We start from the raw sequence: 72089 nt of genomic DNA on the forward strand, positions 1-72089 counted from the left end.
CTTACATATTCAGGATCCTGGAGCACTCATGGTCTCAAGGAAGCTTATTTTTTGTCTTTTCCAATTCGTGCTTCCACCAGGCAGTTTACCAGTACTCCGGGCGTTTACATTTACCATCAGCAGGAAGGCAGCCGGCCAGAGGAAGGATGGGTCAGTACGTTCCTGTCCTTGGGTTCTGCACAAACAGTACTTTAAAAGTAAATAATGAGCTTTAAAAAATGAACTTAGAGGGTAATTTCCACCCTCTCTCATCTCTGCTCTGATACTCTAGAGGTTTGCTGTGTTTTTTTTTTGCATCTCTAGGCATGTTCCCATACTACCTGCCGGGACTCTGTTTCTTCAACCTGTTTGGAAAAGGAAACACATTAAAGGAGGCCTCTGTCTGAGTTCCTTTGTAACCCCAGCCTTAGTTTCAGGGCCTTCCCTGCAGCAATAGTTAAAACAATTCAATGAAAACTTGCTGAAAATGTTTTGAAACATGGAAGCTTCAAGGACATTCTTTAAATGGATATCTGCCAAGCTGGCCTATATACTGGCTTGCGTGGCTTTTCTGAACTGAGTGGGAATGTGAGCCCCTAGAAGAGAGGTCCCAAAGAGGGGGTGCTCCCTCAGCCCTTGGAGGAAGGATGGGGGCAGCCTGGGTGTGGGTCCTGGCCAGAGCCAAGTGGACAGGCCTTAGGTCTCCTGGAGATAAGTGGTCAGGGGAGCACAGGTTATGTCGGGGCAGGGCCAGGGTCAGGAAGGTTGAAGGAGAGATACCGAAAGGACAGCTGTCAGTGTGCCATAATGCCAAGACCACGCGTCTGAAAACTTCCGTCTTCCTGTGTCAGGAAGAGGCTCATATTGTTTCTTTTTAAGAGAGGACGCTAATACACATCTGGTGACACAGTTAAGAGACACAACGTGAGGGAGGGAGACGCAAGAGGGAAGAGATATGGGAACATATGTATATGTATAGCTGACTCACTTTGTTATAAAGCAGAAGCTAACACACCATTGTAAAGCAATTATACTCCAATAAAGATGTTAAAAAAAAACAAAAAAAAAGAGACACAACATTTGAAAGTTGCTGATTGCGTGCCACCTAGCACTCCTTCCTTGTACTAGACCCAAGTTAGCATCCACAGGGCATACCCACCACTCACTGCTACTTCAGCCCCACCCAAGAGCCGGGCCCAGCCTGGCAGGGTATCTGTGGTTCCCATGCTTCAAGCCAGAGAACTTAGAAGACTGTGATCTGTTGTGCCAGTCTGGAGGGTGAGGGCTCTGGAGGGCTAGGTACCCATCTTCTGACCGTCACTCCAAAGCCCTTTTATTCTTGGGCCAATATGCAGCTTGTGTCCAAGACCTTCCTGGGGACCAAGAGTGACACAAGTCATTTAGGAGGCACTCAATATCAGCTGTATGGAGCTAGCCTTCCCTTACTATCTGGACCAATTTTCTAGCATAGAACTCTCTAGGTTATAAAGGGCTTGACTCTTGCAGGGGCCAGCAAACTATGTCCTGTGGGTTGCAGGTGAACTCTGACCACGTCCATTCATATAAATATATTGTCTAATGACTGTTTGTAAAAGGCACAGTTGAGTTAACAAAGACGGAAAAGTCCACAAAGGCAAAAATATGTAGTATCTGGCCCTTTCCAGAAGCCCTTTGCTGGCCCGGAGTCAGAATAAGACCAATTTTTCTGGAGGCAAGGAGTTATCCTTGCTCTTGGTCAATGTCCCTAGTAAAGGTAGGAGAGGGAGTCCCTTTGATCCAGTTGATTCCGATGAGAATACCAGGGTGGTCCAAGTGGGGTGTCATAGCCTTTAATGTTTGGGGCAACTGTCTCCATCTTGCCCACCCAGTCATTCCATGGAGCTGGAATAGACAGTCCTCACAGTAGGGAATCTTAACTATTTGGGGACCACACACACAAAAAAGTAAAAAGAACAAGGGATTCACGTTTGCGTTCCATGTAAAATGAATCCAGTTACCAATACTGCTAAGTGATGGATTGGCAGTCCCTCTGAGGTAGATACAGCTATGATCACATTCGGGCAAGTGTGATTCAGAACTTCCCTGAAACAGGCCTGTTCCTTCAGTCAGAGGTAGAGCCCAAACGACAACACTGCAAATCCTTTCCATCTACAGCGGCTCAGGAGATGTCCAATAACCTTAAACGTTGTTAAGCTCCTGCATATTTACCATGCCTGAACCTTGAGGCAAAAATCTAAATCCAAATCGTTGCGAGTAATTGCCATTTGTTGTGTCATACTTTTCCAAAAGAATCATGTGTTAGAAGAGGATGACTGATTTCTCAAAAGCCGTCAGTGCTTATTCCCGCGGCAGCAACAGCAGTCTGAGTCAATGCTTAAAACTGGCATGGGAAGATGTTTTCAAACCCCGCTCTGTGCCTTTGTGGTGGTTCTATAACAGCCTCCATATGGAGAATCAACGGACGCATTTCTCTCATGCTGAGGCGGCATTTTATACTCTGCGGGACTATTCTGGACGAAGGTGGCTGGTTAAAGACAGGCGAAGTGAAGAAGAGAGATATTTTAACAACATTTTAATATTGATTTGGTCTCAACATGTAGCCGTCATGATTTTTTTTCCACAGAGCATTTTAGCAATGAATATTTTTTTGGTGTGCTAAAAAGTGGTATGCTGATTAAATTATTTGTACGTTATAAATCACTCTAATAAAATATAATGACATTATTTTGGAGTTTAGTGGGACCTCAAAAGATCCTCCATCACCAGGCAAATTGTTTCCTTGTTTACAGATAAGGAAATGAGCATCACAGAGGCTGTGTAACCAGTCAAGGCCCCTCCATAGCCTCTCTTTCTAGGTACCCCCAAATCCTAAGTCTGCTTGCAGAAATGAAAAAGATTTCTTTTCTAAAGAGTCAGCTTCTTTAGACTATATTGACTCTCTGAAGAGAACTCCAGAAGCAACTCCTGGATTCAACTTTTTCTGTGTATTGCCACCACCACACTCCACCAGCCACATGACAAGAGTAATGTGCAGTAGGAAGAAAAACCAGATATGGACAACAACAGCCTTTCCATACCTTCCTCCGCTCACCCTCAGTGGTGGCCTGCGCGGTGGGGAGTGGCCACACTAAACCGTTGCCCTGTGGCCAGGGCTGCTGGAATTACTTATCCTGCTCCATCCGCAGCCCAGGAATTTTTTCCCCTTTCCCTAACATCCACAAGAATGCAATTGTAGATCAGAACTCCCCCTAATGAACAGGACCACAGTCCATCCCCAAAGGGTCCTGGATCTGATATAAATCCTGCTATGGGCAAAACGCAAATCCACTCAGAGACAATTAAGGGCAAACGTGAAGGGGAACAGACGTCCCAGAGCAACATGGGGATGGTAACTGGACTAGGTACACCAGTCATTTCCTCCCTGCCACATTCCCTTCTTCAAGAGCCTAACCTTGCCCACTGTCTCTGAGGGGCAACTACATGACCGATGCTCCCGGCCATCAGTAATTGAACCAGGAGTGGACATCTGACCCACTTGGAGTCAATCAGATCTTTTCCTATAGAGCTTGGAGTTGGGACACTGAGCCTGAGGCTGTTAGTTTTCTGTGGGTGCTGGACCCATACGATCCTGTGGCAGGACCCTGTGAGGCACGTGGTAGTCTTAATTCATGTGCAGATGCAGGACACTGGATTACAGGGAGGACATGGAGAAGATGCTCAGAGACAAAGAAAACTGAGAGAAAGGGAAGAGGAAGGGTAGCTGCCTGGGCCTCTTCAGGGCCCCAAGAGTAATTCTCAACATTGGGTTTCATAATATTCCCTTATAAATGTACAAGCGATCTCCATCTCCTTAAGTTAGTCTGAATGGGTTTCTGGTTCTAGCAACTGAATGCTCCCCCCACCCTGAGATGAAATGGCTAGGGTGTAGGTGAGGGGTGGCGGGGGTGGGGTGGGGAGAGGAAGTGAGAGAAGGAACCAGGAGGAAAGATAACTCTGGGCACTTTTCTGGGGAGAATAAATTTTAGAGTCCCAGTACATGCATAATATCCACACGTTCCAAATTTTATGAGACAGCCCTATTTCCAGTGTGTTGGCTTGCCCGAATTTCTGTTGAGAGAAATATGATGTATCTGTTTAAATATATAATCTTAGCATTGGGTAGGTCTTCCTACATAAGACAAAACCAGGACACCATAAAAAAAAGACTAACAGGTGAGACTACGCATCCTCAAATTCTAAATGGCCTTTGACAAAAGACGTCAGCAACAAAATTCAAAGTGAAGGGTCTACATGAAAGCTGCAGACCCCCTGTGCTGTTACAGACTCCCTCCTGCTGAAGACCGGACGCTCCCTCAAGGTCGCTAGACGGGGTCCAACCCTGGCTTCGTGGCCGCCATGACTACTGAGGGTGTCGCAACTGTTGGCAGCAAGACCGTGACCTCTCACTGTCCCAAAATGAGGAAATGAAAGGAAAAAAAGAGGAAATGGGATGGAATGAAAAATGGATGACAACAACAGAGAGGGAGCAAGAAACAGTGAGAAGGATAAAAGAAATAAGCTGTTTATGTCTCCTCTGCTTCTGGGCCCTCTCCTTGGTGATACCCCAGTGGTACATCAACTCATCGAACTGTTGTTATCTCAGTCATGGGCTCCTGCGGAAAGGGAGATGTGGGAACTGACACTGACCGTGTGCTCATAGTTGTGGCTTAGGAATTCAACCCACTCTATCTGACCCCCAGCCCGTGGTTGGATAAATTAAATCCATGGATTATCCAAAAGACTTCTAAATAAAAGCTTTCCTCCCTGTTCTTATCATTTCCTCTTCCCCTAAACTAAATTCCCTTTATTCTTATCACCCACCAGAATGGAGAATTGAAATTAGGTTCTTTTACTTAATAGCTTGCCAAACTATAAACAACTCTCAAACTAAGCTGCATCTCATCTAGGGAGAGGGCAATAAAAATAATGATCTATGTGGTCAAGAGTCCACTGAAACATTTTTGTAGCATCACAGATGGCTTTCCAAATTGCAGAGTGGCTTTGTTTCTTTCCGTGTATCTCAATTTCTCAGTCCATAATTTGAAAATAGTAATAGCTGTCCACTGCATACCTTTTGGGTGAATTGGTTAGATCACTAGGGCCTCTATATAAAAGCACTTTGAATCTTAGAGAGGAGGTGGAAAAGCCATACAGGAACTTCACATAATGAGAAGGCTTGACGTATTGCTATATCTGGGGGGAAATGATTTGGGCCAGAGAACACCTGACTCCATGCAGTATCAAGCTGCTTAAGAGGACTCAAGGGTTTCCCTGGTGGCGCAGTGGTTGAGAGTCCTCCTGCCGATGCAGGGGACACGGGTTCGTGTCCCGGTCCGGGAAGATCCCCCACGCCGCGGAGCGGCTGGGCCCGTGAGCCACGGCCGCTGGGCCTGTGCGTCCGGAGCCTGTGCTCCGCAACGGGAGAGGCCACAACAGTGAGAGGCCCGCGTACCGCAAAAAAAAGAAAAAAAAAAAAAAAAAAGAGGACTCAAATCTAAACAGTGCACTGTTATTTCAGATACGTCTCTGGTAGCTCTAAAGCTGTCGAAGCTACTAAACGCGTCTATGGGGTGGGAAGGTGAGAGAACTGAGATTTGCATTTACACCCTACTCCTCCTAGCAATTTTAAAGACAAAACTGACCGACTTTGGTTTTTGTCATGGTCGCTTTACAGCTTTGGCTTCAAGCCCTGGCTCTGCACAGACCCTGTTCCAACTTCAGCCCTAGGCATGCGTTAGGTTTTTCTCTCAGCACACCACCTTTCCCTTCTACCCAAACCAGGGGCGCTGGGTCCCTGAGATTTGACAACCCAGATCAGAGGTGGCACCTGCAGTGATGAGAACACTGGTCCTGGAGCAAGGCTGATTGGGTGTGAATTCCCATGGCCCTCTCTGACCTGGACCATCTCCTCATCTGTAAAATGGGCACAACACTAATATACCTGCTCGTAGGGCTATTGAGATAATTACATGAGACAGGGCTCCAAAAGCACTTAGCACACTGCTTGCTGTATCTATGGCGACTCTACTTTTTATAGGCATGTTGTGAGAAACATAATGGGGGTAGGCAGGATAAAAACAATTGGATTGGCCACTTTAGAAAACAGTATGATGGTTCCTCAAAAAATTAAAAATAGAATTATAAAATGATTCCAGCAATTCTCTTTCTGTGTATATACTCAAAAGAATCGAAAGCAGGGTCTTCAATAGATATTTGTACATACATGTTCATGGCAGCATGATTCACGATAGCTTAGAGGCAACCCAAATGTCCATTGATGGATGAATGAATAAGCAAAATGTGGTAAATAAATACAATGGGATACTGTTCAGCCTTAAAAAAGGAAGGAAATCCTGATACATGCTGCAATATGGATGAACCTTAAGGACATTATGCTAAGTGAAATAAACCAATCACAAAAACAGAAACCACTATGGAGAACAGTATGAGGTTTCTTAAAAAACTAAAAATAGAACTACCATACGACCCAGCAATCCCACTACTGGGCGTATACCCTGAGAAAACCATAATTCAAAAAGAGACATGTACAACAATGTTCACTGCAGCACTATTTACAATAGCCAGGACATGGAAGCAACCTAAATGTCCACTGACAGATGAACGGATAAAGAAGATGTGGCACATATATACAATGGAATATTACTCAGCCATAAAAGGAAATGAAATTGAGTCATTTGTAGTGAGGTGGATGGACCTAGAGTCTGTCATACAGAGTGAAGTAAGTCAGAAAGAGAAAAACGAATACCATATGCGAACACATATATATGGAATCTAAAAAGAAAAAAATGGTACTGATGAGCCTAGTGGCAGGACAGGAATAAAGTTGTAGCCATAGAGAATGGACTTGAAGACACGGGGTGGGGGGAGGGGGAAGCTGGGGCGAAGTGAGAGTAGAATCAACATATATACACTATCTAATGTAAAACAGTTAGCTAGTGGGAAGCAGCCGCATAGCACAGGGAGATCAGCTCGGTGCTTTGCAATGACCTAGAGACGTGGGATAGGGAGGGTGGGAGGGAGGCTCAAGATAGAGGGGATATGGGGATATACGTGTGCATATGGCTGATTCACTTTGTTGTACAACAGAAACTAACACAGTATTGTGAAACAATTATACTCCAATAAAGATCTATTTAAAAGAAAAACAGAGAGCTTCCCTGGTGGCGCAGTGGTTAAGAATCCGCCTGCCAATGCAGGGGACACAGGTTCGATCTCTGGTCCGGGAAGATCCCACATGACGTGAAGCAGCTAAGCCTGTGTGCCACAACTACTGAGCTTGAGCTTTAGAGCCCACAAGCCACAACTACTGAACCCTCATGCCACAACTACTGAACCCGCATGCCACAACTACTGAAGCCCGTTCACCTACAGCCTGTGCTCCACAACAAGAGAAGCCACCGCAATGAGAAGCCTGCGCACCGCAACAAAGAGTAGCCCCTGCTCACCGCAACTAGAGAAAAAGACCCAATGCAGCCAAAAATAAATAAATAAAATAAATAAATTTTTTTAAAAAAGCAGAAATACTGTTTGATTCCACTTAGTTCCTTAGAGTAGTCAAAATCCAAGAGAAAGCAGATAGGTGGTTGTCCCGGGGCTGGGAGCGGAGTTATTGTTTAATGGGTACAAAGTTTCAGTTTTATGAGGTGAAAAGAGTTCTGAAGTTGGATGGTGGTGATGGTTGCGCAACAATATGAATGTATTTAATACCACTGAACTGTACACACACAAAATGGTTAAGATGGTAAATTTTAGGTTATGTGTATTTTACCACAATAAGAAAATTTTGAAAAAAATACGGAATTAGTGGTTCTTCCAGAGATGGCGTTCAATGTTTTCTTTTTAAATAAATTTTATGTTATTTATTTCTTTTTATTTTTGGCTGTATTGGGTCTTTGTTGCTGCACGCAGGCTTTCTCTAGTTGCGGTGAGCAGGGGCTACTCTTTGTTCCTGTGCGCAGGCTTCTCATTGCGGTGGCTTCTCTTGTTGTGGAGCATGGGTTCTAGGTGCACGGGCTTCAGTAGTTGTGGCACGTGGGCTTCAGTAGTTGTGGCACACGGGCTCCGTAGTTGTGGCTCGTGGGCTCTAGAGCTCAGGCTTAGTAGTTGTGGCACATGGGCTTAGTTACTCCGCGGCATGTGGGATCCTTCTAGACCAGGGCTCTAACCCGTGTCCCCTGCATTGGCAGGCGGATTCTCAACCACTGCACCACCGGAAGTCCTGGCATTCAATGTTTTTCTTTGCTTTTATTTATTTTTTCTTGCAGGAAATTTATTTTTTTTAACTGAGGCCAAATAAAAAGAACTATTACCTATGTTTTTGTAATTTACATGGCTCAATGAAAATAATTTTGATGTTTCTGTCATGCTTCTGATTGTAACCAAAAATTCTCTTCCTTGTCTTCTGAGATTCAGTGTGTTACACTGGAAAATAGGTACTAAGTTGATATGGGGCAGGGGCCATGGTGCAGATCCTCTAAAACCCATCTCCTCCACACTCAAGATTATATTTACATTAGCCCATATCCTTGAACTTGGGACCAATCATAAGATCCTACATCCCACGGTTCCCAGAGAAAGAACATAAGAATGAAATATGTATTGACCATTGCCTGCCGGTGTATATTGACCATTGCCTGCCGGTGTATATTGGGCTAAGTGCTTTCCATGCACTAGCTCATTCAATCCTCCACCCTTTGAAGCAAGTGCATTCCCCATTTTACAGATGTAGAAACTAAGCCTTTGAGAGGGAATTGCCATAGGTCACACATCTAGGAAATGATGGAGTCAAAATCTGAACCCAGGGCATCTGGATCCAGAGCTCTTGTTTTTGCAACTTGCTGTGGCTTTAATGCATCAGAATGCAGCAGCTGCAGGCCTGCATAGACTAGCCTTAGATTCAGAGCTGCTCCGCCATCCCACAGTGGTTAACAGGTTCACACGAGGCCACTGGCAGCTGGTGCCAAACTACCAGGTACAGTATCTGCTCTGAACCTGAAGTTGGTAAGAAAATCAATGACACGTGGAAGAGATGAAGGAAGATTATATCAGATGGAATGTGTGTGTCCAAATATATCTATATATTTAAAAACATGCAATGCCTAATTTTTAGACATACTCTACACACAGAAAATGCACGTGCACATTTCTTTATGTGGAAATATAAGTTAGCTAAATTACATTCCTTCTTCTTGATAAAATGGTCAAATTTTGCTTTAAAATGCCTTTTATCACAAAATAGGACTAACCTTCTCATTCACTACCTACTGTTTCTTCTCTTATTCCTTAAATTCTCCCCCATCCCCTCGCTTTCTTTGCCTCATCTCTCATTCTACTCCTTCGTAAGAATTTGAGCCATTCATTTAAATAATGCTGAGTCACATGTTCTTCCTCTTGGAAATCACTTTCCTCTTTTCCGAGACTGGCTGGGTGGGCTGTTACCTTTGGGTAACAATTTCGCCAGAGGTGTTGGAGAAAAGAAGGATGGCATTTCTTCTTACACATTAACCATCTCATGATGGTTTTATAAGGCCGTACTGGTACCCCAGAATAGAGGCCAACACGGCTAACCTTTATTGAGTGCTCACTGGGTACCAGGCATGGTGAATTTGCTTGCCCAGAGTCATTGGTATATGGCAGATTCAGGATTCCACCCAGGTCTCTCTGTCTCTGGAGCCTATGCTCTTAACCGCTATACTACATTGCCTTTCTTGCCAAGGTCAGGCATAATATGTCCATCCATGGTAACTTTCCCTAGCAGTGTAGACAGTCATGGTAGAGTCACTAGGTGTCACCTGCTATAGGTAGCTCTTGGAGGTGGTACCAGACTGTGGCTGGGCTTTCTGTTCTAGGGCAAAGAGAAATGAGGGTGACATGGAAGGTTCCATTTCTGGAAGAGACAGAAATACCCAAGATTCAGGGAGAAGAATGTGGTGAAGTATATGATATCTGGTCATGGTATTTTAGAGCTGAGCTGGACTTTAAAGATGATCTCCTCTAACTCCTTATCTGTAGTGAGGAAATTGAAAATCTGAGAGGTTAAGTGAATTGTCTAAGGACACACAGTCAGTTAGGTAGATGCAGTGCCAAGACCTAATTTTTTTGATTCAGGAAAAATTGCTTTTTCCACTCCACCTTCACTCTACTTGAGGTTTACTTGTTATTAAGAAGTCTCAAAGATCAGAAAATTAAATTGTTTTTAGCAATATAATTTCATGTTATCCAGTCCTGCTGAAAGTCATCATAACAATAACACAAACAGATCTCTCAAATCCAGGGTTCCAAAACGTTTCTGCCTTTTGCTAAGCTAATATATATAATTTCAAGGTCATATTTATACCACATGAAATTTCCAAAGAACTGGGTAATTTCCTATAAAAAATCAGTTGTGTACTGATTGCCAAGTTGGAAAACTCAGGGTTTCCTGGCAACTCCCACTTTCCTTACGCTCTAGGGCATGCACACTCCTCAGCAAACAACCTCTCCTGACTTACCTCCTCCACAGTGGCCATGGCCCAGCTCTGACCCCCCGGCCCTTTCCGATGTTCCTGCCTCCCATGCTTACCTTTTGCAAGAACCTACAATCTTGCCTTAAACCCTTATCAGCTGAATAAACTTAAATGGTAAATTCCTGGCACAGAGTGTCCACATTTCTTTCACATTAGAAAGAATACTGGACTAGAACTCAGGCGAACTCACTTCTGGTCCTGGTTCAAACACTAAGAAGTCCTTTAAATTCCCTGGTCTTTAGTTTCTTTGTGGGTGAAATAGGGACAGTAATCGCTGTCTACTTACTTTTCGGGGCTGTTTTGGAGATTTTGAAAGTTAGAAATTCACAGAATCATGGAGACAAATTAGCCCTATTGAATCTAACCCCCCTATGTTAGAGTTGAGAAAACAGAGACCAAGAGGTTCTGTGACCCCCCCCAATCCCCTTCGCCCTTGAGGTCACAAACGTTTTGGTTAATGGCAAAATTGGTACCAAGCTTCAGGTCTTCCCCACTCAGTGCTGCCTGTGATGATAAATATGGAAGACTGCTTAACATTATAAATCATGAAACTGGCAACATGGAATTATTTAGGTATTAATTAATAGACTGTGTATGGAGTCAGCACTTACCACATTATTTTCATGCCTTCACAGGGCTGTCAATTGCTGGGAATGTCTAAAGATGGCAAAGATATTCTGTCTAAAGACAAATCCTTCCCCTTCCAGTAAATACAAGGAAAGCAGGAAGTTTAACCAGAGATATTTAAGCTCAGCCTCCCCCAGCAGCCATCTCTTGTTGCTTTAAAAAAAATTATTATTGAGATACAAGTCACATAGCATAGAATTCACCAGTTTAAGATGTACATGTCATTGGTTTTTAGTGTATTCATAAGGCTGGGTAACCATCTCTACTATCTGCTTCCAGAACATTTCTTCTATGCTGCTGCTTTGGGAGTGTCATTCTGGTCAGGCTGTGTGTAGCATCACAGAGGCTTGGCTGTTGACTCAGGCACATGGTGTCTGGCCCCTGTGTTCATGTTGACAGAGACAAACAGATACCCTAAGATCACCCTCTATTTGGAGAGCTCTGCGTCTACTAAAGGCCTGACTCCCTCAGAGATGAACCAGGAGGAGGAATGATATAGGCACTGAACCTCAAATTAAGCCCTAACAATGAAAATCAGAACCTGAAAAGCAAAACTCAGTCACCAAGGCTAAAACAGGAGGAAATGTCCCAGGCCAAGAGTGAGGAGAACTACAAGTGGGAAGTGTGGCTGGTTTAAAGACACAGGGTTGAAAACCATCAGAGAGTTTCAGTTTTTGAGCACAAGCCACCCGTTCTCCTTGCTTGGTCCTGCAATAAACCTTTCTCTGTCCTCCCACCCCCCAAAAAGTAAAATAAAATAAAATATAAGATAAAATAAAGACGCAGTGTTCAGGTGGTGGAGGAATCTCCCACGGTCATTCTCCTATGCCTCGGACTATTTTTTCTTTTTTTTTCTAAATTTTATTTATGTTTTTGGCTGTGTTGGGTCTTCGTTGCTGCGTGCGGGCTTTTCTCTAGTTGCAGAGAGCAGGGGCTACTCTTCATTGCAGTGTGCGGGCTTCTCATTGCAGTGTCTTCTCTTATTGCGGAGCATGGGATCTAGGCACATGGGCTTCAGTAGTTCTGGTGTGCAGCCTCAGTAGTTGTGGCTCACGGACTTAGTTGCTCTGTGGCATGTGGGATCTTCCCAGACCAGGGATCGAACCTACGTCCCCTGCATTGGCAGGCGGATTCTTAACCACTGCACCACCAGGGAAGTCTCCACCTCGGACTTTTTATGCATGCCGTATCACACCCCCATCCCCTCACTATCACTTGATCTAAGTCTCCTGGGGTCCCTGGGGACCCACTGCTGTAGGTGCCTAACCTTCTTCCCCTATGGTAGCCTTTCTCACCTTGTGGTACTATGATGACCTGCTTACTTGTCTGAATTCCTGAATAGACCATAAGCCTCTAAAGGGAAGAAGTCCTTAATTTTTAACCTACCCACCCTGCCCTCAGCATCATCTGGTGCCACACACAATAAAGATTTCATGATCAAGTTATTAAGTTGGCCACAAGCCCAAATTTTCCTATGTCCCTACAATGCTCAAATTAAAATCAAGTGCTGGGAATTACCCAAGCGTCCTGTAGTTCTTCAAGGTAGCTATACAAATCAACAATGATGCTGGATCAAAGCTGCCTTCCTGTAGTTTTCACTAAGTAGCCCTAGTTCTGGTCCAAAGAACAAGAGAGAATAAATCTCTGCCCTCTTCTCTAAGATAACCTTCAAGTATTTGAAATGAGCTGTCATGTCTTTATAGCTTTTATTTTCCAGGTTAAACATATGTACTTCCTTCAAAAATGATGCATAAAATATGGCTTCATTTACTCATTCATTCATCCAACACATATGTTTGAGCATGTTCAATATATGACATTGTGTCAGGGACAGTGGGTTCAAGGGAGGGCATGACCCAGACTCTGCCCTAAAGAAGCCTAAAGTTGGTTGTGCTGTTCTCACTCTCCAGAGTTTCTCCAATTGGTCAATACCCTTTTCCAAATGTGGTTTCCAGAACTTGACACTATATTCCCCAGTGGCCTGACAGGGCAGAGTTCAGAAGAAATATTACTTCATGATATGGATCCTGCACTTCCCAGAACTTTTGATTGTTCATATTAGTCTTAGGAAGTGCTCAGGGTATACTAATGTAGTGTGTGTATGTAACTTAATACACACAATATTATATAATACACGCATGCAGTTGTGTATGTAATATAAGAAGACATTTGGTTAAAATTTTTGTAAGACTGTCTGTTCTTTGTGATTATACCAAACATGTGGTAGTATTTCTGGTGATAAGAGTTCAAGTCAAAGAGATCCTTATCCTTCCCTCCCTCCAAAAAAACAACAAACAAACAAAAAAACCCGACCATTAGGAATAAGCAGATTGCAATCTTCATATCAAACTGAACTCATAAGGTTGGACAGATTTTTTTTTTACAAAAGAACATTTCACACTGTCACTAATGGTTCTTTATGATGTTTCTGAAAATAATTGGAAGGGAAGCATGGACATCTGGCATGTGACTAAAGCTGTTTCTAATTATGAGGGGCTGTTGTCTTCAAAGCAGAGTGGACAGTGGGGTACCCTTGGACGGGTTCTTCTGTAATGATACTTGCTCAGGACACGGGAGCCTCCAAACTTCACCTATTTAAAGAATGTGGGGTAGGCCACCTCATTTTAGCTTCTGACCTGAATAATTTTGGTCCTTAAAATCCGGCAGGCTTGGGGAGGGCTCACGCCAAGGAGTACTTCCCAGAACTTCTGCTGTCAGTGTCCTTGTCCCTGCGGTGAGCCACAGCCAACCCCTACCTCTGCAGGAGACCCTCCAACACTAGCAGCCGTGTGGCTGACAGGGTCTTGGTGCTCTTGCCGGGTGTCAGGGCTGTGCCTCTGAGGTGGGAGAGCCGAGTTCAGGACATTGGTCCAACAGAAACCTCCCGGCTCCATGTAATATCAAAGGGCAAAAGCTCTCCCAGAGATCTCCATCTCAATGCTAAAACCCAGCTCCACTCAACGACCAGCAAGCTACAGTGCTGGACACGCTATGCCAAACAACTAGCAAGACAGGAACAAAACCCCACCCCTTAGCAGAGAGGCTGCCTAAAATCATAATAAGGTCAGACACCCCAAAACACACCACTGGATGTGGTCCTGCCCACCAGAAAGACAAGATCCAGCCTCATCCACCAGAACACAGGCATCAGTCCCCTCCACCAGGAAGCCTACACAACCCACTGAATCAACCTTAGCCACTGGGGACAGACACCAAAAACAACAGGAACTACCAACCTGCAGCCTGCGAAAAGGAGACCCCAAACACAGTAAGATAAGCAAAATGAAAAGACAGAGAAACACACAGCAGATGAAGGAGCAAGGTGAAAGCCCACCAGACCAAACAAATGAAGAGGAAATAGGCAGTCCACCTGAAAAAGAATTCAGAATAGATGATCCAAAATCTTGGAAACAGAATAGAGAAAATGCAAGAAACATTTAACAAGGACCTAGAAGAACTAAAGATGAAACACACAACAATGAACAACACAATAAATGAAATTAAAAATACTCTATGGGATCAATAGCAGAATAACTGAGGCAGAAGAACGGATAAGTGACCTGGAAGATAAAATAGTGGAAATAACTACCACAGAGCAGAATAAAGAAAAAAGAACGAAAAGAATTGAGGACAGTCTCAGAGACCTCCGGGACAACATTAAACACCCCAACACTCAAATTATAGGGGTCCCAGAAGAAGAAGAGAAAAAGAAAGGGACTGAGAAAATATTTGAAGAGATTACAGTTGAAAACTTCCCTAATATGGGAAAGGAAATTAGTCAGTCAAGTCCAGGAAGCACAGAGAGTCCCATACAGGATAAATCCAAGGATAAATGGGCCAAGACACATAATAATCAAACTGTCAAAAATTAAATACAAAGAAAAAATATGAAAAGCAGCAAGGGAAAAACAACAAATAACATACAAGGGAACCCCCATAAGGTTAACAGCTGATCTTTCAGCAGAAACTCTGCAAGCCAGAAGGGACTGGCAGGACATATTTAAAGTGATGAAAGGGAACAACCTACAACCAAGATTACTTTACCCAGCAAGCATCTCATTCAGATTAGATGGAGAAATTAAAACCTTTACAGACAAGCAAAAGCTAAGAGAATTGAGCACCACCAAACCAGCTTTACAACAAATGCTAAAGGAACTTCTCCTGATTGCTTATGTAACTTCATTTGGGGTACCTTTTCCAAAAAACATAGTCAAGTGTAAAAAAAAAAAATCCAGCAGGCTTTGGGCTTTTTTTTGTTGGGGGGGGGTTGTTTTGAGACTGAAAATGTGAATTTTTGGTCATGCCGTTTCCTGGGTACTTTCCATATGTGCAGGAGACAGACTCACCAGAGGCTGGAAGGTCAACAGAAGAGAAAGTGCGTCTCCTCTGTGATAACAGGGATAAATGTGGGAGAGCTCCACAAGACTTGGGTGGTCAGGAAACCCAGGAATGATTCCAGAAAAAGCAGAGTGTATGAGAGTCATTCTGTTCTCTACCATAAAATAATTTGTAGAAGACATTGTGCTAAGTATTCAAATTGGTAATTTCACTGTTTAATATTTTCCAATCATTTTTCTTGGCCTAACATCTCTTTACTTACCCAATACTTATTAGGCACTACGTGCCAGGAACTTCAAACTTCAGAAATAAATATTATCCTAAGTATTCACTTATTGGCCATGGATACAGTGACCACTCTTTGAAGGCAGCTGAGGGCAGAAATTTTAGAATCCTTCCAAGCGATGCTTTTTATCCTAAGATTTCATCAGCACTGAGGATAGGTCTGAGAAGACTGTTGCAGGGGCCACTGTGAGGGCTGTTGCCATTACTCCCTGACTCTACTGCCCTAGTGGAACCCTCTGATACCTGGCATCTATGTCTGAAAACCAGTGTTCTGGTGAAAAGAAAATTATTTAATTAAGTGAAAATATTTTTAAAACCAACAGACATTTTTTTCTGATTATAATGTTCTCACCAAAGAAATCCTTTGCTATACAATCTCACCAAATAAATTTAGCAAATAGAGGTAAGTGCAAATGAAAATCATCCTTTCTACACTATGCAAAGATAAGCACTGATAAAATATGGGTGTCTATATCTCTTCATTTTTCTAGATCTGATTTTCTTTTACAACAGTTTTATAGCCTGCATTTTTTTTTTTTTTTTTTTTTTTTTTCCCCTGTACGCAGGCCTCTCACTGTTGTGGCCTCTCCCGTTGCGGAGCACAGGCTCCGGAGGCGCAGGCTCAGCGGCTATGGCTCACGGGCCCAGCTGCTCCGCGGCATGTGGGATCTTCCCGGACCGGAGCACGAACCCGTGTCCCCTGCATCGGCATGCGGACTCTCAACCACTGCGCCACCAGGGAAGCCCTATAGCCTACTTTTTAATGTAATAGTATATTGTGAACATTTTTGCAGGCCACTGCTTTTTCTTCTACCATAAAATTGTAATAGCTGCATATTCCATATGTAGATATTCCATTGTATCTATGTACCAAAATTGATCTAACTGGGCTTCCCTGGTGGCGCAGTGGTTGAGAGTCTGCCTGCCGATGCAGGGGACACGGGTTCGTGCTTCGGTCCGGGAAGATCCCACATGCCGCGGAGCGGCTGGGCCCGTGAGCCATGGCCGCTGAGCCTGCGCGTCCGGAGCCTGTGCTCCGCAACGGGAGAGGCCACAACAGTGAGAGGCCCGCGTACCGAAAAAAAAAAAAAAATTGATCTAACTAACTGTATATTATTGGGCTCTCAGATTGTTTCCATTTTTTCAAGCACACACACAGGATAAACATTCTTGTCTCTAACTTTTTATTCATATTTTTTTCATTCATTATTTTATTAAAATAATCCCCAGAAAAAGACTATCTGGGTAAAAAGATAAGCCCCATATTTAAACCTTTCAGAACGTACAAAGAGAAGCCTTGGATTTTTTTTTTTTTTTTTTTTTTTTTGCGGTACACGGGCCTCTCACTGTTGTGGCCTCTCCCGTTGCGGAGCACAGGCTCCGCACTCGCAGGCTCAGCGGCCACGGCTCAAGGGCCCAGCCACGCCGCGGCACGTGGGATCTTCCCAGACCCGGGCACGAACCCGTGTCCCCTGCATCGGCAGGCGGACTCTCAACCACTGCGCCACCCGGGAAGCCCGAGAAGCCTTGGATTTTGATGAGTAAGGTCTTTGGTCCGAGCTCTAACCCAACTGTGTGACCTTGAGCTTAACTACTCCATCTGTAAAATGGGGAACACGGTCCCACACCCCCATTGTATTTCAAAAGATGATTCTGAAAAGAATGTGGTAAGACTTTTGAAATATAGCATGTGGGAGACACTAATGGTTATCTGCTCAGCAGCCGTTCTTCACCATCCCTGACTACCTCGATAGGTGCCAGGTAGTCACCCCGTGGTCCTTGTACATTTCAGGTTAGCCTAATTTTTTTTTTTGATATTTATTTATTTATTTGGCTGTGCCCGGATCTTCGTTGTGGCATGCGGGATCTTTTAGTTGCGGCATGCAGGCTTCTAGTTGCGGCATGTGGGATCTAGTTCCTTGACCAGGGATCAAACGAACCCAGGCCCTCTGCACTGGGAGTGCAGAGCCTTAACCACTGGACCACCACGGAAGTCCCGGCCTAAACTGTTTACATGTAATCGCATCACCCCTGCCAGCAACAGGTTCAGGAATAGGCATATGAACCAATTCAATTTCATAAGATTCAAGGGGAAGTTTGCTGGGGCTTCTAGAAAATACCCTATCCTTAGGAGAGCCAGAGGAAGGGAGAGTCCATCTCCCCTGGACATTGTCACCTGCAAAAGTAAAGCTTGGTCATGTTGCTACTATAGCCGTATTACCCCCAGCCTGAGAATAAAACTGAACACAGATGAGGCAAAACTGTGCATCGTGAGGAAGAGGGACTGCAGCTCCTGGATGAGTTAACCTTAAAGGCCACCCTGCCTACTCTGCTGAGACCCAGTTTCAGTGGTGTGCACTCTTGGAATCAGTCAATTTGAAATATAACCCAATTCTGATTGTCGTTTCTTTCATTTTCTTTCTTAATTATAGAAAATGTTTTTTAATAATCTCTTATAGGTTTCCTTTCCTTAGAAATTATTTATGTCTCAAGGGAATATTTGACTGAAGAGGATAGTGCCTAGGCCAGCAATTCAGAAATGACTCATGAAATCTGCTGAGCTGAAACAGCCCCACCCTGGCTTTCCGATTTGGTCACAGAATCAGATTTTTTTTTCGCATTGGAAGGAAACTTAGGGCTCAATAGATCCTGATCCCCTGATTCTGTTTTATAGTTGAGAAAACTGAGGTTCAGAAAGATTTATAATGATTTGCTACGAAGTCCATGACCATTGGGTGCTCCCCAGGGAGCAGCTGCAAGAGCCTTACCTGGAGTGTCAGTTTGACTCCTGCCATGTTTCAATGGGGAATTTAAGCAAAAACATACCATAATTGATTCTTCACACCCTTTGTGTCCTGGCAAATCAAACCATCCCAATTGTATCCACAGTAAGAACCCAAGAGCAATGCTCCTATCCACCACACTGGAAGTCCAGTCTTCTTTTAGTCCCCCTTAGTGATGGTTTCTAGAAGTCCCTGGGGAGGGATCTCACAAATAATCCAGACTTCTTCCTGCAGCTCTACAGTGCCTCTGCTCTTGGGCTACACCTCTTGTTGCCCATCTGCTACGCTATTATTTCTCTGTATTCCTGGGTCACAGTCCATGCTGCTGCCAAACGCCCACCAACATCATCTCCATTCAGCCCATGGGTCATGCCCATGCTCTCTGACTGCCCCTGGACTGCCAGCTACTCGTGTTCTTCCTCTCCAGCCAATAAGACAACGCTTGTTTCTCATGGCTGCCGATTCTGACTGGGTTCCCCCAATGGAGCTGGAGCTCTGCGGGGTGGCTGCTGCCCCTCTTACTCAGCCTGGTCCTGCACAGAGAACACGTGCACTCCAGGAGTCGGTTTTGCCAGGGCTAGTCTGACACAGCATCCTGCTGTGTGTGGGACCACATCTCCCTCTAGCATCCAGCTAGGTTAGGTGGCTTCTTCACTTGTAGTATTTCTCAGAAACCTCATTTCCAAATTATGGGGTGGGACTAGAGCAGGAATTCTCAATGTACGAAGAACTTTAGGGGTGGAGGTTGGGCATCCAGGAACCCTTTAAAATTGTATTCAAAGTTTTGTGTAAAATAACATTTTATAGGATCAAAACCCTCTAATTTTTATCAGAGTGTCAAAGAGGTCTATGGCCCTCTAATGGTGGAGAGCCACTGGTCTCTAGAAGGTCTCTAAACCAGCTGGTCTCTAAAACTGTTTAAGTTCTAGTGTTCTCTGTGATTTACCCAGAGCGAAATCATTCAGTGACTCTCACAAACTGCTCTATTACATTCCTAAGTGGGTACATGAATTTATGCAAGAATTTTTAGCCTTAATTGCACTGTTGATGTTATATATTTTAAGAGAATAACAAAGGATTAGGAGTTGAAGCTTTTATTAGCAAGATATTAGTGCTCTATCTCATAAAAAGATTATTTATTTCAACCTCAAGTATTGTAAATATTGGGAGATCTTTGTTTTCATAGCAACAAGGTCTTGGAAACTATGCTGACTGGAAGAATGATAGGAAAAAGATGGTACTTAGAACTGTCTGCCTTTCCAGATGTCCTTCCAAGGAGTGGAAGGCCTGGAGAAGAGGTCTTCCTCCTTCTTCTGGGTGTAGCCTGTCTTTCTGGGATTGACCCCTAGACGGTGTTCTTGTGTTAGTAAGGGGTGTGGTCAGCACTTACATGGGAACTTGTGACCAATGGCTGAAATTGTCAATTGGTCAAATGATAAGAAGTGAAATATAGATGATTGTTTAACCACAACTGGAAGACAGAAGTGGAAAAGTAACACAAAAATCTTCCTACACTACTTATAGTAAAAACTGGAAACATTTCGCATTAGCCCAGCCACTGAAAACATGATTTAAATGTGACATTTAGAGGAACCTGTCAATATTTCTTCGATTGTGGTAAAATACACATCACATAAAATCTACCATCTTAAACATTTTCAAGTGTACAGTTCAGGAGGTTTAAGTACACTCACAACGTTGTGCAACCAATCTCCAGAATTCTTTTCTTCTTGCAAAACTGAAACTGTGTATGACATCCCCATAACTTATTTATTTTATAACTGGAAATTTGTACCTTTTGACCCCATTCACTCATATGACTGGACTACTGACTCAGGCAGACAGCTTCACAGGCAAATACTCTTGGTTCACTACAAGTCAAACCATACCCCCTGCAATGCCCACCAGGAGGTCTTCTTCTAAGGCTCTACTAAACGCACAGACCCACAAGACTGCCATGCCACACAGGGCACATTTGACTCAGAAGGAAGCACAGGCCAGGATGCAGAGTGTGCCAGCAAGAAACATCTGGCATTCCTCTCCTGCAGCTGACCACAAAACCATCCACACTATATCCACAAGCTATTCTCCTGAGCCCCAGGTGATGATGCAGATGTGAAGCAGTGAGACTCACATCAGGAGGGTATGGAAGCCAGCCTGGATTGGAAGCCCCCTGCTCCACAGCAACTCATATCTTTTGGAAGAACCCCACAGATGTAGGTTCTGTGGTCCCCCCAGGGTCATGCCAGTTACAAGAGTGACTGTACTTAGGGAAACCCAGAAATAGAGCTTTCAAGCTGGTATTTATAGTCGTCCCAGTCCAGATAGAGTTTACCAGTCAGGGCCATGTTTACTTTCTTTTATCAGGTCTTCAGGGAAACAGTGCTAGGAAGTTTACCAAAAGTCAAATGCTCAGGCCAAAGGGGAAAGGGTTCTGTCATGCCTTTAGTCACAGTCCTTCAAATGGTTAAATGATAATTTCTGGCAAAACATCTGGTTAAATAGAAAGGAGTCCGAATGACACACTGATATAAAGAATTAAATTACACAATGAAATTTGTCATCTCTTATTGGCTACAGTTCTGTCCCCCAACTCACACAGATTGATAGTGATGGAGCTATAATTAGAAACTCAGATGCCTGACAACATGCCCATCAAATATCATGTTCTCTCCTAAGAGAAGGAAGGGGAAGCACGTGGAAAGGGGAGAAAAGGGGTGCTGATCTAGGAGGAAGGCAATAGGGACAGGGGGAGGCACAAGGCATTTTTTTCATGGCGATGGCTCTCCTCTGGCAGCAGGACAGTAGCTCTCTGAGATGCCGGATGGGACTCCACATGGGTAGGAAGGGGAATTAGGGCAGTAATTTGTGAATTCTCCCATCTTGCTAAAGAAGAGTCTCTTCTTCGAAAGAGGAAAGTAATTTACTACACCAGTCACTCTGCAGGTGCTTTGAATTTCAAATAGAAAAACTGTGACAGCCTGTGAGGTAGTGGTTCTGGGCTAGGACCTTCCCTAATCTGTTCCTACCCCCACCCGAGTCGTTTGAAAGGTCAGCATTTGTGGGCAAAGTGGACTAGATACGTTGTCCCTGTACCTCTTTCTCTTTCACTGAAGACAGGGATTCCTCTCTCTGTATTATGTACTTAATATACAGAAAGACATTTCTGGATCTTCATTTATGATAAGGAGGTCATGACAAGAAGAAACCTGAAAGATGGTTGCAAAGTCACTGTCACACTGGGAACAATTAGAAAATGAAGAAGCAGCCGGTCCATGAGTGAGGGAAGAGCCAGTTTGAGGGATGGAAGAGGGACGTTTGGCCTGACTTGAGGAAGATCCTATGTGAACATTGAAGCCAGGAGAGGTTTCCCGTTGGGCTGAACTCAAGAGTAGGGTCTGGAGCTTAGAGAATGAACTTTCGGTTACAGGGTGGGAGGGAAGGGATAGTTAGGGAGTTTGGGACTGACATGTACACACTGCTATATTTAAAAAGGATAACCAAGAAGGACCTACTGTACAGCACAGGGAACTCTGCTCAATATTATGTAACAACCTAAATGAGAAAAGAATTCGAAAAAGAATAGATACATGAATATGTATAACTGAATCACTTTTCTGTACACCTGACACTATCACAACATTGTTAATCAACTATATACTCCAATATAAAATAAAAAGTTAAAAAAAAAAAGACTAGGGTCTGGAGAAAGCAAGCAAAGGACTTCCTTCTCTGGTAGAAGGAACTCAGAGCAAGAACTCCAGTCCCTACTGAGATAAGGAAAAAGAAGGAGAGATGCCTGTGCTGGGAAGGGACTGAGTGGGGGAGGCATCAGTTGGGACAACAGCTAAGCGAGCTCAAACATCTACTTGTAATTTGTAGGAGCCAGAAGGGGGCTCCCATCCAGAGCAGCTTCACACAGGAGTGACGCTTCACGAGGACAGAGAGTCTTCTTCTTTGTAACTCCAGTCTCTGGAATTACTTAGCATCGAGTAAGTTATTCAATATGGCTGAACAAACATGGCCAGTGGGGAATGCTGCTGGACGCCTCACTATCGGGAAACCCATTTCCCCCAACTTTTCCAGACCGTTCTTAATTTCTGACTCATGGCCAACCAGTGAACACCGATTTTTAGTTCAGAAAATGTGCTTGCTCTAGAGATGGGAAGAGCTATAATCCATGAGATGGACCCACAGCATCTCAGGAGGTAACAATAGATGAGACATTGAAAAGAGCAGGAATCTCTTGCTCTCTGTGTGTGTGTGTGTGTGTGTGTGTGTGTGTGTGTGTGTGTGTGTGTGTGTGCATCCTCCAGGGTTCTCTCTCAGGACCCAGATATGTTTTTTTTTTTTTTTTAAGCTTTGTGCCATCTGACAGCGTTCAGTCTCTCCTCCAAGCTAATGCTCAAAGAAACTAAGGTGACCCTGTGTCACTAAATCATCACCAGCTGTGTCTTGCTTGAAAAAAATCTGTTATTAATATCAGAGCTGAATGTTATTTATTAACCAAACACTGCTTATTAATCATTTACTGGTATGTGGTGATGCTTAGAGTTAAGCCCCCAAAGACAACTCCCTGGCAGCTCAGAATTTATGGGTTTTTACAAAGTGAATAACAACGGAATGGGAGCAGTGCCACCAGGACACAGAGGAAGAGGGTGCAGGAGAACATAAACGTACAAGCCTTGGCCTAGTTCACTGTTCCATTTAAGCCTTTTAAAATGCTTAGACAAAACGGATGGCAGTAACCTTTGAGGAAAGGAAGCAGTTAATGTCAGAAGAGATCCAGACCTCTGAAAGTGAGGATGAAAACTAATTCTGCAGGATCAGGGAGTTAGTCCCTGTTGCCACCCTCGGCTGGATGCCAACAGCCTGAGGGAGCTTGGCTGGCAGAGTTTCTCCTCTCTCGTATCCCTGGACTCATCAGTGTCAGGGTCAAGCTCTCTGGAGGTGTCCTCTCTAAATGCTACAGAATGTGACGTCACCTGTGAACCCTTCTGCCAAAAGGTATTTGAGCAAAGCTGCAGGTCAACAAATCATCCTGCTGTCCCCTTCCCTCTTCTCTCCCCAGCCCCAGAGAGTGACAGTGGAGACCAAAGGCAGGGTCCCTGATGGCCTTATTTGAGGGAGAGGGACTGGAAGTGGCCACCTGCCGGAAAACTTCGTGGAAGGTACAGGCTACCTTGGTAGCAGTACTAGGAGATTGTCTCTCCAGAAATGTGGTCTGAGGTCACACAGGACTCAAGGACTCACCAGAGACAAAAAGGATCCTGGTTGAAATAGAAGGAGGAGCCCAGAGCTTTGGAACACATGCATGCGTGCATACGTGTATTCATACCACGTATGCGTGTGAATGTACATTTGTGGACAAGTGCTCACAATCACGGAACTGGCGCATCTCACCACACTCTTCTTGTGTTTTATTTCTCAAATTTCAGTTTTATTTCAGAAACAGTTGATCAGGGTAGGAAAAGAAAATCAGAAAACACAGAAAAGTTTAATGAAGAAAAGAATCCCATCACCGAGAGAAACATTTAATATTTTGTATCTGGAACTCTGCAGACTGGGATTTCTTTACGTTGTTTTGAAAAACTGGGATTGTACTCAGTATACTGTTTTCTTTACGTTAACAATGTACTGTGAACCTATTTTAAGTTAAGGATATATTGTGAACGGGCTGCCACGTTCCCACGATTTTCAGCGCTGGTCTAGCATTCCGTGTCTGCGTGGACCCAGCCAGACGCTGCAGCTACAACAGGGATAAACTCATTTATTCATAACCTTGGCTCAAGGCGTAAGTAAAACTGATTAGATCTTGACTCGGGCCCTGCAACCCCCAAAGTCCCAGGATATCAGTATTTTACTGAGCGCTGGGGGCGCAGAGCAGGGCTGCCTTTTTTTTTAAATTTTTATTGGAGTATAGTTGCTTTACAATGTTGTGTCTGTTTCTCCTGTATAGCAAAGTGAATCAGCTCTATGTATACAGGGCTGCCTATCTTTCTTGTGAGTGTTTCTGGGAGGAGAGACCATTTTCTTCTCTCCTGTGCCTGGATTTCTTTTCTCTCTCTCTGCTCACTTGTTTGCCAGGAACCCCCATGTGTGTTGTTTTAGCATTTCTGAGTGGTTCACAGCAGTAACAGGGAAGTGGGGAGGAAGGGGTAGCTTCAGCATTCAGGGAAACTACAAACCTCTCCTTCTTGAGTGTCAGCCTGCAGGCATTCCCTGGTCTGAAAAGCCACCCTCCCTCTTCCAGAACTAGTGACAGAGGAAGCGCAGCTGTCGGGTGGGTGCTGACCTGTGACTTGCCCCTCCTCCTATCTGCTACCATTTAAAACCATCTGGGGGCAGGGAGGCGATCTGCTCAGGCCTTCAACTTTGTGACCACACACATTCTCTAAAGAGATGTTTACTAGCCACACAGGGGAAAAAAATCTTCTTAGAAAAGTTGAAAAGACATTCTCGGTTTTCTCTGCTTTCCCTTGTCTGATTCTCCACAAGAAGGTATTTGTGGGCTCTGTAAACCGTGCCTCAGTCTCTCCCTTGGGCTTCAACATTTTCCTCACAACCTCCTCTTGCTACTGTGAAATGCAGTTGCCCGAGGTGCCTTTTCTTTTCTGCCCTGGTTCTCATTCCCCCCAAAATCCATGGGTCCATGTCTTAGTGAGGGAAGAAGGGAGGAAGAGATGGCTCGAGTCCTTCACGGGGTCATTCTTCTGACCCACACAGTTCCAACCTACTCAACCCTGGCCCCAGGGACGGTCGGTGTGGGGAGCCCACCTCTGGGTCACGGAGACCCAAGCTCTTGACATGACCCCCTGAGGATCGTACATACACTGGACAAAAACACGGGACCTTTTCTTTTTCAGAATTTTACCCCCCCCTTTTTTTTTCTCTTCTTCTTATTTCTTTCTCTGGGTCAATAACCCTAGGGAGAAAGAGAAAATGTAATTGTGTAAGCCTAGGGAAGGTGAGGAAAAGCAGGATGGGAACCAATATAACAGATAATAATGACCAAGAACACATCACAGTTGATAGCGCTTTACAGTTTAGAAAGCAGTTTCTTCTCCTTTACCTCAGCTCCTCACAACAGCCTGAAGAGGAAGACTGAACCGGTATCCTGGTCATCTGGATGACGACAGACTAGGAACTGCAGGCCTGCAACGGATGCTGTGGTCTGCCACTCAGATGCGCCCTCAGGAGAGAGGAACTCATTCCCCTGGCTGTGGGGAGTGGGCTGCTGCTGGCCGCAACTGAGCCCCTCACTGGGAACTGTCCTCTATGCAAGGGATCTGCCTCACCCTTCCTGGGCCCTTGCTTTGATTCTGGACAATTTTAAAGGGCCATCCCCGCTCCAGAACACCCCGTAGGATCAGCTGCATCAGAATTCAACAGATGGGGTTTTACTTTTTGCGCTGCTTTGAAAACTGCATTTCTCTTCACTCAGTAACTCACTACGGTTATCTGTCTATGACTCTATCAATGAATACACGCTTACAGTCTTTCACAGCTACAAAATATCCCATCGTATGAATATATCATTATTTATTTATCCAACCCCTTATTGTTGAATACTTAGATATTTTCCAATAATTTGCTATCAATTATAAGTACTTTGTTGAACATCTTTGTATATACATCTTCTCAAAAGGTGTCCAACTATCTTTAGGATGAATTCCTAATGGCTGGGTCAAACGACACTGCCCTCCGGAAAAGTGGTAACAATCTACATTCCCACTCCAAGTGTTGGGAAAATCCCCAAGTCCAGCTGTCTCAGTTCAAATTCATGATGATAAAATGGAAATGGACACGCAGCACTACAATCCTTCTACACATCCCTACAGTTTACTTTCCTACTTTTTAAGATAATTCTTTTAAATCTTTTCATTTCTTCTTAACCCTTCCACATCCCTTCCCTCTCTCACATGACCAGCTGTTGTCCTAGTTTCATACCTAAAAAAATAGAAGCCATCTAGGGCAACACTCTTTTTTTTTTTTTGGCCGCCCCATGCAGCTTGTGACATCTTAGTTCCACTACCAGGGATTGAACTCAGGCCCACGGCAGTGAAAGCGCAGACTCCTAACCACTGGACCTCCAGGGAATTTCCAAGGGCAACACTCTTATCTGTCTACCCCCAATCAATACACACACACACACACACACACACACCTTCCTCCTTCACCGTGGCAAAGAGTCTAGCAATGGTCAACACTTTCCTTGAACCACATTGGCCCAACTACTCAAGGACTTTTCTGCAATGTTCTCTTTCTCTCCCACATCCTCATCATCGTCTCTTTCTTTCTCTCTCCTGGATCATTCTCAAGAGCATAAAAAAATCTGTCAACTCCCATCTTAAAATACAAACAAATCAAAAGTAACAAAATGAAAGAAAACCCTCTCTTGAGCCCATGTTTCCTCCAGCCTTCACTCCATTCTCTCGGGTTCCCTTCCCAGCAAAACTTCTTGAACGAGTGCCTACACTCCCTGCCTCCAATTCCTCATTGCCATCCACTCGCTACCCACGCCCAGTGAGTCCCCACCACTCACCCGCACTCTTCTTGTCTAGATCACTGGTTCCTTTCATGTTGCCAAATCTAATGGACACATCTTGGTTCTCACTTAATTGACTCTCAGTGGCAGCAGCATTGTCTACAACTGACCACTCTTTCCTGAAACCCTCCCTGCTCTTCCCTTTTAACTTACAGGCTCCTCCTACCCAGACTATTTTCCTGGCTCCTCCCACTTCACGTGAATACTGAAGGTTGGAGCACCCCAGGGCTCAGTCCTTGGCCCTCTAAGCCCATCCCCTCTTCTCCTTCTCAGTACCTGGCACATAAAATCAATACCAAAACTTGACAAAGACAACCCAGAAAGAAAAATAGATACAGATCAATGTCGTATCTTTCATCCACTCATTCAATACATACTTACTGAACAACTACTATTTGCCAGGCAGTGCGAGAAGAGAATGGTGAATGAGATAGACAAGCTCTCTGTTCTCAAGAGACTTAAAATCCCATGGCAGGTATGTTGGGTTGGCCAAAAAGTTCGTTAAGATGTTACAGAAAAACCGACAGAACTTTTTGGCCAACCAATAGATATAACCAAGAGACAAGATAAGCAGATTGAGATGGATGCAAGCTAGAACACAGAGAGGATTATAGGCTTGAGAGCAATGGGGTGGGGATGGGGCACTGCTCTAGAGAGGAGGGTCAAGGAATGATGCTCTAAGACAACATATCTGATGAAGCCAGCCGTGCCAAGATCGGGGAAGAATTTTCCAGGCAGAAAAGAACAGCAAGCCCAGAAAGTCCAAGGCAAGAGAGAACTCTGACATTTGAGGCACTGCAAGGGGACCACAGAGTGGCTGGAGAGCAGTGCGTGAAGAAAGGTAGGAAGGGTCTAGATGGGGTAGGCCACAGTTAGGGGGTGGAGATGTATTGTGAATTCGTTGGGAATGTGTTAACGAGTTTCAAGCAGCATGCTTAGAACTTAATGTTTAAAAATTCTCTTGAGCTAACCTGTGGAAATTGAGTTTTATGGGAATTCAAATGACTAGTTGGAAAATGATCTCTTTTTTTTAACTGATGAAACTCCAATAATACAATGATGTATTCATTTTTTAAAAAAGAGCCATCTCAAAGGTACATACCATAAAGTGCAAAAGTCCCACACTCAAGGCAGATGTGAGTTCATTGTCAAGGTTCTTCAACGGGTTATTGCACGCAAAGCCCTCTTTTGTTTTTTTTAAACATTTAGCTTTATCAGAGGTTTTTGTGTGTGTGTGTGTGTGTGCCTCTGCAAAAAAAATTTGGCATGGATTCTAAACAAACACACGAAAGATTCTCTAATCTCCTTTGATTCATAAATGAGCTATTTCCTTACTTAAGCACAATTAGGAATGGCTTATTTTCTCAACTTTAAGTGAGATTCTGAAATATATCACGTGACTCAGAGGATAAATGGAAATTAGAAGCTGTCGCTGCTCTTTCTAGGTTATGAATCCTACCATCCTGCTTCTCCTCTACAATCTGCTGCAACTACTGTCTGAAATCTAAGACCACTGCCATGAATTAACTTATAATTCTTCGTGAACAGGAGATTACCCAACTCCGTACTGTAGGTGATTATTTACGTCAGGCATGTGGTGATCAGCTGGGAAATCCTTCGTGTATTTAAGATCCTCCTCTCAGAACTTGTGGATATCCGTGTAACACTGCCTTCAGGATAAAAGGAAGATGGGGCCGGGGGTTGCTCTGGAGTTGTTTTCAGATATCTTAACACACAGTTGTACCAAATATGTAGAAGGATATCACGTATACACACGCATAGATTATTGCCCCCCCAAACAACCACAGGTGAGGAACGTTTTTCCTGTACACACACTTATTCTACTGGATTTCTGGCTTCATCTCTCCCTCCCCTTCAGATTTTGTGGGGCTGTTTTGACTCAAGAATGTTCTAGGCTAATTATTCAGAGGATTTAAGCCTTTTGGGCACTGGGGCTGTGGTTGGTGCTATTTTGCCTCTAAGATAAACGTTCTCCCCCATTTCACGATGCTCGAGACCTTTAAGGAGAGGTTTTAAATACAAAGAAGTGTCTCCAGGGCCCTGGGGACTCAGGGAAGGCTCTGCTTCTCCCTGTATCACAGACACCCTGCAAGTCGTGGAATTCTGCAACCAAAGCCAACTTCGCCTAGTGTTGATAAACAGACACTTATCTCATGGCATCTTCAGAGCAGAGGTGAAGCGACACCTACACCTGCGCACTCGGTGTCACAATCATTGCAGAAATTGTTGGGGGAGATTATGAGGTCAGATATTGCATAGCTCCCCTGCATTCCTGGTTCTTTCCTCTCCTTCCCCCATGCCCTTCCTGGGCTCGAAATTCAGAAAGGAAAACAACCAGCTGCCTTTTCCCCAAGGTTGTTCTTCTTACACTTTCATTTTTCTGCTCTGGTCTATGGACCTAAACGCTGGAGACACTTTCTTCCCCCACCTACCAGCTTCCAACGCCACTACCTTCCTCACTCCCCTGCTTATCTTTGAGAGTCAACTTTGCCATGTTCGTGATCATTTCTGAGATGTCTTAGCAAAAAGTAAAACTGCCCCCCAACCCTTCCTTTTTCTCTAAGCCGGCATTCCAGCCAGGCTGGGAGGGGAAAGGTCAGCGTTTAGCTGCCTCTCCCCTCTGGGACTTGAGATTTTATTCATTTCCTCTCCTTTTCAGGAATGCTGCTCCCCCATTGCACTTGTGGCAGCAAACAGGTTTTATCTGCTTCATTTCTCCGGCATTTATTTAACTTGTCTCAGCCTTCTCTGTCTTCTCACTCTGTGAGACTGTTTTGTAAATTTGCATTTGTCATGCTTATCCCAATTATTAAAGAAAAAGGACATTAACTACCATCCAGTGAATTCCCAACCTAGTGCCCTCCTGGTCACCAGAAATGACCTCTTCTCCTCCTTTGGCTTTTAGCGAGCTGGGGGCTACTACATGCAGCAACCATGCAGATTCTTCTCCAGGCATCTTTGGGGAGATAATTCACATACTTTAAGAAAAAGGCACCTCCGAGGACACAGTTATCTTAGCCCTTGGTTCTTTCAGTAGCTATAATATTTTTAGCAAGATGATCAGCTTTGCAATGAACTTGATCCTTTTCTGAAGACATTGCTCAAAATGTGCAGCGTCCTCAATGCCATCTTCCACGGGAGGGCCACAACCAAAGGTGGCCTTCACAACCTGTTTTCTTGTGGGGTTTTTTGGGCCACTCTTCATGACAAATTTTTTGTGTTTGATTTTGTCGTAAAAGCTTTGCTGAATCTAAAATCACCTTTGCGATAACATAGCTCTTCCTTGTCTCTCTACCACTGTGTTTAAAAGCACTGCACCTAAACTTTTCTTAATTAGGCTAACTTTTCGAATCCTCATTCATTTTAAAATGAGAATCAGGGGCTTCGCTGGTGGCGCAGTGGTTGAGAATCCTCCTGCCGATGCAGGGGACATGGGTTCGAGCCCTGGTCTGGGAGGATCCCACATGCCGCAGAGCAACTGGGCCCGTGAGCCGCAACTACTGAGCCTGCGCGTCTGGAGCCTGTGCTCCGCAACGAGAGGCCGCGATAGTGAGAGGCCCGCGCACCGCGATGAACAGTGGCTCCCGCTTGCCACAACTAGAGAAAGCCCTCGCACAGAAACGAAGACCCAACACAGCCAAAAATAAATAAATAAAATTAAAAAAAAAATAAAATGAGAATCAGGTTTTCTGCAAAATCTCTACTTAGTAAAAACCAAGGAGTTTACTTTAAATTAGAATTTACATTCAGTAAGAAAAGACAAACCCACACAGAACGTGATGCCTCCAAACAGGACTTTACACCAAAGGCAACAAAAGCAAAGGCGCGTTCAAGGGTCCACCGTGGAGAAAGAGGAGGGCAGATGGAGATGTTCAAAAGAAAGTTACCAAGTACTGGAAGAAAGCGGAGTCTGGGCAACTACAACTAGAGAGCAATTGTTTTTAAGGTTTCAGAAAAGCTCCCAAGTAATTTTGAGCTGGGTGCTATTTATAAAACACGGTGACAGGAGGGTCACCCGGTTGGTTCTAAGCCTGGCTAAGGAGAAGGGAGTATGCAGCCCCTCTTAGCAAGTGAGGCGAGATCAACGTTGCCCACCACCAAAAAGCCCGCCTTCTCCTGGGACCCCCAAGCCTTCCCCGAGCCCTCGGCTTCCCTCTGATCATTAGCCTAACTGGGCTTCCTTGGGGGATGGGGATCTGCGCGGCTCAGTTCTGGCTGTGAACTAACCCAAGGAGCTTCTTATCCCATTATGATGAAATCCACAGGCTTCCACAATTTAATTCCTCTATGACCACTGAATGTATACCAGGTGCTGGGGGAGGGGAGGAGGAGAGCGGGGAGACTGGGCTGTACACGTGACCAAGTCCCCACTTTCCAGGTCCTGAGGGTCTAGCTAAGCAGAAATATGTTGGATATGAAAACAAAAATAACACCAGATAGAATAAAGTCAATGGAATAATAGTGCAAATTGCTCAAGGGATCCAGAGGGGAAAAGAATTCGCTCCATGTTGGGGAGAGGAGGAAAAAGGGAAGGAGAATTTTCACAGCAGGGAAAGGGAGAGGGCATTTTTGGCTGAGAGAACAGCCTTGAAATGGAGTCCGTATTTAGAGATCACTTTGTAATAGCCTGGCATGGCTGTGGGGGGAATTCGATAATTCTATGGGGGGGGGTGAGACAGACACAGAACCCCCACAATAAATTCTTTGGGGGGGGGGGTGGAAGGCAGTGAGTATCCTCCATGGGACGTAGGCAAATAAAAGTTTTGTGTTTTTTTTTTTAATTTAAAAGAATATTTGCCTGGCTAAGGAAATCTTTGGAATTAGAGAAGGGAATCTATAGATAATGATAATAATAACAGTAATAGTTATAATACTAATAATGGCGGTGATCTGGTCCAACTGGAAGCGATTTAGGACACACACAGTCTTTTAGAGCGGAAGGAACTTTGAAGCCCATCTCCTCTAACCCACTTATTTTAAAAACAGATGAGGAAATTGATGCCCAGAGAAAAGTCCCTTGTCTCAAATCCACAGCTAGTTAGGGGCAAAGCAGGGTTGGAGCACAGATCTTTCTTCCTAAACCAGATCACTTTCCAGTCAAATGTGTCAATCTGCACCCTCCCAGCTATTTTTCAGAGAAGAAAAAGCAGTGAAGCAGGGGTTGGAGTTTAAGAGGGCTGCCTGAAGTCCCACAGCCACTGGCGGCTCAGATGGATCTCAAACCAAGGACATTAGAGTCATCAAGCCAACACTCTCCTGTAAACATTCTTACTAAAATTAAACCCATTCACGAGGATGAAGCACAAGACAGAAGAGTGAGTGTGGTGATTAAAGCCCAAGAAGGCACGTTTCTCCAATCACGACCTGGGTGAGAAAGACGGGGGCTGCGGGAGTCTGCTTTGCCTCATCTGCCATCCGGCTCCACCACGCACAAGCCAAGCTGCAGGGAGCTCTCTTTCTCCACCAAAGGCTTAGCTGCAATATGGTTTAAATTAGACATTTCTTGCCTGAGTAGAACAAATCACTTAGGTTATACGCTGACAAAAAAGGAACAGTCTGCATGCTTGGAAAGCTTAGGGGGAATTAAATTACGTGCTGTCACTTCAGAGCTGTTCCTCTGTCCTCTCCACCACCACCTCTCAAGTGCCTGCAGGAGTCCTGGAGCCTTGCGTGCAAGCTGAGCCGTAACCCAGGGGCTTAACATAAACTCCTGGCTCTCAGGTCATTGGGAAATAACAGGTATATCCGGTTGGGTCTTTTGTGCTTGTCTGCACGCAAATTAAAAGCTCGTGCAAAGCTGAACTCCTCGGAGCCGCTGGTTAGGGAGAAGGTATGATGCCCTGGAAGAGAATTCTCACACAATCTCCGTGTTTACTTTTTCAGGGATGAGGGTGGAGGGCTGAGCTTCTTATGGGAAGTTCGCACCGCTGGGCAGCTGAGCTCAGAAGGGGCGGGATGTGGAGGTGGCCTTGTGCCAGATGATCTGCTGGGAGCAGGGTTCTGCGGGACTCCAGGTCGGAGCTTTGAAGGGGTGCAGCTCTCGTAGACCTTCAGGGAGGGGAGTAGAGGTGGGCACGCCAATGCCTGCACTTCCTGGCTGGTGGCAACAATGGCAAGAAGGCTTGCGGGGGCAGAGTTGGACGGGGAGGGGCATGGGATGGGGCCTGAAACTAAGGGGACGGGCTGTGCACCAAGAGCTGTCACCCCCCCCACCTCCCTCACTCTTTTTTTTTTTTTTTTTTTTTTTTTTTTGCGGTACGCGGGCCTCTCACTGCCGTGGCCTCTCCCGTTGCGGAGCACAGGCTCCGGACGCGCAGGCCCAGCGGCCATGGCTCACGGGCCCAGCCGCTCCGCAGCATGTGGGATCTTCCCAGACCAGGGCACGAACCCGCGTCCCCTGCATCAGCAGGCGGACTCTCAACCACTGCGCCACCAGGGACGCCCTCCCTCACTCTTTTGAAGACCCCACTACAATTCAGCTTTGAACCCTCCAGAAGGCTGGTTGGAGTGGGAAAGGGTGTCCACTCTGTCCCCATGCTTCCTCTAATGGCAAGCAGTAATGTTCACGTCTCCTGCCCTTAGGATTTTGCTTACCTAGTCTGACTGGGAAGGAGCAGAGTGTTTCTGGAATCTGGTAGACCTGAATTCAAATTTTAGCTCAGCTACCACAGGAGCCGTGTGACCCTGGTTGATAATGCCAACTCCTCCTGTCTTGCTTTGTCTGCAGAAAAGGGATTCTGGTTAATAGTTCCCTTAAAGGTTTGGTTGGGAGGGATTCACGAAATGATTCATGTCAAGTGCTTGGCACGCCGCCTGGCTCAAAGTGTTCAATAAACGGTAGTTCTTCCATTATTAGTTGTATATTATTACTGTCACGCTTGTTATTATTGGCAGAGCTGCTAACAAAAGAGCTGCTGCAATTTCAGGATGTGGCTCAGATGCCCTCCTGGCCCTACGCCTGAGCAGGATCTCTCCAACCTCTTCCCCTGAGCCACGCTCTCCCAGCTACTGACTCAGATGCCGCCTGGGCTCCAGGCAGCAGAGGTGTGGGTACCACTCTGCTTGCCTCTTCTTCCCGGCCCTGCGTGGGGGTTAAGGTGCATCATCCCCACCAGACCCACCATCTGGGGGTGGTACCTCTGTGATAGTGCAGCAGGGTTGCAGCACTGTTTGAATGTGCCCACATGTGTCTAAGGGGCTTTGCTCTTAAAATCAGTCGCTGGGGCATGACTGCCTCTGAAATCTACCCTCACTCCCACCAACTTCCTACATCAAGACCATAGCTCTTTAAATGCTTCTGGATGGATCTGTCTCAAAAAATAGTTCTCAAAATGTGGTCCAGGGACTTCTTGGGAGGGTGGGTTGTCCCTGAGACCCTCTCAGGAAATCCACAAGGTTAAAACCATGGTCATAAGATATTCTTTGCCTTTCTCCCTGTTCTACTCTCACAAGTTTACCAGGGGTCTCACAGTAAGAGATTAACAAGAATAATTAATAATGAAAATAGAAGAATTATAACAATATACTGTAATGAAAGTTATGTGAATGTGAAAAAAAAAAAACAAACCCAAGTCTACCAGCGGTCTTTCAGGGGCTACATGACATTTGATATCACTACAGATTGGATGCAGCATCGGATATGAGTATTCATGTGTCTTCTGTTAAATCAGAAATTAAAGAGATTTGTAAAAATGTAAAACAATGCCACTCCTACTAAATATTTTTCGTTCTGGAAAATTTAGATATTTTTCAATATGCTGTTTCTGTTAACATGTATTAGGTTTATTATTTTTTAATGAATAAATATTTAAAACTTTGTTCCATTTTCATTTCTAAAACTGTAAATACTGTTAGATATAACTTAGACTAAGCAATAGCTCTTTGGGTTCTGTAATAATTTTTAAGAGTATAAAGAGGTCCTGAAAACAAAACATTTGAGAAGCACTGAGCTAAGACTTTGGCACTGGGCCTGTGAAGTCATCTCTTTGCTCACTTACTTCTAAATAAAACTATCATTTCTGGGAGTTTGGAATAGCGTGAATTTTATAGTAAGTTCAATATAATGCATTTGAATGTAGCAGATCTAGTCATGGAGCCCATGTGGAGGCTGCATTCCAGTTCTCTGCATGTCCCAGCCACTGTTTTAAAGGAAATTTTTCGAAACCCTCCCAAGACTGGATTGTAAATTACAGAGATTGAACCGTGCAGGACAGATACCAGAGGTACTCTCCACCGGGAGGGGAGAGGGCAGGTTTGAATCGCATCTCGCACTGAAACCAAGATGGCTTTGCCTGTTGGGGTCCTGGCCTCCTGGGGGAGTGGGGGAGAGGGGGAGAGGCTTGGGATCACCCAGGTCCTTAACAGGCATGCTAGTGCCAGAGAAGAGTACACTTAGTGTAGAGTTACAAGGGAGGGGCTTCTGTATAATTCATGACATAGGCAATCAGTTAAGGAGTGTTTACCGCTGTGGTCTGGATAGGCTTTGGAACCTGCTGACGTGGGTTCAAATCTTGACCCCTTCACTTGCAACCCGTGAGACTTTTGGCAAATAGTTCCTTGTCCCTGAACCTTAATCCTCTTAGACATAAGGTAGGCTAACAATAGCTATACTTTCAGGATGATCAGAAGTAAATGAAGTAGTAGATGTAAAGCCCAGAACACAGTGCATGGCACTTGGAGGGAATATTAACTCCTTTCCTCTCTCTGTCCCAACTTGCTTTGTGGTGTTCGGTGCTTTAAGAGGGTAGAGGAGTATGGGCCACGGGCCCAGCCTTATGACTGTAACATCCGAGGGAAGGATCGTCCTCCCGTTTCGCTGGGCATGGTGCTCTGCACGTGGCACTCAAAATCGTTGGAGTGGTTATTCCTTGTTAAATGAAATGATACGTGTAACCTGACTTTCACCTCTCTGATCTGCCTCAGGGAGCCTCAGGTATCGTACTCAGAGCCCAGCAGTAGGAGAGCACAGAAACGAGGATTCCCGCTAGTCCAGAGCTTCTCACGTGTTCTTGCTGGGGAAGTAGATTTCCATTTTACCCCAGAGCCCCAGCTATTCCACTGGGTAACCGGCAACCTGGGAGCTTAGGTGACTGCATCAGATGCTCCCTGAAACGGCGGACAGAGAGCAAGGGGCCTGGTAAGAGGCCCCAGCGCGTGCTGCCACAGCTCAGAACCTGATAAGCCCCTTTCTTCTTAATCAAATCCTTTCTTCTGCAATCAAACCGTTAAAATAAATAAGCCACCAGGGACTGAGCACAGCGTGTAAAGGAAATAGGAACGTTAGTCACCTCCAAAAGTACACACGGTTGAATTTGACTTTCCACAGTGGATAGGGGAGCATTTCCTCCCCGGCAGTTAAGAAAGAAGAGCTGAGAGGCTCCTTGCCCTGCCTTTTGGTCCAGGCTCCCCACATGGCCTGAGCTTCTTCGGTTATTAGATGTTCTGGATGCCCCTGGTCTGACCCACAGTCCACTTTCACTCAGACTTGTACTGGGAGGAAAGAAGGCGGTATCTTCTGGGAAGCGAGGGAGCATTTCTTCATTTGTAAGAATCCCCGGGAGGTCCTCCCACAACAGCACTCCCTTGGGTCCTCTCCCATTTGCACTCTGTAGAGTGGCGTTTTCTCAACTCTCCTTGGCAGGGAGTTGCTTGAGTGCTGTCCCGGAGCCTCATTCCTGCAGGAGGGACTGGCCCAGAGCCTGGCTTGGAGGAAGGAACCCGGCATGGCCTCACTCAGGATCTTTTGGGAACATGGCATCTTCCTGCCTAAAGAGCTGCCTCTGTACTGAGGGTCCTAAAGTGGAGCCTGTCCAGGTGAGGTGAAATGAGGTGAAGAAGAAGTACTGTGTGCCTGCCCTCTGGGAGCTGGAGGAAACGCACACTGGCTGTTGGTGCTGAGGTCGACCTTTTAAAGGCAGTAGCAAATGGCGTCCCCCAGAGTAATGATCATAGCTGACACTGTCTGAGCCCCTCCCGGGTGCCAGGCACTGTTCTGAAATCCTTACAGGCATTAGCTCCTTTAATCCTCAGATAGGTCCCAGTATGGTCTCCATCTTACCTAAGTGCAAACTGGACCCAGAGATTTGCAGCGCTGGAGTCACTCAGTTATGGGTGGTAGAGGCACATTCGGACCCTGACAGGCTCTGGAGGGACGTTACTAACCACTCAAGTGCTGCCTCAGAAAGACAACGAGGAGGTGGCTCATGTCACCTTAGGCTTCCGGGAGCTGGCAGGTGGGTGACGGTGCGTCAGCCCAGGAGCCTCACACGGAACCAAGCAAACTATGTTTATTCCTGTGAGGTCCAAGTCCTTGTGTGACTCTAAACGTATTGGACAGGAATAAGGGGGCAATGGTAGTACTGGACCTAGTAGTACCAGTAGTACCAATAATAATAATGGCTAACATTTTTCTTTTAACTTTTCATTTTATATTGGAGGACAGCCGATTAACAATGTTGTGCTAGTTTCAGGTGCACAGCAAAGGGACTCAGCCATACGTACACATGTCTCCAATATAACGGCTAACTTCTATTGAGAGCTCAACCTTTGCAGTCAACTATGCTGATCGGTATCCTCACGATATCTCATTTAATTCTCACAACGACCCTCTGTAGCCTTATCCCTCTTGTACAAATGGGGAAACTTGGGCTAAGAGTTAACTCACACGGCCAAGGTCACTGCTGATAAGTCAGAGAGCTGGGCCTCACACCCAGGAGTACCTGGCTCCAGAAGCCAAACTCCTAATGATGTGTTACGCTGGCTCTACTGCTTTTAATCTCCTCTGGAGGATTAGACAAGCCCAGAAGGCATCTGGGCCTGGGCCCAGGGGCCTGTAAAGGACTGTCATCCTCTCAGAGAGGATATCAAGGCAGGCTGAGGTCACTCTCCCACCCTGGCTTCTGTGATGTCTTCCACAAGGATGTGAGAATCCGGAATGTTTCCCCCTAATGTCTTACTGGCTTTAATCTGGGGATTTCCCTCATCGGTCAAGAGGAGGAGACGATCTGAATACAAGCATACATATTCTTTAAAGTAAGGTACAGGTCTGAAAGACAAGTAATATTTTTGTTTTGTTTTCATTCTCCATTTGCAAAGCTAAATTACAGCAACAGTTCTTTGTAGAAGGAAAAGTATTGTGGCACATGCTCCTTGGTACAAAACCCCAGGTTCAAGATGCAAACTGGCCACCTTCTTGGAAGGCAATGGGGTGGTCGCAAGACACTTTAAAATGCACATCCCCTTGGTTCAAGCATCTCCACTGGGGAAACACTTGCAAATGTATAGAGAATTGCACGGAAAAGTGAAGTCACTGCAAAGGAGTCTACAATAAGTTGGAAACAACACAAACGACCATCGAAGAGAAATGGTTAAATAAATTATGTTACAGTCATATTACGCAGTAGTTTAAAAGCATGCAGTAGATCTATACCTTCTGTTGAGGTCACCAAGACAATTGTTAAGTTGAAAAAAAAATCACTGAACAGTAATTTTGGTATGATCTCACTTATATTAAAAATACATACATATGTACAAACATATGCTATACATAAGTGGAAGACACATGGTTCCTGTGGCTACATCTGAGAAGGGGTGGGAGTATGGGCTTTCCTATTTTTCTATATGTTCTTATATGCTGATTGAATCTTTTGCAACAAGAGTCTGTTTATATACTATATGTGTGTGTTTTAAGAATTTACAAAAGAGAAAAATAATATATACAAATTGTATAATATATAACATTATATATTAAATATTTAAATATATGTAATACTGTGGATGTATAATAATGTGGATATATAATATAAAGCATAGTCCAAAGATTTTTGGCCTAGAAGTAGTCCAGAGGCCAGTGGTCACCTGGCCACTAGACTTGCTTTCCCCATATTGTTTTCCTGCTCCTGTTCTGGTCTCTGGCCCTCAGAGCCCATGACAGTATCAACATGGCCTCCATGGGCTGGAAGCTTCAACATATGTTTAATAGGAATAAATGTAAAATCTCATATTTAGTTTTTTTAAATCAATTGCATACGTGCAATTAAAGACTCAGAATGGTTTTAAGTCTTAAAAGATAAAGACTTTAGTTCATCACAAGTTTGGTACAACAGTGGATGCAGATACCTTAAAATAGTCCCCAAACTTAGTCTGCATTAAAAGAAACACTGTGGCAAGTAACCACATCTCTCTGGGCTGGACAGGATGTCACCTTTGGGGTATTGTGTTTAGTTTCAGGTACACACTTAGGCATATTGAAGAACTGCTTTGTCTAGAAGGCACAGATAACCTGGATTAAGTACTAGAAATCAAGTTATTCAAAGAATGATTGAAAGAACTGGGGCATTTCTTAGTTGATGGGAGGATGGCTCAGTGGCAGCACAAGAGCCATCTTCAAACACATGAAGGGCTGTTGCGTGAAAGGGAAACTAGTCTTGGTTTATGTTACTTCAAACGGAAGCTTTAAGTTCAGCAGAAGACAAGAGCATTCACTCCAGATTCTTTCTTAATGTTGGAAAGAACCTCCTAACATTCAGAGCTTTCTAACCAGAGCAGTCCAACAACACGACAGGACAGTGTTGAGAAATCAACACTTCAGCAGTAGGATGGAAAAATCCTGCTGGGGGTTGATGGTCAAAAAGCCAGTGTATAATTATCCAGCCCTCGTGTTCTCTTTTGGGAATGTGTAGGGTAGGAATAACTGCTTTCGCTATTTAACCACCAATTATTTTCTCAAGCCCTGGATGTGACTACAGTTTTCGACCTGAATTTTTGTCCCTTTGTGGAAAGAGAAGAAAACCTGTAAGGGAATATAGATCTAACCCTAAAAAACAAGAGTTAACGGAGAGAAAGAAGACTGGAACCTGGATGCTCAACCAAGAATCCGTCCCAAGTCTGGAAGCTGTACCAGTCAACATGTCCTGGCTAGACACTGTGATTTAGCTGAACCCAAATGTACATTCTGTCTTTTTTTTTTTTCCTGGTACTTATTGTTGCTTTATGCATTTTCTTGGTAACCTGGTAAATATTTATTTTTGTGAAATAAAATGAAAAACGACATCCTTTATCTGCGTAAAGATTTTCTGTGCATGATCAAAGAATTAGGAAAGTAAAGTTTTTCTCTGTTGACCAAAGTAGAGGACAGCAGCCCCTCAGTTCCACTGCTACAAAGGTGAATTTCAGGAAGCGGACGGGGGTGGTAGTTGGAGCCTGCGGAACACATTTGCAAAAGCAACCACAGACCTGGCATCCCCTCCCTTCCTATAGAAACAGTGCTGTCTATTATTATCATTTTTGAGTGTCATTGATGCCTTATTTACATGCGTCACCATCTTTTTACAAACTAGATTGGGGTTTTAAAGGGAATACATAGGGCAATATCTACAAACACCAAGAATGTCAAGTACTGCATCTCTATTTCATTTGGAAAGGAAAAGATTCCCAAATCAAACCGGTTTTGATTCTTGAAAGGGAAGGTGGGAGAGCTAATTCATGGCAGCATATGGTTAGACAAAATCCTCTGTAAGAATGCAGTATGATAGTGTTCGCTTTGAAAGAAGGGATGAAGTGCTTTAAAGCAAAGCATCAACTGAGTTAGTGAATGCTTCATCCACAAATATGGCGCAGGAGGGACTCAGATGGTGGCTGAGCGACTAGACTAAATGATCACTGAGGTTGTCTTTCAGCCTTGGTGTTTGATATTTTGCCCCCTTTTCTTTCCTTAGTTGTTCTGGCTCCCTGACCCCTGTTCTTCCTTTCTTCACTCCCACTTCTCTTGTCTCCTTTGCCCCTAATCTTTACTCTTCTGTGAGAGACAGAAGATCAGCAGGAGGATGGAGAGAGAAAGGGAGACAATGGAAAGCAGAGAAAAGAGTGGGGGTCTCCCAGCCAGTGCAGGTGAGGAAGAGGTAGAAGTGGACTCAAGGAAAGGGAGAACGAAAGCGAATGGGAGACAAGAAAGAGGGAAGAAGGAAGAGCCAGGGGAAGACAAAAGGCAGGGAAGGAAGGAAACTAAAAGAAGCAGGAAGAAGCCTTTAAACAGGACCATTTGCTACACTGATGAAGCACCTCAAACTGGAAGTGGATTATCTCCTTAAAACAAGGACACAATGAAGCTAAAGGGCAGGTATTGTCTGCATCTTATATTCCTCCTCTTCTCAAAAGGAATTGAAGGAGGCTTACAATAAAAGACAGATACACTTGAACCATTCCAAGAGCAAAGGCAACAAAGAAGGTAAAGGTGCTACCAGGTAGTGCTGAGGAAAACTACTGTTAACTGAGCACAGACTTTTTCTTAGCCTTGAACTCCTAACAGCAACATATCGTGGGGACATTGAACGACATAGCAATCCAGATTCTTTTCATGGTCCTTTCTTCTAAGAGACTCTCAGTAAAAGGATAATGAAAGATCATCATGTTATGAAGATATTTCTTTCTTACGTTCTTATTTTGTTATTTGTAGTAACTTTAATTTTGATATAGTTTCAGACTTACAGACAAGTTGCAAGAACGTCACAAAGAACTTTCATTTACCCAACTTCTCCAATTATGAACATTTTACCACGTTTGCTTTATCATTTTCTTCTCTCTCCCTACCCCCACTTTGTCTTTTTTCCTTGAACCATTTGAAAGTACACTGCAGACACTGATGCCCCTTTACTTCTAATAAATACACGTGAAAGTATTTTGGTGGGAAACTACAATAATACAGTATAGCTTTGTGGCTTTCACTAATACCAGACTATACGGAAAGAGCTTCATGGGGCAATCAGGTTGGAAGGGGAGGAGGGCTAAGAAACTTGTCTTAAGCTACACTGAATTAGCAAGAGCCTATCTTCTTCTTAGATTTATTGGGTTGGCCAAAAAGTCTGTTTTTTTCCCATAAGATTATGGAAAAACCAGAACGAACTTTTTGGCCAACCCAATATTTAGGTTGATAAAATTAGCAAAATCTTCCAAAGCTACTTCTACCCACACTTTACATAGGATTGAGAAAACATCAATTATCCATATCAAATAATATAAAAGGCAGGGGAGATGGCTTTGGAAGGTCACGCTCCTGGGACTACCCCATCTGAGAAACCTCAGGGCCACCATGGCTTAATACAAAGGCAGAGAATCCAGAGGATCGTTGCTCACATGCATTGTGCTTTGTTGACTCTAAAACACACTTTAAAAAAACCCATTTTAACGTGTCTGAAATCAAAATACGTCTTACAACAAATGGTGTAATTACAATTGGCAGTCCTGTAGCCTTTACAGTAGTACAGAAAATAATGGTGCATCCTATAAATGATAGCTGCTTAGATGAGATGAAATAAGATGTATTTTTAGCTCTGTGGTTCTCAGCCTGTGTATTACCAGGAAGAAGGATGCAGAAGCAAGTCAGCTGGATCACAGGGTTTTGGTATCAACTCCTCTGTCCTCTCAATTCCCCTTCACATATTTAAGCTCTAGGATACTGGAGCTGTGCAGTATCCACAGCTCTCCCCTCTGCCATGTCCTTAGTCACTGCAGCCACTTGGTGTGTCTCCTTCTTCCTGTCTCTCTGCCTCCTAGCACGTGTCTGATTGCTGATTCTTGCCCATCCCACATGTCACACTTGCCAGAGACTGCTGCTTCTACTCCACGGTAGAGCACATTGCTTAGCCATAAAATCGACACAGGGATTATGCTAGAGAGAAATCCCATGAAGGAAACCCATAAGGCTGAGCTTTCTTGGCTACGGGTTCCAGGCACAAGGTACCTGTCTCATGTGCTCATTTATTATTATTTTGGGACTGACCCAAAAGGGACTGATGGACAGAAGTGGGACGCATGAGGACTGAGGGTACTGTTATCTTTGGTTTCCTAGCATGTTCCCCCCACCCCCATCTCTCCTTTTCTGAAGACAGAACTAGCCCTTTGGCCACAAGGGTGGCCTGATGCCAACCTGGAACAACAGAGTTCTTCCAGTGGCCTGGGTCATGACCTTGAAAGAGACATATTCTCTTTCTCTTGGGGTGGTTAATTTGAGGCTGCCCATGACCAGCTTTCCCGCTACATGAAGAGAGTATCTGGAACGAAGCTCAAACAGAGACCAGCATACTAGACAGTGGGGCGAGCAGCCCCAAGTCCTTCCATCCTGTGAGGTACCACCATTATCCTTCCCTGCACATGAGCCAGTGCATTCCTGTCCTGCTTAAACAAGCTTCAGCTGGATTTCTGTTCTGTGGAATCAATACAATACAGGGTATTTTAAACCTCTGCTTTGAACTATCTCTCTAGCTTAGCTGTTCTTTTGAAAGTTATTTGTACCAAACAATTCAAATTTGAGTTTTGGGAAGGCAAAATCCCCATATTGTGTGTTGTTGACTGAAAGGAGATCCCTAGGCCTCAGCCACTGGCTTTGGTTGAGGAACTGAGATAACTTAAAAGCCTGGTGTGGATTTTCACTAGAGTGAGGGCTCCACCATGAGCTGGATCAGGGATACCCACAGGCCGCTTTGGATTTACCCTGCGTTTTCATCAGGTACCAGATGGACCCTCTAACAGAAGTCTACACCTGAGGCCCGGCGTTACGATAGCCAGTCATTTTGGCTTCGGCTTGTCATAATTGGTAAGGTCTATCTTTCTGACAGCATTTGCCCAACTGGTTCCTCTGTCTTTTGAAGGCATGTCCTACAAGTGCTGAGCCCAAGGCATTATGGCTTGGAGGAGGGTTTGCTTGAACTATTTGCTGTGGCAGAAAGGTATGCATCTAGTTTACTAAAAACTATATGACATTATTCAGGAATTAAACAGGAGATCTTAGGAACAGCTTTGTTTGTACTTTTTAAGATAGAAATTTACTTGGTTTAAAAGCACCGCCATCCGTCTGACTCTGGTAGAGATACTGTGATAAAAGCTTTCAGGAATGTCGATAGCTCAAAATTGGCATTAGCCCATACACAGTTCTTGTCTACTGAAGTCTAGTAAGAGACTGATACATTGTGACAGTCTTGAATGATTAGACAAAGGTCATACTAAAGCTGGATATTGTAAGGTTGCTACAAAATTCATTTCAAAGGTTATATATGCCAGCACAGCCCTGGGAAACCAATGCTTATTTACTCAGTTGCTCAAAAACTAACTTCCTTACGGAACTGAGTACCCCATCATGAAGTGTAAAATCATTTCCAGAGAACCTCTCAAAAGCTACTGAATGGAGAATTTTACAAAAAGTCATTTTCTTATCAGATAAGATATTTTAATGTTGGCTTCAACCTTTCAATAAGTCAGACTCTTAAGATGCCCCTTTATTTTTCTTTAAAATTTAACCAGTTATTCCAAAGTCAGCTATGAAGCAGGCCTCCCTCATTCAAAACCAATTTACCTGCAGAAGGTTAGCATACTATTTCTTTAGGATCCTCAGAATCCTCTATTCTGTAAAACAAAACAAAACAAAACACCCCAGAAACTATTAAAAAAATCTGCCCAGCTGATTTTTTTTTTTTTTAAGGCGGGTAGGAGAGAAGGCATTTGTGCCTTTTATCTGAGGATTTCCTTCCACGTAAACTTGTATGATCGATCTGGAGTGCGACTTCGTGGGTTCAAATTCTGGCTCCACTTCTTACTAGCTAGCTGGAGGGAGGGTGGGACGGTAGAAAACCGCCCCACTTTGCCCATGCAAGCATTTCAATCATTTACTTGGAAAGAGAAATCATTTAAGATTATATCGTTTGACTGTAAATGTATTACTATAGTGCGTGTGATCTTGGGTAAGTCATATAATCTCTCTGAACCCGTTTCCTCAACTGTAAACCGGGAAACAATAGAGATTCGCAGCGCCGGTAAAGCTCAAAAAGCGCAGGGCTGTTACGTGGTAAACGCCCAACTTCTTTACTTACACTTGATAACCCCGGAGGCTCGGAAGTACACTTCCTACCTGGGTAACTACTATACAACCCACCCTTTCTCCGGGCTCGTCCGTTCCCCAACCTTGGAGAAAAGACCATTTCTCTCCCGGGTCTTTAAAATACTTTGTACTAGCCGACTGGAAAGGGCGCCGCGGCCGGGGAAGCTACCGCGGCCCAAGCGCCTTGGGCTTCCCCTTTGACAAGAGAGTCCCCACTCCGAGAGCAACGCGAGCCCAGATCCGGCCTTCGGGTGGGGGCCCGGGCGGGCGCGGCTGTGCGTGCGCCGCGGAGGGTGGTGGCGGTCCGCGCCCCGCCCTCGGCCGCCGCCCCCGCCGCTGCCTCGGCGTGTCAGGTGCCGTGAGAAGCGCCGAGGGACATGAGTGGAGCCGACTTTCCAGAAGCGGCGCACGCAAGGCACAGCTCCGCACGCAAGGGGGAGGCGACAGCAGAAGAGATTTTTCAACCCAATAAAGTTCGCAGGCGCGCGGAGATTGGCCTCCTCCTCTTCTACCCCCCACCCCTCGCCTCCTCCCTCCAGGAATCTTCAGAGTGCCCTCCCTCCCCTCCTCTCTCCAGTGTTCGTCCCAGCTTGGCTCCCCCGCCGGGCGCCAGGGCCTCCGACGCGGCCAGCGTTGCCCCGCGCTCTCCAGTGGGCGGCGCCACCTGGAGGAGTTTCTACGAGGGAAACCTTGGGGCCAGCTGCGGTGCGCCAGCGCTGGCTGGCCTTTGTGTGCCAAGGACACTCTGGGCCCCGGGGCGGGGGAGCGGCGTCCTTCAGGGATTCTCGATCTCGCCGCGGTCATGTCAAAACTGACATGACCGGCCGATTTGCTTGCGAGAACGTTAAAATAAAAATAAAACAATTCGGGATGCAGTAAGGCAAACCGCTACCACAACCGAACTTGCTTTTCCAAACTGACAGGTTTCCTTTCCCGGTTCTGGCGCCCAAGGATCTCGAGAGGTTTTCTCTCGGGGAAGGACGCTCAAGCCACCGAGAGGGAAGGGAGGTCGTACCCTCGGGGCGTGGAGGCACTCCCACCGAGAGCGCAGGGAGGTGCTCAGGCACCGGGGAAACTGTGCGGCCTCGATCTGGGGTGACTGCGAGGAAGAGTGGTTTTTCGGCAAACGAAAAGTTCACACCGCTGCTTCCAGGAAAGCCGCCAGCTACTGCGCCAAGGCCGTCGGGGCGCTCCGGGGCCGCCTCGCGTGACTACCCGCGCGCGCGGCGACCCAAGCTGTAGTCCGAGAGGCTTGGACTGTCCCGGCGCGCCCCGCCCCCCGCAAGCCCCGCCCCCGTCAGGTCCCGCTGCCTCCTCCCCAACACAGACCTTAAAAAAGAGAGAAGCGGGATGGCGCGTTTTGACTCTCCCGAGTGACTGTGCAAACGGGCCACGCCTGTGCGACGCCAGCTGTCAGAGTCGTGCGGGGGGCGTGGGGGCTGGGAATTGACTCTGTTCATCGACCCGCAGTCTCAATCCCCACGCCCTGAGAAAACCCTGACTTTGCCGAGGCCCAGGTGCAGCGGGGCTCTGCAAAGAAGACACCTTTCTCCGCCCCCATCCCAATCCAAGCGCCTCCGGCTCTGACGACGCCTAGAGACTCCAGAGTGGGCGCTAAAGTTCCCAGACCTGGCAACAGGTGTCTAGGGCGGGCCTCCGACTTCCTGGAGACACTTAGGTTGCGGTCTTGAATCCCACAAAGGCCCCAATCCGTCCTCGGAGCCGGCCGTCTGGCGCTGCTGGAAACCGCGCCGCCTTGCAGGTCAGTCTGTCAGCGGAGCCGCCTTACTGCGGCCTCTTGTGATGGGTTCTCGCAGATCAGGGGTGACGGGGGGCGCAGGGGCCGGGGTGGTAGGCACTTAGAGGGAACTGAGCGCCACAGCCTTGATGCACTCTTCCTCGCAGTCACCCCAGATCGAGGCCGCACAGTTTCCCCGGGACACAGCCTAAGCACCTCCCTGCGCTCTCGGTGGGAGCGCCTCCACGCCCCGAGCGTACGACCTCCCTTCCCTCTCGCTGGCTTGAGCGTCCTTCCCCGAGAGAAAAGGCATCAAGGCCTTGAATTGCAGGAACCGTTACGCGGCTGGGGCGGGGTCGGGGGGAGTCTGGGTCACAGAGAGGTAGAAACACGACCCTTCCCTTCTTTTTTGGGGAATGGGTTTAGAATGGCAAGAGGCGTCTTCAGCGGCGTCTCCAGTGAGCTAGCCCTGACCTGACCTACGCACGACCCCCTCCCTACCCAACAGTGCACGGTAGCCCGAGGCCGGGGGTAGGGGCGTAGGGCGCCCGCCCCTTTCTCTGCCTACCTGAGTGTCACGCCTTCGCCCTTCTCTTCCCAGCATGGCCACCAGCCTCAGCCCGGACGATCATCTGCCGCCTATCCCTCTGTCGGCCCAGCAGACCATGCTCCTGTTGCTGCTCTCGGTACTGGCCGCGGTGCACGTGGGCCAGTGGCTGTTGAGGCAGCGGCGGCGGCAGCCGGGGTCCGCGCCCCCGGGTCCCTTCGCTTGGCCGCTGATCGGAAATGCGGCGTCAATGGGCCCGGCGCCTCACGTCTCGTTCGCACGCCTGGCGCGGCGCTACGGCGACGTCTTCCAGATCCGCCTGGGCAGCTGCCCGGTGGTGGTGCTGAACGGCGAGCGCGCCATCCGCCAAGCCCTGGTGCAGCAGGGCGCCGCGTTCGCCGACCGGCCGCCCTTCGCCTCTTTCCGCGTGGTGTCTGGTGGCCGCAGCCTGGCTTTCGGCCAGTATTCGGAGAGCTGGAAGGCGCAGCGGCGCGCGGCGTACAGCACGATGCGAGCCTTCTCCACGCGCCAGCCGCGCGGCCGCCGGGTGCTCGAGGGCCACGTGCTGGGCGAGGCGCGGGAGTTGGTGGAGCTGCTGGTGCGCGGCAGCGCGGGCGGCGCCTTTCTCGACCCGCGGCCGCTGACCGTGGTGGCCGTGGCCAACGTCATGAGCGCCGTGTGCTTCGGCTGCCGCTACAGCCACGACGACGCCGAGTTCCGAGAGCTGCTCAGCCACAACGAGGAGTTCGGGCGCACGGTGGGCGCGGGCAGCCTGGTGGACGTGCTGCCCTGGCTGCAGCGCTTCCCCAACCCTGTGCGCACTGCCTTCCGTGAATTCGAGACGCTCAATCGCAACTTCAGCAGCTTCGTCCTAGACAAGTTCCTGAGGCACCGTGAAAGCCTTCGGCCCGGGGCCGCTCCCCGCGACATGATGGACGCCTTCATGCTCTCGGCAGGAAAGGAAGCTGCCGCGGGCTCTGGCGACGGCGGCGCGCGGCTGGACGAAGAGTACGTGCCGGCCACCGTCACAGACATCTTCGGCGCCAGCCAGGATACTCTCTCCACCGCGCTGCAGTGGCTGCTCGTCTTCTTCACCAGGTAAAGCCTCCAGGAGGCTTGGGATGGCCTTCCTCCCCTCCTCTGTAAAAGGCAGAATGGAATTAGAATATGCTAAGGTCGCGACTAGCGCGCAGGGAGGGTTTGGGGTTTCGCTCCAGGTCCCAACCTCCCAAATTTGAGACCGCGTCCGGAAAGCGCGACTCAGGAAGGCGCGGTGCTGGCCAAGATGGGCGCGCGCGCACGCCCGCCCCACCCAGCGGCGCCCGGATGGCTCCGCATCTCTGATCTTGTCGCTACCCGCTCCGAGGGGGGGCAAATTTGTGTGAAACTCCTTGGAAAAGCAAGAGTTGTTTTTCAGTGCCCGCTGATCATCCCCGATCTCCCGCACTGGCACAGGAGAAGCAAATTTGGAACGGTTCCGAAGGAAAGGGCAGCGCAGTAAAAAAAAAAAAAAAAAAAAGTTAAATAAACACAGCAGCCTAATCGGCTCGGCCAGTCTTCAGCGCGGATCGGAAGCCGCCCGGCCCTGGAGCCAAAAGCCAATCTCTCGTCAGGGCTTTGTACACCGGCAAAGGTACCGATTGGCGGTCGGGCCTCACGGACTGCTAATCCGAAACTTCGGGAAAGCGGCCAGAAACCAGCGGATTGTGCTGGGTTTCTAAACCCGCCGCGCTAGAAGTGTCAGTGTAAAGAATGGGAGAAGCAGTAACTGTACCGAGCGCAGAGCGGCATCTAGAAAGGCAAACTGGGTATCCGGGAGGCACCTGCAGCCCTCTAGGATCCTTGGGCTCGGCTCGGTTAGTTGGACCCCAGTCGCGGACCTCTGCTAAATTTGTACACGCACGAATTAAACAGGTCCCCGGTATCCCCAGATTGAGCAAATAAAAAAAATTTACATAGGACATAGTTATATTAAAAGATTAGTCGCTGTTTATCTGAAATTCATGTCTAACTGGGCAGCCTGCATTTTATCTGGCAACCTTACCCCAGGGGTAAATGTCTCATTCAAGGCAACTCTTGATTGCCTTGAGAGACCAGAAATCCTGGTTGTGCAATTTCTTGGCGCACAGGAAAGCGATAGGAGAAGCTGAATTTGCTGGCCCCTAGAAACTGGAAGGTAAAAACAACTTCTTTTGTTGTTAGAATCCACTGCATTAGAATCCTATATTTCCTTATGTACTGTACAACTGCTTTTCACAAATCCTTCTTCTTTTTTTTCTTTCTTTCTTTTTTTTGGTTATATTTAAAATCACTTTTCAGTATTAATATCATGGAAACACATATGGGGGAGGGGCAGAAATCGAATAAAGAGAAGTCAATAATAACAGGTCAGGAAGAAGACAATTCCAGAATGGGATCAATAAGTCCTTTGCATCCCCAGATAAGCATGTTATCTTTTGAAACAGCCTTTCTTTTTTTCACTAGAAACCGAATTGTAAATCGTTCTCCGGGTACCCCAATTGGGCAGCAAAAAGAAGTAAAACAATTTTGGGATCACTTTCAATTCGGTATAGCTAATGAGTCCTTTTTTCTTCTTTTTAGTGAAAAAATACGACAGGGGTTGGCAAATTACATTACCTGTTTTTGTATGTAAGTCTTATGGAAATACAGCTATGCCCATCCATTCTTGTGTGGTCTATGGCCGCTTTCACACTACAGCACAAGGCAGAGTTGGATAGTTGGGAGGCAGAGGGTTTGATCCACAAACCCTAAAATATATACTATCTGGCCCTTTATGAAAAAGTTTGCAGACCCCTGAAGTATGAAGCTAAAGAAGCGATTTTTAAAATCACCCATAATTTCACCACATGTGTGCTTAATTTTTTTTTCAGATTCGCAAGAATTATTTACAAATGTTTTGACTTCTGACATTTCCACTCACTGTAGTGGACATTTCCCTGTCTTTTAAACTTGATTTTAGTAATTTTTTATGGCTCCATAACATTTTGCCATAGTAACGGATTGTTATGTACAATCATTTCTTGTGTTTTAATGTTGATTGCATTTTTAAAATTTCAGCTATTGTGGTTATGTTTTTGTACCTGCTAAGTTATTTCCTGAAAACACATTTCTAGATCACTGGGTTTTAAAAGGGTGGGGAGGAGTTACCCTTATAGATCTTGCTTTGTTTTCCGAAAGGATTGTACTAGTTTTATTGGCAACAGTGAATAAGTATTACAATCTGTACCGTAATCTCGTGAACATTGGGGATTTGCTTTTAAATTTAGAAGATATGCAGCTTTATCTCTCGGGATACCAATTATCTTTGTATAAAATGAGAACAGTGTGTCTGCTGGAATTGTCTAGGGAGATGAGGAGAAAAGAAGAACTCACTTTGAGGGTTACATTTTAATTTTTGTGGACCCCGGGGCTTTTGCCTTTGTAGACATCTTACTCAATAAAAATTTTTTAAATTAAATTTTATGACTACATTGGTATAAAGATTAATATATTAAAATTATATATTGAAACATTCTCGTTGACCTAAAAGTTTATTTTCTTCTGATAAGAAATGAATTTTCATGAGTCCCTCAAAAGTGCTGTGGGTCCTAGGCACTGTCCCTGCTGTGCCCCATGGAGAAGTCGACCTTATCCATTGTTGTGCTTTTTCAGGCTGAGAAAACTTAGACCTTTTTTTGACTTACGATGGGAACGAGAGCTTGAGCCATGGGAGACTTATTACAGGAAATATAACAAACTCCATCCTGTAATGCAGTGATAAATTAGGAAACCATTTTAGATTTTTTTTTTTGGCTGGAAATCTTAATTCAGTTTCTGATTCAGATAGCCAGTTTAAAGAAGAGTGGTATTAAAATAAATTGTAATGGGCTTTCTACATGAAAGAAGAATTAGTGTTCCTGACTTATTTTCTCTCTCTGCATTAAAAACCAAACAGGTATCCGGAAGTGCAGGCTCGGGTACAGGCAGAACTGGATCAAGTGGTGGGTAGGGACCGGCTGCCCTGCCTGGACGACCAACCGCACCTGCCCTACGTCATGGCCTTCCTTTATGAAGCCATGCGCTTCTCCAGCTTTGTGCCCGTCACCATTCCTCACGCCACCACGGCCAACGCTTCTGTCTTGGGCTACCACATCCCCAAGGACACGGTGGTTTTTGTTAACCAGTGGTCCGTGAATCATGACCCAGTGAAATGGTCTAACCCAGAAGACTTTGATCCAGCCCGATTCTTGGACAAGGATGGCTTCATCGATAAAGACCTGGCCAGCAGTGTGATGATTTTTTCAGTGGGCAAACGGCGGTGCATCGGGGAAGAGATTTCCAAGACGCAGCTGTTTCTCTTCATCTCCATCCTAGCTCATGAGTGCAATTTCAGGGCCAATCCAGACGAGCCTTCGAAAATGGATTTTAATTACGGCCTGACCATTAAACCCAAGTCATTTAAAATCAATGTCACTCTCAGAGAGTCCATGGAGCTCCTTGATAGTGCTGTCCAGAAGTTACAAGCTGAGGAAGACTGCCAGTGAGAAGCCAGAGGCAAGCAGAAATTTTATAAGTACACAAGTCTTGGGGGATGGAGAGTAAAATTAAGGTTTGCTTTTCTTTTTCCTAGCTCCTCTGTGCCACTTTCTCAATTAGCCTCTAAAATGAGCATAAACCAACTGACCCGCAGATGATGTGCTTTGTACACATGTCCTCAGAATGGCATCTCATGAGCAGTGGGCTGTGTAGGAGCTCCAGGAGCTATTTTGAGTCAAAGAATTAAAGGACCCAAAGAATTTTTATACATATATTGAATGTTGGTAATCATAATTTCTTGAGGGAGCATTCTTTGGAGTTAAAACACACATGTGCATAGATACAGAACTACCTAATAAAGAGGCATATTAGTAACCATGCCTTGTCGGGTGGGATCCAAGATGGATGTGCTGAAGTCTGCTCCATCGAAAACCGTATTAAGCAAAGTTTCAGGAAATACTGTTGAATATGCAAAGGCAAATAATTTCAGTGTAAGACATGTGATTTGGGGTGATAAGGGAAAAAGTAAAGACCAGAAATTCCCTTCTCACCTTTCCAATAAAATAGCTTGGTTAGGCTCTAATATCTATGGATGGATTTATCTTTTTGCCAACTGATGGGCTTCCTGTTACTTTTCTGGATGAGTCATAAAGTTATTTGCTTGGAAAGAAATTGATAGCAGTTGATTTAGTGGGTTTCAGTGATTTCATGAATTTTAAAGTGTAAATTGTAAAAAATTCCAAGCTGAAGTCATACTGCTCTTGGTTGCCAAAGTACAGAATTTCAATCATGAGAAAAAAAAGTTACCAGCTTAGCTAAGCTTTAAGTTGTGTGATTGTAATGTACTGACTTCAGTAAATCTCATAGGTTAAAAAGTCACCAAGTAGTGTTCAATATGGGTACATATATTACATAATTATTCAGAAGCAATATGTATTAGTTATTTTATTATTAAACAGTATTAATTATTTTGGTCAAGAAAGGGTTGAAAAGTGTCTTTTATAATGTCACAGCAAATAGAAAAGTACAACTAATTTAACCAATTTTGGTCCAAATACATGGTATGAACTTGATTAAATCAACTGTTTTTGACATCATGGAAAGCAAGTTGAAGCAAAGTCTCTTCTCTCATCCAAAATTTGAATGAAAAATCTCAAAATTAGATCTGCAAGATGTGTTCCTTATCACTTTACAACATGCTTATTAAAATTATATTCACAATACAGAATCTTTTTTGAAATTGATCTAGTTAATAGGTTTTAATTCCAAACTCTTGACGTGCTTAAATTTTAATTTTATTTTAAAGCCATTCTGATTATTGAGTTCTAGGAAGTTACTGGAAATCTGACCATTAGCCTGTGAAAGGCAGAGAGATCGAAGCTGTGTCTGCCTGGGGAATAATGAAAAAATGCAATGAATTATCTGCATGTTCTTTATTAAATAACAGGGGGGAATTCCCATTATAATGGACCTAGTTTCTCTTTTAAATGATTTTCAAAAAATAGCATTGGTGTTTGTGTTTTGGAAAGTCAGAATCAGTCTTGGGAGATTGTTTGGAGGATTGCATTGCATTTCAGTGGAGCCAGTCAGATCAGTTGTGCTATTTAAGATGGCCAACCCAGCGAGCAGTCACTTTGGTAACTGTGAAAACATAAAGCTTGAACAAAATCTGTATGTTCAGTTTATGTAAATAACCTGAAAACCTTTTTTAAAAAGTGATGGAAGATTAACAATGTACAAAGTGAAGTTTGGAGTTTTAAGTCTTTTGCTCGCAAACGTCCAAAAGAAGTTGTGCAGTGTCCTAAAAGCTTACTGCTTGTTACATTTCATTAAGCTTTTAGGAGACTTTTTATCAAAATTATAAAGGGAGGAGTGTATGATGGTTGTGGGGTCTGGTAAGAGAAAGGAGTGGAAAATAAAAAGAAAAGGAAGAAAGATGGTTAGACATTCTCCTACTCCTTCAAAATTAATTAGTCTGAAGTATGAGTATTTAGAAGAAAGATGTTCCACGTGCCAGTGTTGAATCCCAAGTAGATTTTTAAAAATCTACAACATAGCAACTCTATTTTATAATTTGGAATTTTTATTAATAAAAATTTGATATAATTTTAATTAATAAAATCTCACAGCTGTACCTCTTGAATATGAAAACACTGTGCCAGTATTTTTAAAGGCACTAAAGTCAACTGTGGAAATCAGGCTTACCCAATACATTTCAATTTGGGGGGTACTGGCTATTTCAAAACATTGTTACCCACCCTTCCCTGCACCCCACCCCCTGCAGGGCTGAGACAGTAATCTGGCGCTGCCCTAGCCTGCTTACTCTGAGAGATGGTGTGGCAGCAAAAGGAATCATGTACCAATCTGGATGCCTGCTTAAGTCAACCGGGTCCAGATGTGCTGTAGCCGGTGTTTAGGTCCGTAGGCTCGGTTCATCTGGCACTTTCGGCAGTGGGCTGAGGTAGAAGAAAGTAAGGTGGGAGATTTCCTGGTTTATTTAATATGTTTGTAACCCAGTTAAAGGAAGGAAAGCAAAACCAAAAACAAACAAACAAAAATAACCAAATTCGGGGGCTACCGTAATCAGGTTACTAGCTTGATCAGAAAATCTAATATTATTTCTGCCAGAGAAAGAATGTACTTGCTGGTCACCATTTTACTCAGAACATCTAATCCAGGTTATTACAATAGTTAAAGTATATTGTTTATTAAATGCTTCATTTATATATTAAAGCTTTGACTTTGTAAGGAAACTGCTTTTTTTCCAAAACAAGAGGAAGATGTCTCAGGTTTGTTTTGTGGATTATCTAAAAGCTTTCATGTCTCAGAACTTAGCCTTTACCTGTGAAATGCTATTATGGCCTTAATATTTTCATATCACATCTATATTAGATCAAATAGTTGCACAGCATTATGTATTAATTTGTATGTTTTTTAGCTATGACACAACTTTGTAATACAAAGGTATACTTTAGTAGATGTTTAAAATTCAAGGAGAGCTTCTTATTTAACCTTTTCTTGTTTCTGTATTTTATCATGTATGCTTTCCATCTGTACATAGCAACTGTAATACATAGTTGTAACTGAAATAGATTTGGGGGACACAGCATTAATATGTGGCTTTTACTGTTCGATATGCCAAATTTAAAAAATTCTACACCTGTAATTACCTGTAATAGGACACCATTACCAAAATAATAAAAATCACTTTCATAATCTTGTTAGGAAGTTTTACTTTACGTTATAGCAAATACAGTCCAAATACAGTCTAATGCATTTATTTATTTCAACTACTATTTGTAAGTGCTTGACTTAAAATGTTGCATTGTAAATATTTTCTTTGGCCATTCTACATTTTAGGCAGCTTGCCTCTTTCTTTTAAATAGGCTTTCGACATCCAGTCTCCTACCAAATTCTTGATTTCTCCTTATTTTTTAAAATTGAAATACAGTTGGCTTACAATATTATATTAGTTTTAGGTGTACAGCGTAGTACATAGATTCAATATTTTTATAGATTATCCTCCATTTAAAGTTATTACAAAATAATAGCTATATTCCCTGTGTTGTACAATATATCCTTGTAGCTTATTTATTTTATACATAGTAGTTTGTACCTCTTAATCCCCAACCCCTATTTTGCCCTTCCCCCCTTCCTTCTCCCCACTGGTAACCACTAGTTTGTTCTCTGTATCTGTGAGTCTGTTTCTGTTTTGTTATGTACATTCACTTGTTTTATTTTTTAGATTCCACATTATAAGTGGTAACATTTTTGAATTTATAAGAACCAACTCAGAAGTTAAATCTCAGTGGCAAACACCTGGCAAAGTGGCAATTAATTTCTAATTTTGAGAGATTGAATAGATTGAGATTTTAAGATTCTGACCTTATAGTTCTGCTTCTTCTAAAAAATGCAGGACATATTCTTCCCCCTCAGCAGCACACCAGTCCTTTTCCTTGAGTATTTCATTCATTCATTTTTTTTCTTTTGACAGGAAAGCTTTTGTTTTTAATTTGGTTGGTAAACATTTATTCATTCATTTTGTAAGGGACGTGTGCCTTAATTAATAAGTGCCGTTAATGTCCAATAAAATAGAATGGATGAGAGTATTCTTTAATACACTATGTGGAAATATTTTTCTGCTGACATTTTTAACCTGGTAAAAGACTTGACTTCCCAGAGCCCCTGCTGGCACTCCCAAGCTTTCACTGCCCCACCCTCACAGATGGCAGGGCCGTGCAGTAATCTGGGGCTGCCCCTTATTTCTTCCAGAGTTTAGCTCCCATTATTGTGAAATCAGGAAAAGTAATTGTAAAGTATAATTGCACACAGTGTCATTGATCCTTTGACTTGAGAACATCATTTTGGAAGCCGAAAGGTATAGTTAGGAATTGGTTTAAGAGAATACTCACTTGTTTTCCAGATGTCCTAACTTAGGATCTTGGAAATGGTCATAAAGGTTCAGGATGAATGAAATAAATATTTTCGTAGGAAAAATATTTTTTAACAAAATTGTAATTGGGGTCAGGTGTTTGCAAAAATGTCAAGCAGAGTTGAATTCCACCCAATCAATCTGGTAGAATATAAGACTAGAATGCAGGGTGGGGAATGAATGCAGCTTTGGACATAAAACAGGTGTGAGTGTTGCAAACTCATAGAGATTGTTTCTATAACCTCAAAATCGGTCAGTTTTCCTGCACGAGTGCTACAGAAGTTTTGGCTGTTAACTTGCCCTTATTTTGGTTTAGTGACTCACATACTCTCTGCTCTCAAGTTTTGATCTATTAGTTATAATTCTCGGAGAAGGGAGGAGAAAGAAAAGAAATTAATATATTCAAATATATTTGGAAGCAATTATTTTTAATGGGAAAGATTGGAGGAAAATAATCTAGTTTAAACAGGTAGGGGCAAGCTATGGGTAACCAACAGCTTTGTTTGTAGCTCCTTTATTCACTCACACAGAGGCTACGTGGTCTTCAGTAACACTTTTCAACAGGGGCCAAGTATGAGGGGAAGAAATGAAACTCAGATATGTTTTAAACTAATACTGTGTTTCATTACCCTGCTAAGCACGTGAATGCATCATCACACAACAGTCCCGTGAGGGAGGCAGTAATGTCACGGACCAAAATTCTACGTTGAAAAGTGTCAGTGTCTGGATGTTCCCTGGAGATGAACTGACTCCAAAGCCTGCTGTCTTTGGACTAGAGAGCTTGTCACTTACCAAGCTGCCCATGTTTGGGTATACAGGCTAGTCCGTCTGTTTTTCAATTCCTGTGATCCCTGGAGTTTCAGCAGCAGTGCCCCTGCTTTGTCTCGGCCACATGCCACAATGACAGTGTGAAGTGCTAGGAAGACTCACAATACTCCTTCCTTCTGAGAGAAGCATCCTCAAGCAAGAAAAAAAGAAGGGTGTGTGTGTCATGCTTTGTTTTTATAATATTAAAACTTCTCTCCCATAATCTGTGAGCCAGGAATTTTTGCCTGAAGGCCATCCATAGGTTGGACCGGATGCCTGATTTGAGAACCCTCTCTGATAGGACTGGAGGAGTGCACCACACTGGATATTGGCTCATGTGACTAATCAGAACCTTTCCTGCTCTCAGAGACCTTGAATAGGATTAAATAGGAAACTCTCAGGCCAGAGAGAGAGAGCGCGCAAAACCAAGGCATGAATGAGACAGGTGTGTTGACGGGAAGCCTACCTTCGAAAACAGTGTGACTGGAGCTACTGGAACTGGTTTCGGACCACTTGAGATCCCTTTAGGTGATAGAAAGGCTACATAAGCTAACCAACTAAATATATTATGTTAAATAAACAGCACACTATTACACAAATTACGCAATATTCCAGCACGCACCTAACAGCCCCTGAGAGCCCTGCAGGCCAGGGGTTAGGAGTCGCTCCACCAGCCTGCAAAATCTTCCAGCTTCTTTAAAAGATTTTTAATTCTGCTTTTATTACTATTTGCCTACTTTTGTTTCTTTCCCTCTCCATCTCAATACTGCCTAATGTGTACTTTTTTGGTACGCGTTCCAACGAAATGTGTATGATTGTTTTGTATACATGTTTTTTTTTTTTTAATTTTATTTATTTTTGGCTGCTTTGGGTCTTTGCTGCTGTGCGCGTGCTTTCCTTAGTTGTGGCGAGCGGGGGCTACTCTTTGCTGTGGTCCCCCCGCCCCCCCGTTCACATTTCACTGCTGTTCGCCTTCAGTAGGCACCTTGGGTCTTCCACTGCCCTTCCCAGCAATCACCCTTTCAATTTAAGCCTCTGCAGTTCCCACAGCCCCCAGGCAGATCCAGTTGGCACTCTGCTTTCCTAGCACTTGGCATTGACATTGAGGGAGAAAGTGGGGAAACAGGCTGGATAAAGCAGTGAGAGAATAAGGCTGAATTTTCACTGTCGTGTTTTCCAATGTGGTTTCCAGAAACTTATTGCAGTAAAAAGCAGGGTGAGCCTGTCTGCCACTTAGTTTTAATTCCTAACTTCAAGAGATGGTTCTGGAAACTGCTATGGAAGCTTGGTTAATATAAACCACCACCAACAAAAAACTGTTCTCCTTCCTCATTGCCCCACCAGGCTCATTTTTTTTGTGACAGTGTGCCAGGCAGTTCAGCTCATGATACAGACTTGCCGTTTGGCTCTGCAGAGTTTAGTACCTTTTTCACTTTCTTTGCCCAAACTTCCCATCACCTCCCTGTAGTCAGAGCTCAGGTTTCATCTTAATAAAGCCTGCCTGGAGCTCTCTGTTTAATACTCAGCCTGGCCCCTTCCCCAGGCACTCTCAACTCCCTTACGTTGCTCTTCTTCTTCTTCTGTTTCTTTTTCATAGGACTTATCTCCTGTTAATATAACATAAAATTAATCTTTTAATTTCATTCATGGTTCATGGTTTATTGTCTCTCTTCACGAGATCCCACTTCCCGGGGTGTCAATGCGGCAGGGGTGGGCATCTTTATGTTGCTTGGCAAGTGGAATATCCAATCATCCTGCTGCATTTCCTACCCAACAGCCCCAACAAATGATTTGCACTATATTTTAAAGTCAGATGGTGTGATCACTGCCTAAATAATCCACTCACAAAAAGAAATTACTTATTGTCCTATAGACCTGAGCTACCCAATAAGGTAGCCATTAGTCACGTGTGGCAATTTAAATTTAAATTAAATAAGATTAAATAAAATTAAAAGTTCAGTTCCTCACTTACACCAGCTGTATTTCTGGAGCTCAGTAGCCACATGTGGCTAGTGGCTACTGTTGTGGACAGTGCAGATGAAAAACACTTTCATCAGAGCAGAAAGTTCTATTGGACAGCACTGCTATAGATGAATCAGTTTGTCAACTTAATGGATTTTTACTTTTACTCAATATTTAGTATCTACACTGAGTAAGGCACCGTGATAGCTGTGCAGGGAAGATTCAGAAACCTTGCTTCCTTCAGCAAGTGGGTCTGAAGATAAATATAATATGAAGATACATATCAAGAGCCTTGAGAAGACACAGATAAAGTGCTGCAGAAATTCAAAGGAGGGAGAGATTTGTATTTTCCACTTCAAGGGAGAAAATCAAGGAAAGCTTCTTGGAGGAGGTGAGTCTGAAACAGAAAAGTGCCTATAATCTCAGTTCTGAAGCACAACACACTCAACACCTCAAGACAGATAAAGGAGAGAACCTGTACCAAGTAATATTCTGGTGGAAAAGTTAACTCCAAACAAGGAGATTAACGGCTATGCTTCCATGGCTTTGGAGTTCTGCTTTTACTTCTCACTCACCTTCACTTTGGGACAACTAGTCCCCACATCTGCAGAAATACAGACTTCTGGTCCTGACATCCTCTGCTTGTGCAGAGCTGAGAAAAGCTGGTGGGGCTACCAAAATTTCGATGGTTGCTTCTCTAATCCTTCCCTTCTGTCTGGAAATTCCAATCCAAAGAGAATCTTCTCCTAACGCTGCTCATCCTTGTAGGACAAAGCTTGACATCTTCACCTAAAGAGTTATATTAAGGAATGATGAATGATTGAATGTGAATTTCAGACACCTGAGATTTTCCACCTGGGCTCATGTATCCCTTCCCCTGAGCCCATAGGGGCTGACTCATATTAACCTGACCTTCACCCATAGTTGGAGAACCCAGTACTCTCAGTGGAAAATAAACTCAGGTCGAAGAAACAACGCACATGAGGAGCACAGTTATTTTCATAGAAAGACATTAAATTGCTGAGAGCTAGTGCTTGGTGGCTTTCCAGTGCCACCAATACAAGTTCAGTATCTTTTGAGCGTTTGTTCTGATGCTGTTCAGATAGTCTCAGTGGGCTCTATTGGCCACTGGTCATCTTGGTAGACGACTCTTCCATGGTTCACAGCAGAGATCAGCAAACTATGGCCCATGGGCCAAACCTGGCCCACTGCCTGTTTTTGTGCAGCTATGTGAGCTATGAATGGTTTCTACATTTTTTTTTAATGGTTGGCAAAAATCAGAAGACTGATATTTTGTGATACATGAACATTTTATGATATTCAAATTTCAGTATCCAGAAATAAAGTTATGTAGGAGCACAACCACATTTATTTATTTACTTAATGTCTATGGGGCTTTCCTGTTACAACGGCAGAGCTGAGCAGTTGTGACAGAGACCACATGGCCTGCAAAATGGAAAATATTTACTATCTGGCCCTTTACAAGAAAAGTTTGCTAACCCTGGTCTATACGCTCAGCTTCTCAAGGCACTGACTAATAATGACAATAATCTCCTCATGCTTCTCTAGCACTCGTGGTTGACAAAGCCCTTCCCCATGTCCCTTTCCTTGAGTCCTCCTGGGCTGTGCCAGGGCCCTGGCAGGCTGACGCTGCCTCACAGAGGGACGCAAACCCACAAAACCAAAACCCTAAGTGAGGTCATTAGGAAGCAGAAGCAGGTCAGAGGCATTTTTCACAAAGGCATTATTCCCGATTGTTTGAAAAATGGGGGCGTTTTCTCATAGACTAGAGAACACAGCAGTTAAATTCAGTCAAAATTCAGACCCACACAGTGTACTAACATCACTAAAACAAAACTGAAAAACAGATTGTGTTTTTCACAGAAGCTGAAGTCTTTGCTGAATTATTTTCTCCTTCCTGAACCATTGGGTCTCTGTAATTTTATATTGTTTGAGGGTGTACCATAGTTTCACAATTCTTATACATAGCCTAAGAAAATGCAACAATCAAATAAATTCATCCTCATACAGTCACAGGAGATACTCTGAGACGTGTTTTTGAAGAGTTCTTAAATGCAGAGCACAGTAATTCAAGTATAATTTCACGTACGTTCAGGTCAGCCAAATCACCATTTATTCAGCAACCGATTTATGTTTCTTAAACATTGTTAAGCACCATTAGACTGTTAAAAAATAAAACTGTTATAAAAACAAACACATTTCCTGATTCAGAGGCATTCATCTTCTCTTTGAGGAGAAACACTCAACTCCCCTAACACAGCATGACGGATGCTGTAACAGACATACGTGTCAAGCACCATGGGAATAAAGATTAGGACATACCTGATTCTTCTAGAGAACGTGGGGAGATGAGGATCACAAAAGGTTCCACAGAAGAGGTGCCATGTGAGCTGGGCCTAGGCGGGTGCTTAGGGGTTGACCAGAGAGACCCAGAACTGGGGAGGAGAGATGAGAAGATCCTGGACGAGGCACTGAGGTGCGGAAGGGCGTGGCCATCTGCCTTGGTCCTGCTGGAACCCCGTGCACAGTCCAGCGCTGGCATCTCATAGCTGCTCAGTAGCTATCAGTTGAATGAATGAATATGATGTGCTTGGGGGTGGCGATAATCCAGGAAGAGCAGGGGAGTATGTGTATGGACACTCAATAACATGCTACTGGGGTACAATTCTAGGAACTAGACGAGATTGACTTTTAGTTTAATATTTCCGATGTCTGTGGGTATATAAACGGCATTTCTTGGAGTCCTTGGAAATAGCTTGTACTCTTTCTTCAGCAGCATTGCTGAAGCTCTCTCCTGCTCTGACAGACAACGTGCACGTGTTTGACATTCCTGTGAAACCTCCAAAACTTCCCGGGACATTTAAGCTAACTGTATTGAAATACCCAACGGTTAATGATACGTCATAGTGGCCACTTGTTGTTGAATGTTTGGTCTTAGGTAAGACAGGCTGTGGGTCTTTGGCAGTTGTATTTGGAAGGCAAGATTTTTTCTCTCACTAAAAAAAGCATATCTCAATTCATGGGATAACGTTAAATCAATCACTCTCATTTATTTTTAAGGGACATTATTTGTAATTGTCGGCTCTTTATTTTTGGTAACAAATGACTTTCAGTCTCACAATGAATTAAGATACAAGAACTGGGATTAAGAAGCACTGCTTTGAGCTACAACAGTGCCTTGACGTTTGCAGATTTGGCGAGCATGGAGTTAGTGACTTGGGATCCATCCGATTTTACTGAGGCACAAATTCGAATCCCGTGGATAACAAAGCCAGAGTGTGGGCGTGAATCCAAAGTAGCGTTAATGTTTTCTACTTGACTTCAGAGACCCTGTAATTCTTAAGGACTGATTTTTTTTTTTTAAGTCTGTAGAAAATGGACCCAGAAAACCCAGCAACTTTTGGTTATGGCAGTAAAAAGAGAAAGAAGTCGTTTGACAAAGACGGATCTTTAGGCAGGTTTGTAAATGCCTATGGAGAATCATTAAGAATATGAAGCTCACTGAAAATTTTCATATCCACTTGACTGCCTCGTAAGGAGGGAATTCAAAGTCCCACCACCATTCACAAACGCCCCCAGACATATCCCTATTGTATATGAAGAGTTGACTGTACCTTGAGCACTCCCCCTGCGATTTTGATTTTGCATGAAAGGACTGGCAAATCAAAGATAAACATCAAACCAGACTCAGTCTAGTGGCATAAATTCTGGGTTAATGAAGCCTGAGCTAATGAGGTTTCATGCCCTCAAGTAAGTCTTAATCCTTGTCACCGGTGTTGGTGATGTCTTTCCTGAAGAGGCTGGTTCCTGGGGCCAAGCCAGCCTCACGAGGTCACGTTACAATGTGTTCTCCCCTCTCCACAACTCCGATTCTGGCATTTAGAAATCATGTGCCATTCACAACACTTTCCAGGTAATTTTTCCAGGTGGAAGGTTCTCAAAAGCAAAGGTTTACCCAAGAGCCTTCTTTGTATGCTGCTTCGCTCTCTCATTTCCTTCTCAACCACAGGGGGTGGCACAACTTGAGTTCCAAAGTTCAGTGAATGTCTCTTGTAGCCAGGAAGCTAGACGCAGGTTAAGAATTACTATTCAATTTTGAATTGTGATGTTTCTGTTAGAGCACATCAGGAGGAAACCATAAATAAAACCCGTAGGAAAAATCACCCCACATTATATAAGAACTCATTTCAATTTCTTAAGCTCATGTCTTTTAAGCAATACCTTGCCTTCACAGAGTGCTCCCAACTTTTTAAGGTCTTTTTATTTTTATTGCCTGATTTTCGATTTATATAGATCCTACAGATAATAACATAAATCATCATAATTCAATAAAATTGAATGTTATTACGTCAGTTCAGTAGATGAGGAGGTTAAAGTAATCACTCAGAGCCATACTCTGAAATGGTCCTTTGTTCTTACATTAAGAAATATATGTGGAGTTCACGCAGAATCATGTTTTCTCTCAATTCCAAGTTCTTAGTGACATGACCAGGAACTCTGTTAGAAACTGAGCCATGATAGGATATCCAGGCCAGCTCTTCTGCCCAACTAAAGACTAGATTGTATCCCAGGCAGGCAGGGCAGAAGCACGATGGACTTTTTTCTTTTGCCCTACCCAGCTACGTGGGGAGTTTCTTGCCTTTTGGGAGGTCTGAGGTCTTCTGCCAGCATTCAGTAGGTGTTCTGTAGGAGTTGTTCCACGTGTAGATGTATTTCTGGTGTATCTGTGGGGAGGAAGGTGATCTCCGCGTCTTACTCTTCCGCCATCTTCCTCTGAACTCTCGATGGACTTTTTAAGGCTCCACAAAAACATCTGAGATCTGAAAATAATGTGCTGGCCTGGTTATATTGCTGGCTTTTTCAGGAATATTCGAGGAGAATCAGAAAGGTTGAGGCTATGTGAGGGGTTACATGTTAGGAGGTATATGGTAGAGGGAGGTATTTTTTCAAAGTAGGCGATACTTAGGCATGTGTGTTTGCTGGACATGATGGTCCAACAGGGAGCGAGGAAAGGGTGAGGCGGGGCAGAAAGGAACTGACCGTAGGGGTCACTCCCTGACAAGGCACCGGGGGTGGGATGCACGGCCATGTATTAAAACTAATTGTTGTCTTCTGATTTTTGCCAACCATTGAGCGACCTCAGGCTGCCAACTCATAGCTTTGTACTTGCCCCAGAATCTTAAGTTGCAATGGATTTGGTGCCAATAAAGCCCCCTTTCCCCATCGCCTCTGTGGGTTGGCCAGGGTGTAGTCTAGATGTTTCTACTACTTGCTTCGTATGCAGATCAGCCCCAGAGGTAGCAACTTCCACTTGGAAGGATTTATAGCTACCCAGTGGTTCTATCGTTTGTTATTTTTCCCATCTGTGTAGACTCCAAACTTGAGTCATCAGTTTTGTCTTCACAGCTGGAGCTCAGTTTCAGGCTTTTATAAATCAGTTCTGAGCCTTCTCGGTACTTCATTCCTTCTTAGTGCTGAATAGCATTCCATTGTATAGATATACCATATTTTGTTTATTCATTCACCAGTTGATGAACAACTGGATTGTTTCCACTGTTAACCTCTTAGAGATACTGCTGCTGTGGACATTCCCATAGAAGTTGATGTGTGGACACCTTTATATAAACCTATTTTTAAATAGGTATTTGCTTTTCTAGAGCACCTTATTTATTCATGTGGACTTAAGTTACCATCTGATGTCATTTCCTTTCAGTCTGAAGGACTTCTTTTAATATTTCTTGCAAGAAAGATCAGATAGCAATAAATTCTCTCTGTCTTTGTTTAACTGGGAATGTATTTCACCTTCATTTTTGAAGAATAGTTTTCTGGATATAGAATTGTTGGTTAACAGTTTTTCCATCTAGGACTTTGGCTATGTCATCGCACTTCCTTCTGACCTGTATTCTTTCATATGAGGAATCTGATATTCATCGTTGTTCCTCTGTATGTAATGAGTCTTTTTCTTCATGCTGCTTTCAAGATTTTTCTCTTTGTTTTCGGTTTTTAATGGTTTGACCATGATGTGCTTAGGTGTGGATTTCTTTGTGTTTACCTTGAGCTTTTTTTAAAAAAATTAATCTATTTATTTATTTATTTTTGGCTGCATTGGGTCTTTGTTGCTGCACGCAGGCTTTCTCTAGTTGCGGCGAGCAGGGGCTACTCTGTTGCAGTGTGCAGGCTTCTCATTGCCGTGGCTTCTCTTGTTGCAGAGCATGGGCTCTAGGCACGCGGGCTTCAGTAGTTGTGGCTCGTGGGCTCTAGAGCACAGGCTCAGTAGTTGTGGTGCCCAGGCTTTGTTGCTCCACGGCATGTGGGATCTTCCCGGACCAGGGCTTGAACCTGTGTCCCCTGCATTGGCTTGTGGATTCTTAACCACTGCACCACCGGGAAAGTCTCTACCTTGAGCTTTTTAGATGTGTAGATTAATGTTTTTCATCAAATTGTGAACATTTCTGGCCATTATTTCTTCAAATAATTTCCCCCTTTTTCTGTTGCTGATATTTCTGCTTAATTAAAAAATATATTATTCTTATTTTTATGCTTAAGCTTGGTTTCCTTGGGGTTTTCCCTGTGACAACATAATGTAGTGGTCAGACAATGATGCGTTAGATGCTGTGCTCAAATACTTTGGGTCAGACAATCTTATATCCTTTGCTGGTAGGAATGCAAAATGGTGCAGCCACTTCGGAAGACAGTTCATCAGTTTCTTATCAAACTGCCTTCTTAACCACGTGATCAGCAACAACATGCCTAGCTGTTTATCCAAATGAGTTGAAAACATTTTTTAAAAATAAATTTATTTATATTTTATTTTTGGCTGCATTGGGTCTTCGTTGCTGCCCGTGGACTTTCTCTTGTTGTGGCTCGCGGGCTCTAGGTGCTTGGGCTTCAGTAGTTGTGGCACGCGGGCTTAGTTGCTCCGTGGCATGTGGCATCTTCCTGGACCAGGGCTCGAACCCGTGTCTCCTGCATTGGCAGGCAGATTCTTAACCAGTGAGCTACCAGGAAAGTCCAAAAACTTATGTCTACATAAAAACCTGCACACGAGTATTGATAGCAGCTTTACTCACAATTGCCAAAGTGAGAAAATGCATGTAAATGGCTTACTGCAAGGCCAACTACAAAAGGCATATAAATAGTGGACGCTATTATTATTCTATTGTTATTATTCTCTGGTATTATAATTTGTTCCATTTTCCACCTTAAGTCTTCTGCTCATTTGATATGAGATCTTGGACAAATTACTTAATATCTCTAAACCTCTCTATTTTTTAACAAGTAAAATGGGACTATTAACATTTTCTTGCATTTTTGTGAAAATTAAGTAATGTAGTAAGAAATTAAGTAATGTACATAAAAATGCTCATTATGAAGCTTGGGACATAGTATGTAATCATAGTGGTCACACTAGCTGTGTGACTTCAACCAGTCTGTTCATTAGCACAGAATATTAATACCTCTCTCACAACAGTAAAGCATAAGATCATACAGGCCTAGTGAGTTTAATGAGTGGTTCAAGGTCACATGGCTGGTTATTAATGGGCCAGAGCTCAAGCCTAGACCTAGATTATAGGTGTTCAAAAATGATGCCTATTAATTATAGCTATTATTTCTCTCCCTCTCTCTTCCCACCCACCCCCACCTGAATCTCACACACACACACACACACACACACACACACACACACACACACAAACACACACACACAGTCATTCATATGCAGTGAAAAAACTAGATCCCGAATCTTACTACCAGCTTGCCTTCTCATCCCTGGGCTTTAGGCCTGGCATTCTCTGTCTTCCCAGCCCACATAGCCTTTCCCCCAAATTGAAACTGCTTCTTGGGAATTCCCTGGTGGTGCAGTGGTTAGGACTTGGCACTTTCACTGCGGTGGCCTGGGTTCAATCTCTGGCTGGGGAACTAAGATCCTGCAAGCTGCACGGCGTGGCCAAAAAAAAAAAAAAAAGAAACAGGAAAAAGAGAGGAAAAAAGCCTGCTTCTTTCTGTTTGTCCACTGGGTACCAGAGCCCAGGGGTCTTCCTCCTGCTTGGAACATTATTCTGCAGTGAAAAGAGGGGAGCCTGCCCGGGAGGACGGTAGGATGGTCCAGCAGAGACACAGAGATGCTAATGAGTGGGAGGAGGGGGCAAGCAGGGATTGCAGTGTGTATGATCAGACACTGTGCTGCGCACCCTCATGTCCCTTGTTCCATTTAATCCTCACAGCAAGGCCTGATCTTTAGCATCCTGGGGCAGATGGTGACACTGGAGACGTTAAGGCCATGGGAAGGCAGGACCAGCCCAGCATCCCTTCTTGCTGTTCTTCCTGAACCCTCAGGGAACCCATGGTTGAGATGCAGACACAGGATGATTTTCTAGTAAGGAAGGAAGAGGAATCTTCCCTCATCTGGCCTCAAATCTAATTCCTCCCTGAGTGGAGGCCGGACCTTCTAGTTACAAATAGGAGTGAAAGGGAGGGTGCATGTTTCCATCAAAATGGAAATAATATATCAGAGGAGCAGGGTGTGTAGATAGGAGGGACTATGCCTCTTAGTAAAGGAAGTCGGGGCTTCCAACAAAGAAGTAAGGAAATGCAGTGCCCCCAGGGGTGCTCAAGAAAAACTTGAAAGACTGCATGTCAGCCTCCATCCATGGCCAATCAATGGACTTTGAAACCAGACAGCCCTGAGTTAAAATCAAAGTTCTGTGATTCTCTAGCTGTGTGAGCTTAGGCCAGTTAATTAGCCTCTCTGGGCAATAGTTTTCTCATTTGTAAAATAAGAAAAATTCCAATGACTAAAATCCTAAAAAGGCAGCTCTAAAGTGAAGATTGTCCTTTGCAAGATTAAAATCATATATATGAAGTATTGAATAGCATCTGGCTTTTAATGGTTGCTTACAAAGTATAATTATTTTCATCATCAGGAAACTCAAGTCAAAGCTGAGCACAAAGGAACTCCACGCCCTATTTGGCATCTAGGGGGCTTACCTTAACGGGAAACATGGGCCTGGCCCTCCTAGTGCTGAGGAGGGGCAGAACCTCTCAGGGCAGGGCTGGTATGAGAGATGCCAAGAAATGTCCTTAGGTGTGGACTCCAGATCAGGGGACACCAAGGTGCCTCTTCTCCTACCTGTCCATGATGTACCCGTTGGTCCCAACCCTATGGGCTTCTGAGAAGCACCCAGTATAATCAACTCACCTTCCATACTGATTCCAGAAGACTTTCACTGGGTGCCTGCTATGTGGCAGGTTTTATTCTATCGATAGATGCTGTGGATACAAAGATGTGTGGCTTCTACTTGGCTGTACCACAGCTCAGGAAGATGAAAGGACACATATCCTGTCCCCAAACGCTGAGGCTCTTACACTAAAGGCTCAGACGGCCCCGCGGCGCAGACAGTGGTAACCAGCCCTGCACCATGCAGGAGACGGTCCTGAATTTCCTAGAAAACAGTGTATACAACACGGGTTTCAGTTTTCTCCTTGGCTCTTTCCCCCAGGTACCAAGACCACTGAAGTGGTAACATGGAACTCAGCTTATTTGATTGTTGGGAGAAACAGAAAACACCCCAAGGGAGAGAAGGGCAGAGAGCCTTGTGCAAAGAAAGACTAGAATCAGCAGCCACCTTGCCTCACCCGATGCTCCTGGCGCTGCTGACGGGTGCCCGCCACTAACACGAGACCCTCCAGTTGGAAGTCCCCAAGGTCCTCCCCTGGGCTTGGGAGGGTCCAACTGGGGGAAGAAATGGAAGAAGGAGAAGAAGGGGTCGAGTGAGAGTAGAGATGGGAAGAGGGAAGGGAGGCAGGGAGAGTCCTGGACCATCAGGCTTGCAAGAAAGTCAACAACTGCCAGGTTCCAGAGGCTTCTGAAGCTTACAAACACCTGAAAGTATTGCATTTTTATATTTTCTTAAAACTCTCATTCTCTCACCATCTCCTGAAAGTGCTGGACATGATCCTCAGCTGGGGTGGTCACTAGCCCTGTCACGTTGTGTGAGATATTTAACCTCAGGGCACTTGTGTCTCATCACCTGTAAAATGGGCATAATGACCCTGTGGGAGGATTAAAAGAGCCAGGGGGTGCAAAGAATTTCACACCGTATCTTCTGCGAGCAGTCTGTGGGATTTCATCCTTGAGTTTCTGCCAAGCTCTCCAGACCCAATGGGAAACAGAAAATACCACCAGATAAAAAATGTGAATTCAGGAAAGTCTCACCCGGGTTGGGAACTATGTTGTAAGACCCAGTGAAGCCAAGAAAACTGGCACGTGTTCACCATTCAGTGTGTGTGCAGCACAGCATTGGGGCAATAAAACATGTGTAGGAATGAAAGACAGCTCCTCTCCCAGGACTTACGAGACGTTCCTTGGATGCTGCCATGCACTTCTGGGATTCTGGGCAGGGAACTAATGGTGGGGCCTGCTCTGGAGACAGTCATTAAACAACCAGAATCGTCAGCCAGCACTTATCAGATTCTTATATGTGAGCAGTATCAGTGGCGCTGCAGGGATGTGGGGAGAGAAAGCAATGTGGAAACGTCTAGGCAAGATATAGAGCCAGAAGATTCTCTGTCCCTCCAGGAGGGAAGCTGAGAGATATTCTCCATTTCTACATGCTCGTTATTTTAAGCACATTTATTTCATCTTCATAACAAAATCCTGCAGAGTAGGAATTTTTATCACCATTTTACAACAAAGAAACTAGGGCTCAGAGAGCTTAAGTCACTTGCCCAAGTTCAGGCACATAGTAAGGTCTGGATTTGAATGAGTCTGAATCCAGGATTTTTTTCTCTCTCCTGCCACCTTTCCCAAAAGCCTACATTTCTGGGAAATAAATGAACTCTAGTGATAAAGCAGTGCCTTTTCCATGTGCTGTGTGCTTGACCCTTTCCTACTCTTTCTCTAGAAATAGATAATAAAGCCACCAGAATCCCTGAGGCAGCCCTGGTTGTCCTTGCACTGCGGTCAGCACAGTGGATTTTTTGCCTAGTTGCTTTCCCTTCAGACTTTTGCAGAAAGAACACCGCATGTGTCAGCTCAGTAGAGCACATCTTTCTGGCTCTGTTTTCTCCCCACAGGAACCTGACAGTCTGTGTGTGTGTGTGTGTGTGTGTGTTATCAGACCGCTAAAGAGTTACATATGTCAGCACAGAACAGCGCTTTGATGTGCGCTCCGCATCCAGGAAAGCCCTCGCTCCTGCCCTGTTCTGGCTTGAGCTCCGTGTCTTTCATCAAGTTCCATGGTACGCCTTGCTGCCTGCCAAGATCAAGGCAAATGAAGCAGGGGGCTCTCAGGGTAAACGCTCCTTCCCAGGACCTGCATTTGGACAGCAGCAAGATGCTGATTACTCCATGGCTCTTAACCTTAACTTCCTTTGGGGGAGGGTATCTGGATTCTTGCTGGGTATACATAGTCTGTGGCTCCTTTGGAAATAAGAGGTGACAACAGCGAGGTGAGTGCGTGTTACAAGTAAGACTCAACTCAAAGTGAACAATCACCTCTGATCAAAGTTTGCAAAGTATACCCACATGTGTCATTTTACGTCCTTCTTATGTGAACCCTATGAGCTGGGCACAGCAGATCAAGATCACACAGGAGCCACACTGGGCTCCTGGTGTGGATGTCTTGCAGGTGATGGATGGTCCAGGATGACACATCAGATCTCTCCGTGATGAGATCTCCATGGTTGTCTAGCATAGGCACCTCTTCATCTTCAAGTTGGTTCCATCGACAAGGGTCCCCTGGGTGTGTGCCCAGCTAGGCTATTCTCTCCCTCCCTTTTCCTCTCTTTTTCTACTTATCCTTTTATTATTATTATTATTTTTGCAGTATGCGGCCTCTCACTGTTGTGGCCTCTCCCGTTGTGGAGCACAGGCTCCGGACGTGCAGGCTCAGCAGCCATGGCTCATGGGCCCAGCCGCTCCGCGGCATGTGGGATCTTCCCAGACCAGGGCACGAACCCACGTCCCCTGCATCGACAGGTGGACTCTCAACCACTGCGCCACCAGGGAAGCCCTATAAGTTTTTTAATATTCAACATATGAGTGAAATAATATGGTATTTGTCTTTCTCTTATTTCACTTAGCATAAAACCCTCAAGGTCCATCCATGCTGCCACAGATGGCAAGATTTCATCTTTTTTTTTTTTTTTATGGCTGAGTAGTATTGCATTACATATATCTCATGTCTTCTTTATCCATTCATCTGTTGATGGCCAGGGGTTCATTTTTGAATGATCCATTTTACACACCACCTTTATCACATATTAAATTTGCATGTGTATTTGGATGTATTTATGATATTTATATTCTGTTTCACTGATCTGTACATCTATTTATTCACAATACCACTTTAATTATTATAGATTTATAGTACATTTTTTCACATCTGGGTGGTACAGTTGCCCTTCCTTACTTGACTTTTTCAGAATTTCCACAAGGATGCTTGCTGTTTGTTTTTCCATTTGAATCTTAGAACACAATAAAGAATCTTTTTAGTACTTTAATTGGAATTACACTAACCTTATAGATTGAGGAACTTTTGCTAACTTTTAGTATGCTGTCTTCTTAGTCAAAATACACTATGTCTTTCTATTTGTTCAAACCCTTGGAATTCTTAGATTTCTGCTTATCAGGCATGAAACTTAGGTTTACTGCTAGAGTTTTGATTTTGTTTTGTGATTATGGTAAAGGAGGTATTACTTTCTATTACATCTTCTAACTGGTTGTTATTTATATTTGTAGTGGTTATTGATTTCTACACATTAATTTTTTACTGCACTATCTCAGTAAATTCTTATTTTTGAAAATAGTTTTGAAGTTAATTCTCTCAGGTTTTTTCATGCACGCAAGTTTATATACCTACATAAATAATGATATTTATTAGCCCTGTTAATATATTAGTTTCAAATGTTCTATTGTAATTGAAGTGTCTTTTCTAATTACAGCTAGTACTTCCAAAACAATATTAAGTAATAGTAGTGAAGTCATCCTTATTTGGTCGTGACTTCAGTGCAAATCATTCTAAATTCTGTGT

The 72089-nt window shown here is 44.4% G+C and overlaps 1 protein-coding gene and 1 long non-coding RNA gene across 2 annotated transcripts; one reads left to right on the plus strand and one right to left on the minus strand.

Annotated features, from left to right (window-relative positions):
• Positions 1-26827: 26827 nt before the first annotated feature.
• Positions 26828-47430, minus strand: LOC113623830 (uncharacterized). Its single transcript, XR_003434089.1, has 3 exons — positions 47319-47430; positions 34378-34380; positions 26828-26839 (listed from the first exon to the last, which is right to left on the minus strand). It is a non-coding gene; the product is annotated as an uncharacterized LOC113623830 (long non-coding RNA).
• CYP1B1 (cytochrome P450 family 1 subfamily B member 1) lies at positions 45422-55050 on the plus strand. The gene is made up of 3 exons (XM_027113352.1): positions 45422-46774; positions 47352-48395; positions 51253-55050. The coding sequence occupies exons 2-3, from the start codon at positions 47353-47355 to the stop codon at positions 51839-51841; spliced, it is 1632 nt and encodes a 543-aa protein (XP_026969153.1). The 5' UTR covers positions 45422-46774; position 47352; the 3' UTR covers positions 51842-55050.
• Positions 55051-72089: the final 17039 nt, after the last annotated feature.

The sequence above is a fragment of the Aethalodelphis obliquidens genome, unplaced genomic scaffold (genome assembly GCF_003676395.1).
Source record: "Aethalodelphis obliquidens isolate GAN/ISIS:26980383/991018 unplaced genomic scaffold, ASM367639v1 scaffold12, whole genome shotgun sequence".
NCBI classification, from domain to species: Eukaryota; Metazoa; Chordata; class Mammalia; order Artiodactyla; family Delphinidae; genus Aethalodelphis; species Aethalodelphis obliquidens.

What these genes read in the sequence shown, in the direction of transcription:
- CYP1B1 (XM_027113352.1), top strand. Translation starts at nt 47,353, where the DNA reads ATGGCCACCAGCCTCAGCCCGGACGATCATCTGCCGCCTATCCCTCTG. An exon ending in CTGCTCGTCTTCTTCACCAG is followed by an intron (nt 48,396 to 51,252) that starts GTAAAGCCTCCA and finishes AAAACCAAACAG; the next exon opens with GTATCCGGAAGTGCAGGCTC.